Here is a 72,089-nt window from a genome sequence, read left to right as displayed (position 1 = left end):
GTATGGTCTATAATATCAACCAATATACATATATCCTCCTTGAATCTATCCACAATTATTCGTGAAATCCTAAATCTCTGTTTCATGTCATTCTAAAAGGTCCTCGTAATTAAGTTTCCACCATCGAATGTCTTGTCTACAGGGTGCTTTCTACATACCTCTATGATCTTTTCCATAGTGCATCTATCACTACTCATTATATCTATTATTGATAAATAGGGAAATCTCTTCAATACATGGAAGAATATATGATTTATCTAAACACACCATTCTTTGTTCTCTTAATATTTTCTAGGTTTTCCAAGAGTTGCATCCTTGTATTTCACTCATATTTACTTGCTCTTTCTCTACACATATCTTGTTTAAGCTATATATATATATATATATATATATATATATATAAATCCAACTGAGTGTTCATCTATCCTAGAACTTGCACAAACTGAATAAACAATAATTCTGCTAAGAAATCTCACATCATCCTACTTGATGGAGCTGGTTACCATAGCCTTCCCATTGTATACTGCCTTAGTATAACTTTCTACTTTCTTCTTTACCAATTTCTCACCTATGGGTATAGTGCCTTCTTTGCTAAGACTAGTTACCTCATGTATAAGGTTGGGTGATATGTCTACTACATTATCTTGCATCCACAAATTTCCATCATGTATCCTACTAATTATGATTTGAGTTCATTTATTTGTATCTAGGTCATGGTAGAAATGATATTTAAACAAGTCTAATTCTTTGAAGTGTTCAAATTTGGGCTTCATTGTCATGTTGAGGTTAAAGACTAGGTCCATATCCTTATTCATATATTCACTTCCAATTGATTCAAACTTGCAATTTAAATAACTTTCTATGTCTTCTAGATAAACTACATTGTTTAGAGTGATAGACAACATAGAGTTAGGGTTTCCTTCATTAGGTTTTAGGGAAATTATTTTAAACTTAGGTCTATCTTCATTCTCAACACCGTGTACTACTGACATATCCATGATATTTAGTGAACAAATTTTATGAAAAATGTAAAAAACACCTCTTTCTAAAAATAGGGTTTGCTTTAAAATTGCTCTTACAAGTTGCTTTAGAATGCTCTTCACTTCAAATATGTTTGTAATGAAGTAAAATTAATTTTTTACTCCTTTTATCCCTCAACTTTAACTTTTATTAATTTCATACTTTAGCAAATATGAAAAAGTTGTTACTTGCATTCTGCAATTAGTTAACTACTCAAGATCATCTTTTTGATCTTCGAATGTCACTCAAGGTTTACTATAGCCTCCTTCCATTATGACAAATATCCTCAAAAATTTGCATCACAAAATTCCTTCCAAAAACTTACTTTTAATCTTTTGCCACAAAATCAATTTTTACTGTAGTGCCAGTAACTCTAAATTTTGTCATAACTTCTTTAGATGAGCTTTAAATCAAAAGCAAGCTTAGATACCATCTAAAAATAACTATATACACCTTTTCACAACTTTTCTACCTCTAATTTGGTCTCTAAATGAGGTTCTCAAATACTGATGTTGTGAACAAGCTTAATTCAACTTAATTGAATCAAACTCAACAACTGACTTCGATCTTCCTATCTCATCATGATCTAACTTTTCTTTTGAGATGTCTGTTCCTTTCAAAAATGGTTCACTAATTTCTTCTTGAAGTTCACTTACAATTTTTCTTTGTTCTTTATTATCTTTTCTAGTTCCAAAGTTCCTTTCATGATTCCTTCTATTATTTCTTCTATTCTCTAAGTTTCTTCCATTGTTTATTCTATCTCCGAAGTTTCTATCCATTCTATAGTACTTTATTGTGTGTCCAAAGTTGTTTCATAACTAACATATAGGTGCTCTACTTCTAGGATTTTGTTGATTATCAGGTGCATGACAATTTTTAGCAATGTGTCCTAAGTTGTTACACTTATAAATTATTTTTTGTCTTCTATCTTCCTAAGATCTTCCTTCTCTTGATGTCATTTCATTAGATCTTCTTCTATCTATAGGTTTAGTATATCTAGACATTCTACTATTTCTCTTATCATTATCATACTTAGGTTTCCTAAAATCAATTGCATAATGAGCCATACCATGACAATTATGACAATAAAAGTCCTTAACATGATTGAATGACTTATTAGTACAATCTCTTTTTATATGACCTATTTAATTACATAAAAAAACTTACCTATAAATTCATACCTAGTTTCCTTAGGAGTTTCCACATTCTTAGGTTCATTCAAGATTTCAACTTACTTATTTTGCTCAGATTCTTTAGGTTTCTTAGAAGATTGACTGGATTCAATCTTGTCATATTTGTCTTTTTCTTTCAGATCTGATCTAATTTCAGGTTTCCTCATACACATTAATTAGATAGCCAAGACCAATTTTGTCATAAGAAGGTATTTGTATAGACATTGAATCATCAAGCTTTTCTCTACTAGAATAAAGCTTCTCAAGATGTTGTTTACACTGTGTCAATTCACCTTTCATGATGGTATTGTACTTAAGGAGTTCTTCATGATCTTCTTTTAATATTTCAAATTTTATGTTTTCTTTGCTAGACTTGCTCTCAGATCTACATTTTTAGTCTTCAAATTAGATTTAATTTTTTTAAGATCATTTCTTTAAGTTAACTATCTTTTGTTAACTCATAGCACCATCTTTTGCTAACTAGGGAAACCCTAGCCAAGGGAAAACCTCAGTGGGGGTACCTACTAGATAATATACTGATATATATGTTTCTTGTTAGAGGATGGACCCTGTTAGGAGTCAATGAGAAAATTTAGTATAAGCAGTCCCTGTTAGGAGACATTGAATCCATGTTAGGAGATTCCAAACCTATTAAGAGTTGTGTCAACCTTGTTACGAGTTGTAGTACAATGTATACAAGAAGAGCCCACAACCCAAACATGCTATTTCAACTACAAGAAGAGCTCACTGCTAAAACATGTAATTTACTATTATTTATCTTCCTTGTCTGATCTATAATCTTCAGCTCAATCATAGATCACTAGATAGCTCATACAAAACTTCACATATACTGCTTTCACAAAAAGTTTGCTCACTTTGCATGACTTCACAAGAACATACAAGTACTTCTCTTCCTCATGATATCAAGATAGCACACTTCTTATCACAAGAATTCTATTACATAAATGCCATGCCTTTACATAAATTACTACTGGGTTGGCTATGACCATAATTTAATTTTTCAAGTTGGAGTAAACATCTAAGATGTTAGCCCTAATTGGACAAGTAATTATTTTGTGAAGAAAATAGGGTAAGTGCACCAAGTTGTGGTGCCAAAAGGGGGATATAAGTGGACACCTTTTTTCTAAAATTGGAAATTTCTAAACTTCAACAAGAATTTGAAGATAGTTGCGCTCAAAATTTTAAGATATGAAAAAAACAAAAGTAGTAGTCCTTTGAATCTAGTTTCTAAACTACTAATTTTAGGAGGCCATAAAAAGTGGTACTATTTATTCCAAAAAAACATAACACAGTACAAAGTGTGGCCCTCCTAAAATTTCAACTATTTTTTTGAATTTTTTTAATCACTCTAGTCAAAAGTTATCTAAAAATATGTAGTTTATCCTAGATTTTTTGGGTAATTTTATAATGTGTATTTTTTTTTAATGAATTTTTCAACTAGACACATCCCAAAAATGTGAAATATCTATGTGCTCCCCCTAGAAATGATTGAAACTAAAATCAAAATTTATTTTTTTCAAGTGCATAGAATGGAGTCTAGTTTCTAAAAAACTAAGTTGCAAAATTTGATGAATGAGCTAAAATCTACAACCCAATTAGTACATGTTGGTTTTTGACAAAAAATGAATATACATTCAAAAGAAATTATAGTTGAAAGGCTTGAAATAGTTAAAATAAAAAATAAATTATATGATTATATAGCTAACACAGAGACCTAGAATGTCATGTAACCTAATTTTATTGATGCTCAACCATGAGAAAACTTGAAGGAGAGCACACAAGAAAAATAAATCATTTTTTGTATGTTTGCAAAAAATCACATCGTAGACTAGTTTATAGACTCCAAACTTTTGGATTGGATCCCCAAGGAAAAACTAAGCCTTAGGCTTGGTAGAATGCAAAGCTTTAAATAGTGTGTGTGCACTATAGTGCACACACACTATTTAAAGCTTTTTAAAATTTGAGTCTTAATATCACGTGTGTGCTTTAGTGTGTATGTGCTTTAGTGCACATGCACTAGTAAGACCTAATAGTGCATAGAGAGGGAAGGAGAGAGGTAGAGTGAGAGGGGGGGGGGATGGGTGTGTCTATGTGAGATAAAGTAAGGGATGAGAGAGGGGAGAGAGAGGAAGTGTGTGAGAGAGAGAAGGGGTGGCAAAGAGAGAGTATGAGATGGAAGAGAGATTGAGAGTAAGGGATGGGGGAGAGAGAGAGAGTAGGCAATGGGAGAAGGAGTGGAGAGAGAGAGAGGAGGATGGGTGTGTGTGTGTGTGTGTGTGAGAGAGAGAGAGAGAGAGAGAGAGAGAGAGAGAGAGAGAGAGAGAGAGAAGGGGATGGGAGAGGAGTGAGGGGGGATGGGAGTGTGTGTGAAAGAGAGAGAGAGAGTAGGGGATGGGAGAGGGGAGAGAGAGAGTAGCTTAAGAGAGAGAGAGTAGGAAGTTGGAGAGGGAGTGGGAGAGGGAGGGGATGAGAGTGTGTGTAAGACAAAGAGTAGGGCATGAGAGAGAGTGTGAGAGAGTAGGGGTGGCAGAGAGAGTAGGGGATGGGAGAGAGAGTGAGAGTAGGGGATGGGAGAGATAGAGAGTAGAGAGGGAGAGAGAGTGAGAGAGAGAAAGTAGGTGGTAGGAGAGGGAGTGGGAGAGGGAGAGAGAGGGGGGGATGGGAGAGTGTGTGAGAGATCTAGAGAGTAGGGGATGGGAGAGGAGAGAGAGAGGGAGGATGGGAGTGTGTGTGAGAGATCTAGAAAGAGGGGGAATGCAAGTGTGTGTGTGTGTGTGAAAGAGAGAGAGTAGGGGATGGGAGAGGGGAGAGAGAGAGTAGGGGATGTGAGAGAGAGTGAGAGAGAGCAGGTGGTGGGAGAGGGAGTGGGAGAGGGAGAAAGAGAGAGGGGGGATGGGAGTGTTTATAAAAGAGAGTAGGGGATGGGAGAGAGAGAGTAGGGGGTGGCAAAGAGAGAGTACAAGATGAGAGAGAGATTGAGAGTAGGGGATGGGAGAGAGTGTGAGCATAAGAGAGAGTAGGGGTAGAAGAGAGAGAGTAGGGGATGGGAGAGAGAGAGTGAGAGTAGGGGATGGTCGAGAGAGTAGGTGGTGGGAGAGGGAGTGGGAGAGCGAGAGAGAGAGGAGGATGATATTGTGTGAGTGAGGGAGAGTAGGGGATGTGAGAGGAGAGAGATGGGTGATGGGAGTGTGTGTGGAAGAGAGAGTAGGGGATAGGAGAGGTGGAGACAGAGAGTAGGAGATAGGAGAGAGAGAGTAAGCAGTGAGAGAGAGTGGGAGAGAGAGAGAGAGGGGGGATGTGAATGTGTGTAAGAGAGAGAGAGAGTAGAGTGCGAGAGTGTGAAAGAGAGTAGGGGGTGGTAGAGAGAGGGTAGAGAGGGAGAGAGAGAGTGAGAGAGAGAGTAGGCAGTGGGAGAGGGGGAGTGAGTGTGAGAGAGTAGGGGATGGGAGAGGAGAGGAGAGAGAGAGAAAGAGAGGGGGGATAGGTGTGTGTGTGTGTGTGTGTGTGTGTGTGTGTGTGTGAAAGAGAGAGAGAGTAGGGGATGGGAGAGGGGAGAGAGTAGAAAATGGGAGAGAGAGAGTGTGTGAGAGAGAGTAGGTGGTGGGAGAGGGAGTGGGAGAGGGAGAGAGTGGGGATGGGAGTGTGTGTAAGAGAGAGAGTAGAGAATGGGAGAGAGTGGGAGAGCATGAAAGAGAGAGTAGGGGGTGGTAGAGAGAGAATGAGATGGGAGAGAGAGTGAGAGTAGGGGATGGAAGAGAGAGAGTAGGTGGTGGGAGAGGGAGTGGGAGGGGAAGAGTGAGAGAGAGAGGAGGATGAGAGTGTGTGAGTGAGAGAGAGTAGGGGATGGGAGAGGGGGGAGAGAGAAAGAGTAGCTTGAGAGAGAGAGTAGGCGGTGGGAGAGGGAGAGAGAGGGGATGCGAGTGTGTAAGAGAGAGAGTAGGGGATGGGAGATGAGAGAAAGAGTGAGAGAGAGTAGGGGATGGAGAGGAGAGAGAGTGAGAGAGTAGGGGATGGAAGAGAGAGAGTGAGAGAGAGTGAGAGAGAGTAGGCGATGGGAGAGAAAATAGGAGAGGGAGAGAAAGAGAGAGATTAGGGGATGGGAGAGGAGAGAGAGCAAGATAGAATAGGGGATGGGAGAGGAGAGAGAGCAAGAGAGACTAGGGGATGGGAGAGGGGAGAGAGAGAGTAGGGGATGGGAGAGAGAGAGAGAGAGAGAGAGAGAGAGAGTAGGCAGTGGGAGAGGGAGAGAGGGGGATGGGAGTGCGTGAGAGAGAGTAGGGGATGGAAGATAGAGAGTAGGTAGTGGGAGAGGGAGAGAGAGAGTAGGGGATGGGAGAGGAGAGAGAGTAGGGAGAGAGAGAGTAGGGGATGGGAGAGGGGAGAGAGAGTAAAGGATGGGAGAGAGAGAGTAGGCGTCGGGAGAGGGAGAGAGGGGGGATGGGAATGTGTGTGAGAGAGAGTAGGGCATGGAAGAGGAGAGAGTGTGAGAGAGTAGGGGATGGGAGAGGAGAGAGAAATTGAGAGAGAGTAGGGGATGGGAGAGGAGAGAGAGTGAGAGAGAGTAGGGGATGGGAGAGGAGAGAGAATGTGAGAGAGAGAGTGTGAGAGAGAGTAGGTAGTGGGAGAGGGAGTAGGAGAGGGACAGCGAGATAGAGAGAGAGAGTAGGGGATGGGAGAGAAGAGAGAGTAGGGAATGGGAGAGGAGAGAGAGTAGGGGGAGAGAGAGTAGGGGATGGGGGATGTTGGGATAGGGAGAGATTATTTTTCACATAGTGCATACATACTTTATAGTGCATCTGCACTAAATGGAAACACCAAAAAATAGTCATAAAGTAAGTTTAGGTCCCTGCTGATCCATATTCTACTTTTTATTTGTTGTATTCTATTGTTATGATAGAAAACATGGATTTCAAGCTATTGGAAGTTAACAAACATTATTTGAAGGCTTTTTGAACATTTTTTCATTCTATTTGAAGCTAACAAACACCAAATTCAATCAATGGATATGCTATTTGAAAGCTTTTTGAATATTGTTTCTATAGAAAAGGTTAGTGCAATACTTTTTAAATATTCTTTGTTGTTATATAGAGACAAATTTGATTATAATTTGACATGTTGTTTAATATATAGTGAATTCATTGAAATTTGTATGTTTGAATGAATTATTATTTGGACATGATTAGAAATTTGGCAAGTTGTTTAATATATATTGTGTATTCATTGAAATAATTATAGTTTTTATATGTATTTGAATGATTCATAATTTACAAATTGTAAGTAATTCAAATGTTTGAATTATTTGACATATAGAAATCATCATCATGCCAAGGAAGAAACTGAAAACTCAAAAAAATCAAGAGAGGGAGAGAGATTTATCAATTAAAAGAGATAAAATAAAACTATTACCTGAACAAAGAAAATTGCAAAGCAATAATGAAGAATTGAGTTTCGAAGAGGAACAAGAACTACGGATACAAAGAAATAAAGAGGAAGAATTAGATAGACAAAGAGAATAAATGAGACTATTACACTCAAGAAGACAACTAAATTGTGAAGCTACACCATCTTCCAATGTAAGAGTAATATCATTCTCTCATGTTGAAGAGACACTAATTTGTAGATATGATGATATACACACTCCGTCATGTCATGTTGAAGGCACAATATCAACATATCATGTAGGTGATATTCCATCTTTTGCATGTTATTGCCAAGGCATATCATTTTTGGTTCAAGATACAAAAAACACTCAACCTTATGTTGATGTTCAATATGTCAAGAGAATGGAAGAGATTATAACACCTTCTAGAATTCATTTTAGAAGACCAAAATATTTGATTGATATTGATACTAACATTTTGAAATCAATGCCTGACAAGATTAGCAAGCGTACTTGTCAAAGAAAAGTTAATTGTATGTGGAGATTATTCTTTGAAGAATTAAATATTATATGTCAATGCCAATTATTTGTTGAAATGATGAGAAATTTGAAATTTAGGCCTATCATGAAGATTCTTGGGCTAAGAATGATGGATGATTCAAATGAAAAAAGCATTGTAAAGAATTTAATGAGCGCTTATGACAAAGTGGGTTCTAAATCACACACTAAATATAGTAATATCACAAATTGAATATTTACATTGACAATAGTAAGTACCCAAATGAAGAAAGCTTGACTCATGAGAAAGATAAGAAAAATATTGAAAATTGGTGGAGGTACTCTAGGGAGAGCCATGCTAAGGCATGAGAGATTGGAAGATACAACAGAAATGAGTTATGGACATTTAGCGGTAGACTACCGCAAAATGATAAAGAAATTAGTGAAGCTTTGAAATCATTAATTAAATTTTTTTATAAAAATAACACACGTTTTCCCTAATCAAAGAGATGTTGTAAAAAGGAGGATTGGTAGCCAAAATCGTGACCCACATGGGAAATATTTTTTGGACTCAAATCAAACATAATTTTTTACAAAATTTATTGGTATGTATCCTCAAATTCAAATAAGTCAAAGATAACCATTTTTTTTTCTTCTGAAATGCCCTTTTCTCTCAGATTAATCTCTTTATTAAGCAGGTTTTCTATATCTTCCTCTGTATATCTAATAGATGTAGCTAGTATCCAATTTACTATTCATTTTCTTTCAATATTCATGGAAAACTAAGGTATTTGGTTACCTAATAGGTCCTAGGAATCTTAACTAGGTTCCTAGAGTAGTCCTAGATGGACCCATTTGACCTAAATATGTAAAGAGCAAAAATTGCTCAAAAGTTGCAATGTTGCTCAAAAAATTACTTGAGCAACTTTTGCAATTTTTGCAAAAAAGTTGCATATAGAATTTTGGGAAGTTGTAACTATCCATGCTCGGGTATATGAGCATGGGAAATATTTTTTTGAAGGTTAGAAGGTTTCCAATCAAATTTCCATTTTAAAGCAACTTTTACAACTTTTGCAATTTTGCACAAAAAGTGCAACTAATGCAAAGTTAAGTAGATTTCACTTCTGGTAATTGGAAAAGGTTCCAAACTATTAAAAATCAACTAAAAACACCTAATCCTAAGCTATCTTGACCAAAAACTCAAAAAGACCCACTTTGGCTTAATTAGCAACTTTTGCTCATATCTTGCACAAAGTGGCCTAGGCATACATATCTTGCTCATATCTCCCTCACAGTTTGTCATGGGATCAAACTATCTATTCCATTAGCTCTAGATAGTCATTTAAACCCTAGCCCCAAAATTGTCCTATCCCATTGAGTGCTTGAATGTTCTTGGGCATGCCAAACTGAAACATCCCTAAGAGTTACTAAATGTCATAGGGTAGTGGTCTTTGATAGAGAATATCTTGGAGCTCGTGCAAAGTATGGATGTGATTCTAGGTGCTATAGGTCCATGTTGTAGAGACCTACAATAACCTCTCTCATTTTTTGGAGATCTTACTTTATTTTGAATTGTGACACCATCTCAGGTGATGCTAAAACTCGTAGTGTTGTCTAGTACAAAGTTGCCAACTATCAAATCTCCCTCACCATTCATCGTGAGATCAAACTATCCATTACATTAGCTTTGGGTGGTTGGGTAAACACTATCCCCAAACTCATCATATCCCATTGAGTGCTCAAAAATTCTTGGGCATCCCGAACCAAAATGTCCCTAAGAGTCATTAAATGCCATATGGAAACGATCTTTGATGAGGCATATCTTGAAGCTCATGTGAGGCATTGATACAATTCTAGGTGCTAAAGGACCATGTTGCAGAGACCTACAATAACCTCTCTCACTTTTTGGAGATTTTACTCCATTTTTATTTTGTGATTCCATCTTATGTGATGTTGAAACTTGTAGTGTTGGCTAGTACAAAGTTGCCAATTGCCAAATCTCCCTCATTGTTCATCATGGGATTGAACTGTCTATTCTATTAGCTTTGGGTAAGCCCTAGCCCCAAGCTCATCCTATCCCATTGAGTGCTTGAACATTCTCAAGAACAATGAACCAAAATGTCCCTAAGAATCACTAAATGCCATAGGCCAGTGATCTTTGATGGGGCATATCTCAAAGCTCATGTGAGGCATGGATGTGATTCTAGGTGCTATAGGACCATGTTGAAATGACCTACAATAACCTCTCTCACATTTTGGAGATCTTGATCTATTTTTATTTTGTGACAGCATCTTGGGTGATGCTGAAACTTGTAGTGTTGGCTAGTGCAAAGTTGACAATTGCCAAATGTCCCTCACCATTCATCATGGCATCAAACTATCTATTCTATTATCTCTAGGTGGCTGGGTAAACTATAGCCCCAAGTCTATCCCATCTCATTGAATGCTTGAATGTTCTCGAACATGCTGAATCAAAATGTCCCTAAGAGTCACTAAATTCCATAAGGTAGTGATCTTTGATAGGGCATATCTTAGAGCTTGTGTGAGGTATTAATGAAATTCTAGGTGCTACAAGACTATGTTGCAGAGAACTACAATAACCTCTCTCTCTTTTTAGAGATCTTACTTTATTTTGATTTTGTGATGCCATTTCGAGTGATGCTGAAACTTGTAGTGTTAGCTAGTACAAAGTTTCCAACTACCAAATCTCCCTCACCATTCATCATGGGATCAAACTATCTATTCCACTAGCTCCAAGTAGTTGGGTAAGTGCTAGACCCAAGATCATCCCATCCCACTAAGCACTGAAACATTATCAAGCATGCCAAACCAAATTGTCCTTACGAGTCACTAAATGCCATAGGGCAGTGATCTTTGATGGGGCATATCTCATATCTCGTGTGAGGTATGGATGCAATTTTGGGTGCTATAAGACTATGTTGTAGGGACCTACAATAAACTCTCTCTCTCTTTATGGAGATCTTACTCCATTTTGATTTTATGATGCCATCTTAGGTGATGCTAAAACTCATAATATTGGCCAGTAAAAAGTTATCAACTGCCAAATCTCCCTCATCATTAGTTGTGGGATCGAACTATCTATTCTGTTAGCTTTAGGTGGCCAGGTAGCCCCATGCTTGTCCTATACCATTGAGCACTCGAACATTCTTGGGCACACCAAACTAAAATGTCCCTAAGAGTCACTAAATGTTATAGGGAAATGATCTTTTATGGGGCATATCTACAAGCTCGTACAAGGTATGGATATGATTCTAGGTGCTATAAGACTATGTTGTAGAGAGCTACAATAACCTCTCTCACTTTTTGGAGATCTTGCTCCATTGTGATTTTGCAATGCCATCTCAGGTGATGTAAAAAATCATAATGTTGGCTAGTAAAAAGTTGTCAATTGCCAAATCTCCCTCACCATTCATTGTGGGATTGAACTATCTATTCTGTTAGCTTTGGGTGGTTGGGTAAACCCTAGCCTCAAGCTTGTCTTATCCTATTGAGTGCTCAATCATTCTTAGCCACATCGAACTGAAATATCTCTAAGAGTCACTGAATGCTATAGGGCAATGATATTTGACAAGGCATATCTTAAAGCTAGTGTGAGGTATGGACACAATTCTAGGTGTTATAAAATTATGTTATAGAGACCTATAATAACTTATCTCACTCATTTGGAGATCTTACTCCATTTTGATTTTGCGATGCTATTTGAGGTGATGTTGCAACTTGTAGTGTTGGCTAGTACAAAGTTGTCAACTACCAAATCTTCCTCATCATTCATCTTGGAATCAAACTATATATTATATTAGCTTCAAATGGCTAGGTAAACCCTAGCCCCAACCTTGTTCCATCCCATTGAGCAGTTTAACATTCTTGGGCATGCCAAACTGAAACATCCCTAAGCATCACGGGGCATATTTCAGAGCTCATGTAAGGTATGGATGCAATTCTAGGTGCTATAGGACTATGTTGTAGAGACCTACAATAATCTCTCTTAATTTTTGGAGATCTTACTCTATTTTGATTTTGTGATGCCATCTCGGGTGATGTTGAAACTCATAGTGTTGGCCAATACAAAGTTGCCAACTGCCACATCTCCCTCACTAATTGTTGTGCAATCAAACTATCTATTCCATTGCATCCAAGTGGCCAAGTAAACCCTAGACCCAAACCCATCCCATCCTATTGAGTGTTGGAATATTCTCAGACATGTTGAACCAAAACATCCTTAAGAGTCACTAAATGCCATAGGGAAGTGATCTTTGATGGGGCATATATTGGAGCTCGTGTGAGGTATGGATGTAATTCTAAGTGCTATAGAACCATGTTGCAGAGACTTACAATAACCTCTCTCACTTTTTGGAGATCTTACTCTATTTTGATTTTGTGATGCCATCTCGGGTGATGTTGAAACTCATAGTGTTGGCAAGTACAAAGTTGCCAACTGCCACATCTTCCTCACTATTCATCATGGGATCAAATTGTCTATTCTATTAGCTCTAGGTGGCCAAAAAAACCCTAGTCCCAAGCCCATCCCTTCTCATTGAGCAATCAAATGTTCTCAAGAACACCAAACTGAAACATCCCTAAGAGCCATAGGGTAGTGATATTTGACAAGGCATATCTTGGAGCTCATGTAAGGTATGGACATCATTCTAGGTGCTATAGGACTGTGTTGTAGAGACCTACAATAACTTCTCTCACTTTTTGGAGATCTTAATCATTTTAATTTTGCAATGCCATCTCGAGTGATGTTGAAACTCAAAGTGTTGGCTAGTATAAAGTTTTCAACTACCAAATGTCCCTCACCATTCATCATGGGATTAAATTGTCTATTATATTAGCTCTAGGTGGCTAGGTAAACCCTAGCCCCAAGCCCATCCCATCCTATTGGGTGCTTGAATGTTCTTGGGCACACTGAACCAAAATTTTTGTAAGAGTCACTAAATGGCATAGGACAACAATATTTGATGGGGCATATCTCTGAGCTCGTGTGACATATAGATGTGATTCTAGGTGCTATAGGACTATATTCAAAACACTACAATAACCTCTCTTTCTCTTTGGAGATCTTAATCTATTTTGATTTTGCAACGCCATCTCAAGTGATGCTAAAACTCATAGTATTGGCTAGTACAAAGTTGCCAATTGCCAAATCTCCCTTACCATTTGTCATGAGATCAAACTATCTATTCCATTAGCTCTAGGTGGCTGGGTAAACCCTAGCCCCAAGCTCCTTCCATCTTGTTGAGTGCTCAAACATTATCGGGCACATCAAACCAAAATGTCCTTAAGAGTCACTAAATGTTATAGGACAATGATCTTTGATGGGGCATATCTTAGAGCTTGTATGAGGTATGGATGCAATTCTAAGTGCTATAGGACCATGTCACAAAGATTTACAATAAGCTCTCTCACTTTTTGGAGATCTTACTCTGTTTAAATTTTGTGATGCCATCTCGGGCGATGCTAAAACTCATAGTGTTGGCCAGTATAAAGTTGTCATCTACCAAACTTCCCTCACTGTTCTTTGTGGGATCAAAATATTTTTTTCATTAGCTCTAGTTGGATATGTAAAACCTATCCCCAAGATCATCCCATCTTGCTGAGTGCTTGAACATTCTTAGGCACACTGAACCAAAATGTCCCTAAAAGTCATTAAATGCCATAGGGCAGCGATCTTTGATAGGGCATATTTCAGAGCACATGTGAGCTATGCATGTAATTCTAGGTGATATAGGACCACTTTGTCGAGACCTACAATAACCTCTCTCTCTTTTTGGACATCTTACTCTTTTTTGATTTTGTGATGCCATCTTAGGTAATGCTAAAACTTGTAATGTTGGCCTGTACAAAGTTGCCAACTGTCGAATCTCTCTCACCTTTCATCATGGGATCAAAGTGTCTATTCTGTTAGCACCAGGTGGCTAGGAAAACATTAGCCTCAAGATCCTCCCATCCCATTGAGAACTCAAATTTTCTCAAGCATGCCAAACTAAATCATCCTTAAGAGTCACTAAATGACATAGGGCAACGATCGTTGATTGTGGCAACTAGATATGTTATCTCATCCAATTATGGAGACTCATGATAGAAGGTAAAGGGGTGATCATACACATCATTTTGAACATTTTTTTTTTATGATGATAAGGTAATCCTTCTTTGTAAGGTCAAGGAACTTTAGGTCACCTATAAATCCAGATTGCCTTAGTCCTAACGATTTTCCTTTTTTTGTTGTTTTTGTTAATAGGTTGACTCATTAAGTGTTTTGAGAGTCATTACACCTTATATAACTACATGTTATCATTGAATGGAGTTAGTGGAAGATGCTAATGATCTTCTTCGTTACCTTAATATTCATTTCATGGGTTTGAAACATAACCACTTCCCTTTATGAAGAGTTGTCTGAAAATTAGCAAATTACATGTTGTTGCAAAGAAAATATAGTCATAGGATGTTGGAAGATTGTTTTCACTAATAGGATGTTGAATATGTCTTAGAAGGATGTAATAGATAATAGACTAAAGTTTGTGAGATAGTTATTTGGTGTTCCTTGAAGTGGCTAAGATGTTAGTTTGAAGCAAGAAGTTGATTATGATCAATTTCTCAAATTTTCTCATTCTTCCCTTATTGCTTCCCAAGTCTTGAATAGGGAAAATGATCAAGTAGTTTTGTGACATTGGGTAGAAGTGTTTTCAATATTGTAACCAATTTGGAAAGAGTATTTGAAGACACTTATGAAGGTGGGAAAGGCAGTTTGCCTTAAAAATATTCTCGTTGGGAATCCACTAGCTTTTGGTGCAAGCACTTTGCATCATTTTGGATGCAATTTATATTAAAATGAAAAACATGAAATGTACTTAAAATTTAAACAATAAAAAAAAGATATATATTATGATAACCAATAATGTCATACATGAGCAAACATATAATATAAAAGGTTGCACATGGATGAGGGTACTTGGGGTACTTAGGGTACGGGTACAAGTATGTGTAAAACTATTTTTTTATAATAGGGGATGGAGGTACTTGGGTATGTCAAAATTTATTTTTAATTATACATTTATATTTCTAGAAAATCTGAATTTATGAGTCATGACAATGATTTTTCAAATCAAGAATAGTGATAAAGTTTGCAAATGTAATGTATTGTTTTTAGTTTCAGATTTGTTATATGTTTGTAATAATAATTTATGATAAATGTTTAGATGCATAACATAGAAGGCATACATTAAATATGAAAAAGAAGATCATAATTCATATGACAATGACATATTGCAAATGATAAATTTCTATCTTTAATAGTGGTAAAGTTTATTGTTGATCAATATTGTATCAAAGTTTCAAATTGATTAGGTATTGAATTAAGCTTGATAAACAAATAACATAGAAGGAAGACTTTAAACATGAACAAGATCATAAATCATATGATGATGACATAATGGAAATGATAAACTTATGCTTGAACAGTGATAAAGTTTATTGTTAATCAATATTCTATCAAAGTTTCAAACTAATTAGTTATTGAATTAAGCTTGATAAACAATGAGATGATACACAAACAAAAAACTGAAAAAATAAAATCAGAAATCTCAATCAACGTCCTTAGTTATGATGCTCTCCACTGAGTACTCGGTACTTGGGATACATGTACCTAGTACTTGGGTACATGGGTATGAGTACCAGGGGTGTGGGTACAAGTACCCATGCAACCTTGATAATATATTATAATAACCAATAATGTCATACATGAATGAACATATAATATATTATGATAACCAATAATGTCATACATGAACGAACATGTAATATATTATGATAACTAATAATGTCATACATGAACACACATGTAATATATTATGATAACCAATAATGTCATACATGAGCGAACATATAATGTATTATGATAACCAATAATGTCATAGGTCTAATAATGTCATGCATCAAATATATGTCATACATTACATATAAAATGTCATATATACATTAAATGTATATCAAATATGTTCACTAACATAAAATCCAACATATATCTCCACTGATGCCTATACATGTGTGTCTATCAACTATATCCTCTCCTTCCCATGAGAGAAAGGAAACAAATCTCTAGAGGTCTTTGGTTGTTGCATGAAGGGAGATGATGGGGATGATGGGGTCTTCTTCACACGCTCACTCGTCCTCTTGTTTAGGCTCTTCTCTAACTCAAGTTGATACAAATAAAGTAGATATGAACCAATAATTATTATACAGTGAAATCAAATATATGTACACACAAAATTAATTATTTTCTTACCATCATCAAATAGTCACTCTGTATGTCAACCTCAAAATCTTGTGGATGATCAGGTGTAACAAGGACCTACAACAATTCAATCAATATAATAAATTATAAATAAAATTATAAATTTGGATACTAACTATTATAAATAACAACTAAAACCAAGAAAAATCTTTCATACTTCAATCAATGGCTCTAAACTAGCCATCGTTGTAGAAACTCCATGATCAATGGATTGTTGAAGATGAGGAGTCTCAGATATTAAGAGTTGCATGTCATACAATACAAGTTACATGTAACATGAAACATGAAACAAATGTACCTCTATGAAGCTTGTATCATGCCTAGGCTCGAAGTCCCTAGTGAATGTCGATGGTCCAATAGAGAACTGATGCACATGCATAATTTTTTTTGTCAATCCTTCATATGATTACTTAATAAATATATGTACTAATTTAAATGATTAAATTGATACATACCTCTGGACTCATCGATGAGACAAAAAATTTGGCTAGGGGATCTCTACTAGGGTTGCCAACACTCTTACCCTAAATTTTGAACAATGTCAATATATGCTAATTAATTAGTCATTCACTATATATATGAAATGTGATCAAATTAGTTTATTATAATTGTAATTTACCTGTGTGCGTCAATGCCAAATGTCTCATTCAAGAACTAATTAGTGACTAGCCCATCATCCATACTAGCTCCAACATGACTGCCAAATGTGTATAAGGATCTACATGATGTGCATATGTGACTGCGATGCACATAAGGCTCCTCCTCAACTAATAGACTCATGCAATGAATGAGGGTCTACATCAAAGCATTAATAGTCCATAGAGTGATGGCCTCTATGTGTTCCTTCAAAACTGAAGTAATAATCACATACTCACCCTATGGCTTGACAATAGGTGCTCTAACTACATTAGGGTCACGACATGCACCCAACCTCTCAAATGATGACCCCCCACCTCTACCCTGAGATTCTAATATATAAAAATAATTGGGGATATCCTCAAGGATAAATTCACAATACAACTTCTTTAAGAAATACATTGGAACCCCATGATTATTCTAGGGAGGGGCATTAAAGACCATACACCATCTATCCCAAAAATTATTTCTAATACCATCATGTATGAACCAATGGATGGGGAACCTTTTAGTTGTCTCTCTAACAATATTTTGTTCACTAGGCTTTTTAAACAATGCACAAATGCTACCTTTTACTTTTTTTTTTTTAACATATTGATATGATAATTTGTTTGCATAATATCTTCTTTGTTCATCCCTCTTAACATGCTAATTATCCAGCTAACCACTAATAGAAACTACATGGGTCATAATGGACTTGAGGGAGGACGCCAATTGTGCTCTCATTGTATTGGTTTGTCTACAAGCTTTCAACCTACCAATAAGTGCTTCTAATTTATTTTTCCCTCTTTATTTCATTTATTATGTTGTCTTGTGTGCCAAGAGGAGGTCTTCCAATCGGTGCAGGTTGTAAAATTTCTTGCTCTTGTTGTGGAGGGTTTTGATTTTCATCTTGTGGAGGGTTTTCGTTTGGATCTTGTCGAGGATTTTGGTTTTGATCTTGTTGGGGATTTGGTAGTTCATTATCCACATTTCCTGATAAGAAACCAATTGCAATCTAAATAAATAAAAATTTTAAAGAAAAATTGAAAAAAACCTACAAAACAATGCAAAAACATATAAAACAATGCAAAAACAAGAGTAGAAAACATATGACGTGATCTTGATCTCAAACTTCAATGATGAGGAGACATTTTGAGGAGGCAGGTGGTGAAAGTATTCAATGCCTTTAACTTGCATATGCATTGTGAGGAAGAAATCTTTGCAAAATGAAATGGGATGTGGGTTTGCATCCCATGTACTGCTTTTAAAAACTAAAAAAAATGGGATGTCATGTTTTTGGCACCACAACTTGGTGCACACACCCCACAATTCTTTCCTTTAATTCCACTATCCTGCAACATCAAAACATGATTATATTTGTTTAATATTTTCTCTACAAATTTCCAAGGTTACACACATCATCATCAACATGTATACTATCTTCATGTAACTTTGCTTGTCATAATATGACTTCTAAAACATGTTATAAACAAAATAGTACACTGCTATAAATAGATTCTATACTTAGACAATTTTTTGATTACCAAACACTACCTTTTTTTTGAGGTTTCCTATCAACATGCACATTGATGAAAACAATTATACATCACAATTAGCCATTTGTCAACAATTCTAATACTTGAGAATCATTGTCAACACTCAACATCATCATGCACTTAGTAGACATAGAAGCTCAATAAATACTAATTAGTTCCAAGTAGCTTGAACTCAGTCAACACTTGTATGATTCGATGAACACAATGAAACTTGGTATATAAACCAAATCACTTGGTTGACACTCCTTGGCTTGGTTAACATTAAATTCTCATCACTTATAGTGCAAGCGTGGTAGAAACTAGAGAGCATGGTTGACACTATGTAACTCGATTAATATTGTGAAGCTTGGTTAGCACTATCACTAAATAGATTGATAGATATTGTTCGTCATCAACTATATAATTTTTTTGGAACTTGATAGCAACTGTATAACTCGGTAACAACTATATTACTTAGTAGTACATGAAGCACTTAGTTAACACTACAAACTAAAAGACAAGCTTTGTAGTAGCTTAAACAATTGACCAAGTGTGTGTCATTAATAAACAAACTTTGACCATAATATCAACAATCTCACCCTTTGGCATTATTGAAAAAAACTTATCAATATAAGACTAAATGCTTAGAATTTCAAGTCCAAAAGATTCTTTTATCTCCTTTCTATGTCTACAACTCAGTAACATACTCTATTTTTGAGATTTTTCAAAATTGCTTTTGTAAAAGATGTTTCCTAATTATTTGGACAAGTATTTATATAATACTATGCCACTCCTCCATACATATATCTCATCATAAATTATACTTCTCCTTAATACTCTTCATATATACATTCATCTTATATTGTACTTCTCCCCCTTTTTGACATAAATGCCAAAGGTGTATGCTACATGTTAATGCCAAAATGTGACAAGAAGTCATAATGTACCTTCAAAATCAATTTTTATGATTTTCTTGTCCCAATTTTCCTATAACACCTTGCTTGCAAGTAATGCAATCTGCACTTTTGCTAATAACTCCATCATGTGATCAACTATGGAGAGGTTATTGTCATGGATGAGTGTCTTGGTATGTGCAATGTGTTTCTACAATGCATCCATGTTTGGAGGAATCATGCCTTGGATGTCTACAAGTGTGACCCTGATCCTGGCTTCTTCCCTTAATAATTTTGCTTGCAATTTTTTTAGATATCTAATCTTTGAATAGTGAGTAGAACTATAGCTTGGGTCAAGTGACAACTAGTGTGCACTTGCCTTCAAGTCTTCATCTGTCTTAGATATTTTTTCCTTGTTTTCTTGGGTAAAGCTAGATGTATCACACAACTTATTAAATAATGAAGTTATATTATATGTAGATGTTTCCAATGAACTAATAATAGTAGACAATTCTACTTGGTATATTGCAATTTTATGTGCCACTTGTTCCAATACTTTGTTTTCAAATTTCTTTCTACTCTTTATAGAAACTTATCTTGTCCATTTAGATCTTCATTTAATTTTAGGAAAACTTCAACTAATTGATTCAAAATAGGTTGTGTACTATCAACCTCTATACTTAGTGCATTCACAAATATGTCCTTTATATCTTCTAGCACTTGGGTTTCCTTTCTTTTTTGTTTTCTAATCATTTGTTGCTTAGATCTATTCTACAGTAATTTCCTTAGGATGTTGATGGCACACATATGGACCTAGAATTTTAAAATTTTAGTTTCAAGTCTTGAACCTTTTAGTTTTAGGTTTTGAACCTCTTTGAACTACTTCGAACTTGGTTCAAAGTGGTTCGAAGTGGCTCGAAGTGGTTCAAAGTGGTTTAAAGTAATTCAAACTTGGTTCAAAGTGGTTTGAAGTGGTTCAATTTGTTCAAAGCAAGTTTTAATGTGGCTTCTTCCATGTTTAGAAAAGTTCATGTGGAGTTTTGAATCTCTTTGAACTAAGATTCAGAGTAGTTTGAAGTAGTTCAAGGTGGTCTAGAACAATTCAAAGTAGTTCAAGGTTGTTCAAATTAGTTCAATGTGGTTCAACTTGATTAGAATAGGTTCAATGTTTCTTTTTTCCAAAAGGCTCTACCTCGTAGGTTCATCTTGTTATCAATGTTGAAGTTCAACTTCTAGTTTCCAATCTAAGTTCAAGTTCAATGGTCTAAAGACTCAGCTTCTATAGAATTAATTTGCAGATTTAGAAGATTCGTAGCTCAAAGTTTAGAACTAATTTAGTTCAAAGCCACATTCATTGTTTCAGAAGTGCAGGTCTTGACTATGCCATACAAAATAATGATAAAGAGACTAGTAATTTGAAGATGGTTGGAATGAATTATAAATCCACCAAATTGATACAAGAAAAGATGAAAAATATCAAGCTCTTTCTAGAAACTTTATAATTTTGATTTTCTAATAGTCATATAGACCTTTAAACAGTTACCTAAAACTTTTGACTCAAACATTATTTTCAAAATTACTTCAATGAGAATGTGGAAAACTAGGATTGTGATAACATATCCAAAATTCAGCAAGATCCAGTTGTGCAATAATTAGTTGTGCCTCCCGCAATTAGACCTATTTTTACTATTAGAATTATTTCTAATCTGTCTAACATCTTGAATATTTTGTTTAGAACTAGATCATTCAAATGACAAGTGGCATATGCAAACTCTCTCACATAATACTGATATATGACAATTGTCATGGTCTAAAGATTTAGATTCTACAAGTATTCCTAATGTTATCTTTATAAAAACAATTTTAAAACAAACATTGGGTCTAGGGAAGTGATAATAAAGAATATCTTCCAAAATGCAAAGAAAAATTAGTTTTAATAACTAAAAAGTTATGAGGAAGGGAAGGAGAGGTAGATTTTGAAAAGAATCAGTTATGTTGGGAAACCAAAGAAGAGAAGGAATCTTACTTATTGAGGATTTTCTCATTACACGGGGTTCCATTCCTTTCTCTCTTTCAGTGACTGCAGACTATGTGCTACAATAGGGAGAGGAAACTTTTAGTTTTGTTCCATTATCTTGTGAGGCTGTGAGAAGGTAGAGCTAGTGTTTATTTTATTTCTAAACTATGTTAGAGATAGGATATATTTTGATTTTTTTTATGTAGTGCAAAGGGAGAGTTTCAGTTTTCCTTAGAAAGTGATTTTGAATGTAAATGTGTAAGGGGATCTTTACTGTCTTTTACATTTTGGAGAAGGGAGGCTAGGGGATAATTATATTAGAATATTGATTATGATGCATTTTCCTTCCACTAATCACAATCTTTGTGTTGTTTTCAATTTTCTCTAAAAATACATTTCATTGTCACTATTTTTCAAATTATGCTATCACTTCAAGATATCTCCTAAAGCTCTAATTCCTCATTTTTTCAAGAGGATGGAAAATACTTCTTTAATCTCATTTTCTTTGTAATGCAGCATTTTGGCAAATGAACTTTGTGTCATATGCTATTCTTTGTTGTTCTTTTCTTTTCAGTTTCTTAGTTTTTGCATCTACTTTGTGTATACAGGTAGATGTTAGTAATCATTTTGTGCTTTTTGGTTAAAAGCATCCATATTTAAATTTATTGTAAATCATATATGGGGAGCTATACCCAGATAAGTTTAGAGGGCACTTACACTTTTCAATAGTGAAGTGACCCAATTGTTAGTGCTGATTAGTCTTCTTACTTGGGCATTTAGAGATTATATTTTCATGTATTTTCTTGGAGGACAATCTGTTCACTAACAAATGTTCATCTTAAATTAGTAGTGAGGGTAGTGATATCCTAGTTTGGAATAACAATATCCTTATCTAAATCTATTTCCTCTTCTTCATCCTTTGCTTTTAGAGTAGGAGAAACAATTTTCATACCCTTGTCTGATACTTCGGTACTTGGTTGAGACTATTCATAACTATCATTATACTTGCTATATGTGGAATAGAAACTATAGTAGAGATAGAGGGGCTAGAAAAAAATGTAGATATATTATTGATAGTAGAAATACCTTGTTGCTACATAATAAAACTTGATGATGGAGGCATGTGCTACTCAATAAATGAAGTGCTTGCCACTTTTGTCAATATAGTACTTAGTTGACTAGGTGCAAATATTTGTTGAGTGCTTGGTGTTGCATTGGTTACCTCAACCAACTTGGTGGAACCTTTCTTAGAGCTTGATTGCACTAAGGATTTTCTTGTAGAATGAAGAAATGAAGCCATTACTGATGCTGCAATCTTTTCTATATTAGTTTCCTCAATATTTTGAATCTTTGGAATACTTCCCCCAGTTGCTTCCTATTTTTCCTCCTCATCATCCAAATTTATATCATCTAATTCATCATCTTTTCCTTCCACATTCTCTTCCTCCTCCTCATCATCATCTACCAAGTGAAAATGACATCCAATAGTAGCAAGGTTAAGCAAGAATCTGACATATTGGTTCGTGGAGTGGATTGGAAGGCACTAGATTTCAAGCTCACTCTTATAGTTTTCGAAACCCTAGATCCAAGTGGTTCACAATCCCAAATTCCTCCAAAGGTACTTCTTATCAATGATATTCACACTAATTTCAAATGTGTTATTCAAGAGATTAGTGCCCTAGAACAGGATGATGCCTTAGGTCAATTATGTGTAAATGAAGTCCTAAAAACCGAGCATCAACATCTGAAAACCAAAGGGTTGACACACATCCCTCACATGCCTCAAGAATTTCAAATCAAATGGATTAGGTTTATCCTCATCTAGGTGCATAATGGGAAGCTATTACTAGAACAACTAATTCTGATAACCAAGAAGATGATTCATTGAATCAATGGCCTCCCAATGCTAGGAAAATCCAAAATGACAAAAACCCTAAGTTGGGCAGAATTAGAAAAGAAAACCCTAGCTGAATGGGATGGTAGAGGAATGAAAATCAATAGTGTCACTGATGCAAAAATGAAGTTTGGTATTCATGTCATTGCACACAAGATATACAGTTCAAACAAACTGAATAATGTGTCATGTGAATCCATGGACTTGGCTTCAATGAAGTTAAGAACAATTTATCATACAACCTTGCTAATCTATTGCTAAGATAGTTCAACAAGAACATGGAAAGCATAAGAACTTCAAAGAACAACCCATGTAAGTTTGGTTCCTTGTCGACTTGTCAATTCTTTTATGTATAGAAATTCTTTCCTTCTAAAGGCATTGTAGTATGGAGAAAAGATGTGCTTGTGCTCTATCAAATCATGAGTATATTACTGAGATGGGTGAAAATTACAACAATATTACAGACAACTACTTCAATGTATTTAAAGAAAAAATGAACAACAACTTTAGAATCCCTAAGAAGCTAGTTGAGGACTATAAAGATTATATATGTTTCATGGTGGATAGTGACAAGGTGTATATTTAGGTAGCTAAGCCTAGAAATGTCTGCTAAAACCTCTTGGTTATCAAGTCAACATTGATGAAGCAAAGGATATCATTGAAGCTCTTATCAATGAACCAGTTGATCCTAAGGCTACATACTTTAGAAAGTATGATGAAGCAAAGGCCTGGATTGAACTTGAAATAAAGCTCCCTCAGGTGGTCAACAAAGGGAAAAGAAGAATTGCAAAACTAAAATTAAGTTCACCCCTTTTGTTAACCAAGGGAAAAGGTGAGGATGAGAAAGGTGAAGAAGAAGAGGACGAGAAAGAGTCTCAAGAAGAAAAGCCACTAAAGAAGAAAGGCAAGGTCATCATCAAAAAGCTAGAAAAACCATCCACTATAGTTTTTACAAGGAGATCTTCAAGGAAGAAAGCTGGCAAAGGAGGAGACATCATATTTAGCAGACCTCCACCCACCTTCTAAGATAGATTAAAGCAATCAAAAGAAGGGGTAGGCATAAAAAAATTCAAATAATTGAAATATGAGACTAGGATAGCACATAAGTAGAAGTAGATTGAAGACTTAGTGTTGAATAAAATGGGTAAGTGGAAATACTCACCAGATCAACTCACATTTCAAGTTCCTAGTGAATTATTGGAAAAGATAAACCAAGATGAGATTTTGCTATGCAAGCTATCAAGGATATATATGGGAAAACCTTGAGGTAGCTATTATCAAGCATATTAGATGCTGAGGTAAAAGAGTCATTAAAGAAAAATGAAGAAAAATTGACTCTAAAGTTTAATACTTATCGAGTTTTGATCAAGGACATTGAGCATGTTGTTAGAAATGCAACAAACACTTGGAAGAATATTTATTTGTTACATAAACCAAGTGATTTTCTAGTCAATATAAAAGATGATGATGAAAAAGAAGATAAGGAGAAAGATGAAGAAGAGAATTTTGAAGAAGTAACTCACTTTGACAATGAAGAAGATGAAGAGGATCAAGGACAAGAGGCTCTTGAGGAAGAAAAGAAAGATGAGGAGGCTAACCTAGTCAACATAGCTACAATAGTCATTGCCTTACTTCCTCACTCTCCAAGTTAGCCAGTGTCAACATCAAGTGTGGAGACAACATCAACAAGTTTGATTGTGACCATTAGTGATATATCAAATGTCGAATCACTCTTTATTCCTACTTAGCTTAGCACATCATTGATAGAAGTGACTTCCACGCCATCTACCAAGCTACAAATTCCTCCTTCATCTGCCAAGTTGAGTACTTCAATTTTGACTTCTTCAATTTTGAGCACACTAATTTTGGGTTCCTCATGTATTTCTATAAGTATTCCTTCTGTTATTATAGTATCAATTTTTACTACAAGCCCAAGTATCTCTACTATTATTTCTATTCTAGATAAAAAAGAAATAAGTATAGGGACAGTGGAGCCCAAGGTTCAACTAAGCACAAAATTTTTGGGAAAAGGAAAGGAGATAGAGGAAGACATTGATTTATATGAGGAAATAGTAATCCCCAATTGGGATATTTACAAGCTTACTATAGACCAAATGCAGATATTTGGTGAACTCCTCCAGAAGAAGGCTAAACAAGAAAGGCTAAGAGAGGAGAGAGATAAAGTGTATAAAATAATTGAAGATGCTAAATTTTTTTTGGTAGAGGCTATAGGAATTGAGATTGATTCTTCTCAACCTATTTTGTATTAGCTAGTAGAAGTAGTCTAGAAATTCAATGAAGACACTGATGGACAAGATAAGTTGGTGCAGAAGGCTAAAAAGAAGTTTGACAAAAAAGTGCTAGAGCACCTTGCTCAACAAATTTCTATTTAGCAATTAGAACTTTCTACTATTTTGGGTAATTTAGACGCATCATGTTCAAATGTGTCATCACTTTTTGGGAAACTATGTGATGTTTTTAAATTTACAAAGGAAATAAAGGACAAATTGTCCAAAATAGATGAAGATTTAAAGGCCAGTGCTTAGCATCTACAACTTGGCCCTAGTTCAAGCTCTACATACTTCAAGAAAATAAGATTTTTGTCAGATATGCAAATAGAATTGCTAAGGGAAGAAGCAAGGATCAAATCCACATTGATTGACATACAAAGCATGATCCTTCCCAACATGGATACACTGCAAAAACATATTGCATATTCAAAAACTCTAATCCATGACAATAACTTCTCTATTCCAGATTATATGATAGAATTTTTAGCAAAGGTACAAATTGCACTTCATACATGTAAGGTCCTAGATGAAAATTGGGATAAAACCTTGGCAATCATTCTTAAGGTACATTCTAAATTTTTGTTTCATTTTGGTGTTTCTATGTAAATAAAATAGAATAAATCTTTGGCATTACTATCAAAAAGTGGGAGAGAGACACATAGTATGAAGGAAAAAACAAAAGACAGTATGGGAAAAATATGCTATGAGGGAGAGCTTGCAATAAGTAAGACATATACAAAAAGACATGTTGTATATACCAGGAAGATGTATAGTATACTATATATACCTTACAAAATCAAATTTGAAAAATCCCAAAAATAGTATACTCTACCAAGCCAGTATTATGTGGTGATGGATATAAGGTATTCACTTTTGGCTGATAAGTATTTTTGTCACTAATGCCAAAGGAGGAGATTGTTGACATATCAGTCAAATTTTTTATTAGTGACACACACTTATTCAGTTTGTATATAGCTACCAAGCTCATTGTACAGTTCATAGTATTTTCCATGTATTTCAGTTGTCACTAAGTTCTATAGTTGCTACTGAGTCCTTTGGACAAATCCTAGTGGTTACCAAGTAGATTTAGTTAATGTGAAGACTAGTAGTGTAAACCATGAATTTTAGTTGATGCTAAGTTTATTAGTGGTTACCAAGAAGTGTAGTGTTCATTGAGTTCATAGTGTATGTGATGAGAGTCTAGTGTTAATCGAGCTTCCTAGTGTTAACCAAGAGACTCAGTTTATACCAAGCTTGAGGTGAGAATGTTTATCGAGTCATACAATGTAAATCAAGAGACTCAATTTATATGACAAGTTTCACAATGTCTACCAAGTCACTAGTGTAGACTAAGTTCAAGACTACTTAGAATTGATTAGTATGGATTGAGCTTCTACATCTATCAAGTGCAAGACAATGCCGAATATTGATAGTGGATGTCAAGTATTAAAACCTCATCGAATTAGTCTTCAGAACCCAAACGTCTTCATGTGGGCTGACTTTGTAATATTTGTGCAAACTTATATGATGGCCAAATTTGTAATTTATATAATTGGATTGATATATATGTAATTCATTGTTTCATATCCAAGTATGTGATGTGTGTGAAAATATGAAGATGTGAATGCGAATTAGATCAGAGAAAAGTAGGAGCAAATTGTAATGGCCATAATAGCATAAGGAGCAGCAAAGACATATCTATCATAGAAAGGTGATTAGTATACAAAGGAATCTCACTTAGTAAACTAAGTTGTAGATCAGAGATCTACTACTACTTCATCCTAATAGGTGGATCAGTCAAAATCCTTTCCCAAGGTAGACCTAATAGTCTTTTCTAAATCTCTTTACTAGGTGCATACTTAATTGTATGTTTGTAAATCCTTTCACAGGGTGGACCTAGCAATCCTTATTGCTCCTAATAGGGTAGATCATCAAATATGGTCAATGTAAGCTTTAACAGGCTAACTTTATACTATACTACTAAAGTTGTGGGTATCATCCCCACCCCAATTTTACTTTCTATTTAGAAGGTTTCTAGGTCACCAGATCTTTGTGTGTCAGTGTTATGAATGCTTTCAGTTTCTTATGCATGTAATTAGATCAAAATTTATATGATGGATTAAATGATAATTGAATGGTTGAATTAAAGGCTAAAATTGTTGAAGTTTTAGAAGTTATTGATTCACCCCTCCCCTCTTAGTAACTTAGCTTAGTCTTGAATATTTCCAACAACTATAACACTTTCCATTGAGTTTTTCTTTACCATTACTCCAAAATTTGGTTAATGTATGACCTAACTTACCATAATGATTGCAAGTAGGCCTTTGATTCTTTTGAGCTCCTTGTTTGGATGATTCACCTTCTCATGTGTATCCTATTCCAAGTTCATCTTTGTGTCTATACTAACTTTTCTCACTCTACTGATTCATGCTTTTTTCAGATTTCAACATTCTTTCATTGGTTTGTTTTTGAGTGTTTAGATCATTCGACTATTAGTATTAAACCACAGAAAAAAATAATAATTATATGCAAATATAACCAATAATAGAAAATAATAGATCACACAGAAAAGAACACAAAGCACCAATATTTAACATGGTTCACCCAATCCTTGGGCTACGTCCACCAAATAACAAGTCCAATATTTTTATGATCCAGTGATTACAACCTGATTAAAATTTGTAAACCCTTATAACTCAATACCACCACAAGAACCAATTTCACATCACACCTTATGAAACAATCCCTAACCCTAAGCTCTTTTATACAAGTATTTTAACCACTTCAGGGTTATAATGAATAATTACATGTTAGCCCAAAATCCTGATAAAATAGGGCCCAATTTTTTTTAATTTTTAGGGTGATGCCTCAAACCCTAAAGAATTTATGAAGTATGTACAATACTTTCTAATCAGTCACCACAATATAACAATCTCCCACTTGGGGATTGATCAGGCTCCACACTAAACAACAATCTCCCACTTGGAGACTGATCCTCTAGCAATACCACTACCACATGGGCTCCCACTAGATCAAACCACCCTGAACTCTAGTGTTCTTTTATTCATATTCAGTCTAGAAGACCAACCAAAGTTGAAGAGGAGTTTAGCTTCTCCCTTTTTATTACCTTTGTCAAAATATCTACTAGATTGTCATTGGTATGTATCTTCTCCAGCTTTAACTATCCATCCTCCAAAATAGACTGAATAAAATGGCACTACAACTATATGTGTTTGGTCTTTGAATGTAGAGTTGAATTTTTGCAAGATGAATGGCACTCTGACTATTTATGAATAAATAATTATCCTTTTGAGGATGTCCCAATTCTTGCAAGAAGAATTGAAGCCATATCATCTCCTTGGCTACCTCTGTAGTAGCTACATATTCTTCCTCTATAGTGGATAAAGCATTAACCTTTTGTAACCTAGAAATTCAGCTCTCGACCGCCCCACCAATAGTAAAGATGTAACCTATAGTACTTTTCCTGGTATCAATATCCCTACCAAATTTGAGTCAACATAGTCCTATAAATCAATAGTAGAGCCCTAAAAGTGTAAACACTTATTGGATGTTCCTCTCAAATATCTGAGAATCCATTTGACTACATTCCAATGCTCAATTCTTGGATGACTCATATACTTGCTAATAACTCCCACTGCATGTGCAATATCTAGCCTAGTATATACCATAGCATACATCAAGCTTCCTACAGCTGAAGCGTAGGGTACCTTGGACATCTTCTCCTCCTCTTCTTGTGTCTTGGGACTCATCTCCTTAGTCAATTTCAAATGACTAGGTAAAGGTGTGTTGACAGCTTTAGCATTCTCCATAGAGAAATGTTGCAACACTTTCTCAACATAATCAACTTGAGATAGTGTCAATGTTCTATTTTTCCTATCTTTGCAAATCTTCATACCAAGAATTTTTTTGTTGCCCCTGAATCCTTCATAGAAAATGCATGTGTAATTGGCTTTTTGGCCCCTTAATGTGATCCACGTTGGACCCAACTACAAGCATATCATCAACATATAAACATAAAATAACGTAGCTATCATCATCCAACCTCTTAAAGTAGACACAATGATCTGAATGACACCTACTATAACCATGCTCATGCATAAAACTATCAAATTTTAGATACCATAGCCGAGGTGCTTGCTTCAAGCCATATAAACTTTTCTTCAATTTGCACACTAAGTTCTCCTTGCCTTTGACTACAAATCCCTGTGGCTGAGTCATATATATCTCTTTATCCAAATCACCATGAAGAAAGGTTGTTTTAACATCCAACTACTCTAAATGCAAATCTTCAGTAGCCACTATACGTAAAATAGTACAGATAGAAGTTATTTTAACAACAGGAGAAAATATCTCATCAAAATCAATTCCCTTTTTCTGTGCAAATCCTTTTACAACTATTTTGGCTTTAAATCTTTTCTTACCTCAAACCTCTTCTTTTAACTGATAAAGTCACTTATTCTATAAAGCCTTTTTACCTATAGGCAACTTGCACAAATCCCATGTCTTATTCTTTAACAAAGAGTCCATTTCATCTTTCATTAAAGACTCCCATTGAATCTTAGTATCCACCTGCATAGCTTCATCATAACTTTCAAGTTCACCAGCATCAGTAAGTAAAATAGAATACAAAGAGGGAAAAAAATCTTTGTGGAGGTCTAATTTTTCCTGTTGATCGTCTAACATTCACTGGTGTGTGTGGTATTTTTTGTTGCAGTTGTTGCACATCATGACGAATGTTTGGAACATCAGCTTTTGGAGTATTATCTAGAACTGCATAATCATCTTCTTTCTTCTCATGTTGTTGCAACATATCTTTGTACAACACTTTCTCATTGAATATGACATCCCTACTTCTTACAATTTTTTGATTTTCAAAATCCCAAAGACTATAGCTAAATTTGTTAATGTCATATCCAACAAATACACATTTCTTTGACTTAGCTTCCAACTTAGTTCTATTTTTAGAGTCTATGTGAGAAAATGCTTCACAATCGAAAGTTTTGAGAGAAGAATAACTCACCTTCTTACCATTCCATGCCTCCTTTGGAATACCATAGCCCAAAGGAGTAGAGGGACCTCTATTAATAAAATATATAGTAGTATTAATAACCTCCACCCACATGTGTAAGGGCAACCCAGCATGCAACTTAATGCTCCTTGCACATTCCATTATAGTCATGTTCATGTGTTCAACCACCCCATTTTCCTATGGAGTCCTTGGAACAATTTTTTGTCTATGAATACCATTAGTGGAGAAATAATCTTCAAATTCATGACTGCAATACTCACCACCATTATTAGATCTGAGACATTTTAATTTTTTACCAATCTTATTTTCAACTAAGAATTTCCAGTTTTTAAAAGTTTGAAATACATTAGATTTCTCTCTAAGGAAATAAACCCATACTTTTCTAGCTACATCATCAATAAATGTAACATAGTAATGAGAGCCACCAAGGGAAGATACCTGAGCCAGTCCCCATACATCAATATGCACAAGTTCTAATTTCTCCCTTTTGTTTTCCTTCCTAGTCTTTGAAAAACTCACTCTTTTTTGTTTTTCATACACACAACTTTCACAGAAATCCACATTAACACATCTCAAATGTGGTAAAACTTTCTTTGAATGAAGTACTTTATTACATTTCTCACTCATGTGCCCAATTATGTTGTGTCACAACACTATATCAGAATATACATCAGCTATTTGTTCTTCCTGCTCAACTACAACAATTGTTCTTAAAAATTCATTTGTCTTTGAAACAATTAAAGTAGAAGGAACAATATGATTTGTACAAAGATATAAGGTGCCTATTTTCACAACTTTTCCTACTACAAGGGAACCTTTTGAAATCTTCAAATTTTTATCATTAAAAGTAACTACACAACCCTCATCACGTAGTTGCCCTACTAAAATTAAATTCCTACTCAACGTTGGAACACATCTTACCTCATATAGTAGTCAATGATTCCCATTCTACAACTTAATCTTAATTTTTCCCTTTCCAACAATCTGATAGGGTTCATTATCCCCCAAATAAACAAGCCCAAAATCTCCTTGGACATAATCAATGAAATAACCTCTATGAGGTGTAGCATGAAATGAAGCACCAGAATCTAAAACCCATGAATCATCAACACTTTCTAAAGATAGAAGCAAAGCATCCTCTTCGGATTTGTTACTTACCACATTTTCCTCCTTGTCTCCATTTGATTTATCTCCTCCATTTTTCTTTCGATTCCAACAATCTTTTTTTTTGTGCCTTGGTTTCCCACAGTACCAGCAATCGTTTGGTCCTCTTGATTGAGACCTCCTCCCCTTTGACTTTCCTCTTGATTTTTCACCATTTCCATAATTACTTCCTCTCTCAGTCATTTTGTCCCTACTTTGTGCATTCAAAATACTTCCTAATGTAGATCCACTTGAGCTTTTTGTACGAGTTTCCTCACTCAAAATAACACTGATGGCATCATCATATTTTAGGGTACTAGATCTAGGAACATAATTACTCACAGCCATTACCAATCCATTCAAGCTTTCAGGCAAAGAACAAAAAATCAAGAGAGACCTAATTTCTTCTTCAAAATTGATACCCACAGAAGATAACTGATTAGTAATAATATTAAACTCATTTAAATGATCTATAATAGATCCACCTTCTGCCATTTTCATATGAAATAAATGCTTCATGAGAAATACCTTGTTTGAAGTGGAGGGCTTTTCATACAACGTCACTAGGGTTTTCATCAATTCTTCTATTGTCTTTGCTTTTGTAATATTAAATGCCACCGATTGTGCCAGGAATAATTGAATTCTTCCAAGTGCCTTTCTGTCCAAAAGATTTCATTCATCATTTGACATAGAGCCCTGATTCTTGGCTTTGCCTTCCAACAACTTCCACAAATCCTTTTGATACAAATAGTCTTCCATTTGCATCTCCCACAATTGGAAGTTCTACCCATTAAACCTAACAACCCTTACCTTACCCTCATCTTCCATTGCTCCCACTCAATTGTGAGACTCCCACTCAACCGTGAAACTTTCTTGTAGAGGATAACTGAAAAAAAATTAGGCTTTGATACCACTTGTTAGGATTAAACCACAGATAGAAATCATAATTACATGCTAATATAACTAATAACAGAAAATAATAGATCACATAGAAAAGAACACAAGGCACCAAGATTTAACATGGTTCACCCAATCCTTGGGCTACATCCACCAAATAGAAAGTCCAATATTTTTATGATCCAGTGATTACAATCTAATTACAATTTGTAATCCCTTACAACTCAATACTGCTACAAGAACTGATTTCTCATCACACCTTATGAAACAATCCCTAACCCTAAGCCCTTTTATACAAATATTTTAACCACTTTAGGGTTATAATGAATAATTACATGTTGGCCCAAAATCTTGATAAAATAGGGCCCAATTTTTTTTTTTGGGGTGATGCCCTAAATCCCAAAGAATTGATGAAGTATGTATAATACTTTCTGATCAGTCACCACAATCTAACATCTGTATTCTTTCATTCTCTAATCTTAGATTCATGAGTTCTTCATTTGTATTAGTGAGTTGATTAATGAAGTCTTCTTGCTAAAAGGATAGGTGTTGAATTTCATTATTATTTTCTTCTATTACTTCATTGGCTCTGTCTTTTTCTTCCACAACTTCACATAATCTTACTGATTGGATTTCTTATTCTCTTTTTAGTTTTTTAACTTCTTCTTGAATATTGGAATTCTTTTCTAATAGGTCTTTGATTTATTTCATCAGCTTCATCTAAATTTCTTTCTAGACAGATATATTCAATTCTTTCTTTAGTGTAGAGATTGTCATTCATGTGTACTACAATATCTTTCATTCCTTTTAATGATTGAGAGAGTTTTTGCTTTGATTTCTTCAGTTTCCCAATAGCCAATTCAAGATCCAACTTTTCATTTTTAATAGCCTTATCTAGCCTAAATACCTCCATTGCCTTTGATCTTTGCTCAAGCTGTTAAACTTCTTTTGTGACAACACAATGCTCTGATACCAATTGTTGAAAATATTACATAGGCAAGGTTACTAAGAGAGGAGGGGTGAATGAGGAACCAATACAAATTTAACTTATTTCATCGACTAATCCTTCATTTAATATTGGAATCTAATTACATGGATGAAAAAATGAAAGTAGTAAAGCATTCATAACACTTTGACACAAGATATGGTGACCTAGAAATATTCCAAATAGAAAGTAAAATTGGGGTGGGGATGATATCCACAAGCTTTAGTATTGTAGTACAAAGTTGGCCTATTAAGGTTTACAATTGATCACTTCTAATGATCTCCCCTATTAGGAGAAATAATGACTACTAGGTCCACCTTGTGAAAGGATTTACAAAACATACAAAGAATTACGCACTTGATAAAGAGATTTTTCAAAGACTATTAAGTCTACCCAATAAAGGATTTAATTGATACACTTGTTAGGATGAACCAGTGGCTGATCTTTGATCTATAGCTCTGATTTTCTATTTGAGATTACTTTGAAACATAAAGATCACCTTGCTGTGATAGATAAATCTTTGTTGTCCCTTATACTACTTATAGCCTTCTCAATTCACACTTCTGCACTTCATATTCACTTCATACATAATTATTTGGATATAATACAATTATTACATATATACCAATCCAAGTCACAATTCATCAAAGTCAGCTACAACATAGGTTTCCATCAAGATCATAAAGTTGGTCCAACTATTGATGCTCAGGTTCAAAAGACAAACTCGATGATGTTTTGATAGTCAACAACCAAGTCAACACTCAACATCATCATGCACTTGGTAGACATGGAAGCTTAGTTTATACTAATAACTTCCAAGTAGCTTAAAATCGGTTAGCACTTGTGTGACTTGGTGAACACTGCAAAAATTCATATATAAACTAAATCACTTGGTTGACACTCCTTGGATAGGTCAATACTAGATTCTCATCACTAATAGTGCAAGCTCAGTAGATACTAGAGAGCATGGTTGACACTATATAACTCAATTAATACTATGAAGCTTGGTTAGCACTGTTATTGAACAACTCAGTAGATACTACTCATAATGAATTGTATACATATTTTGGAACTCATTACAACCTATAGAACTCAGTAACGACTATATTACTCAGTAGTAACTAGAGCACTTGGTTAATATTACAAACTGAAAGATAAGCTTGGTAGCAACTTAATCAATTGATTAAGTGTGAGTCACTAATAAATAAACTTTGATCTTAATGTCAACATTGTAGCTTGATCTCAAGATTCATGGACTCACCAAAAGATTCACATTGACAAGTTGGAAAAATGATATTCAGATATGTTATAGGGATAAAATATTATGAAATTTTATATTCCAAAACCAATGATTTTTCTTTGATTGGTTATTTTATTAATGAGTTTTTAGGTAATCTTGATGACAAAAGGAACATTACTAGGTATATCTTTCATTGTGGTACATGTGCAATTTCATGGGCATCGAAGAAGAAACCAAAAGTAATGATTTCATCTACTAAAGAGGAATATGTAGTAGTTACATCAGCTGCATGCCAATCGATTTGGATGAGGAGGATATTGAAGGATCTACTAGAAGCATAGGAGGAGCTAAAACAATTTTTCTATGATAATAAATTGGTGATTACACTTTCCAAGAACCATGTTTTTCACAAAAGAAGCAAGCACATTGATGTGAGATTTCATTTCATTAATTGGATAGAAAAGGAGAGATTCATCTTGATTATTGCATATTGTTGACATTTTCATAAAAGCATTGTCTAAAGAAAGATTTGAATATCTACATAAAAAATTGGGAGTAACTAGAACTAAAGAAATTAAGGAGGAATTTTTGAAAGAATTAATTTCTTCTTCTTTACTAGTTAACTTGGTTAAATTATTTGAAAACTCTAAATAAAACCTTATATTACATCATGCAAAAAATTTCTTTATCATGCATAGGAAGTTTAGAATTCATAAGTCACAAAATAAGGCATTACACAAGATCTTCAACAATAATTTAGAATTGTGTTTCTTAGAATATAGACTCATCAAATAAGGAATCCATATCTTTCCATGCATGTAGTTTGAGCTACACATAAGACAACTATCATCTTCCTTCTTTTGATCAAGTTAGAGTTAACATTACATACATTTTATATTAATTTTTTTATCATGTACGATAACCTTGGAAAACTACCACCATGCATAATGTGAAGGATCTATTGTGGGGATTTTACACCATCATCCCATTCAAAATAGGGACCCCCTTTTGTCTCTCATTCTTGTCTTCTAAGGTCCCCTCTTTTGAATGAGAATTGGTAAAATTGACCAAGTCTAGAAATTGTTTTCTTGTTTCAGCATTGAATGTCTTGACATGCTAATTTTCTCTTCTCTATTTATAGTAATAATGCAGGAGCATCCAGAGGTATAAGGGCAATCCTGTGTCACCCAAAAAAATGTACTTAGACTTAGTTTCTATTTCATGTCTTTACATTTTTGGATACCCATTTGGCTCAAATAAAGGTTCCAACTCTCATAGTTCAACTATCAGTGCATTTGAAAATCTTGAAAAAATAGGAGCATGTATTTGGGCCATCATTTCAGTAAACTAGAAGGTGTGAATTGGCCAGATGAATGTAATCATGATTTAGAGCATTCCAAAAAAAGAATCAGGTCAATAGGCCCCACGGTTTGAAAGTTATTGCAGTTTTTTGAGTTTTGGAGACCTCCTAAGAATGCTTCAAAGTCAGGTTTGGAGCATTAAATGACCTTGAAAAGGGTCAAAAAATGGGGGACAAGCAAATCTTGTCCATAGGGCTATAGAGCGCTTTGAGATCTTTCCAAAAATGTAAACGGTTCGTCAATCGGAGCTACGGTTCAAAAGTTATGCCTCCCGGAAGTTTGGTTACCGTTTTTGGATTCTTCTAGATTTGCACTGACTTCTAACGCAGCTTTCGGAACCTTCTATTTCGTCGATGGATGCCTACTAGCACTTTCTAGAATCTACTCCTAGTCCTTAACCCTCCGGGATCTATTTAAGGAGATTTCTGGCATTATAAAAGGCAGTTCGGAGTGGAGTATGAGAGGAGGTGCTAAAAGGAGAAATATTCTCCAGATTTATGCTATTGTAAGCCCTTAGGGCATGTTCTGAAGTTTATTTTCTCTGTACTATTTGTACTAGCTTATTTTCTCAGTTAATATAATTTCCCTTTTCTGTTGTGTCCATTCTATTCTTGGGTTGTGTCCCCATCAAGTGGTATCAGAGCGGGTTTTCCTGAGTGTGTAGACAAAGCGCCGACTATGAGGTAGTTTGCACCAGGACTGTGTGGTTGTGTGTTTGAGTTAGAAGATGCCCCCACAAAGAGAGTGTGGCAGAAGGGCAAGAGCTATTGATCCTGAGGAGGTTAGAGCCCTCCAGAGGCAGGTACAAGCATTGCAAGAGGAGCTTCGTAGAGGAGCAAATGTTGCCGCAGGTGACAATAGTGAGGATGAAAATGAAGAGGAAGTAATGGGACCAGAAGAGGAAGTTGATGGGGAAGTTTTGAATCCTGTAGAGGAAAGGCTTTTTAGGGCCATTACTAAGTTTGGGAAAAGACCTACAATTGAAGTGGGTATATTTTCAAGAAATCTGAAACCAGATGAGTTGATCGATTGGATCAACGAACTGGAAGAATACTTTGAGTATGAGGATATAAGGGACCTAGATAGGGTTAAGTTTGCAAAGGCCAAACTGAAAGTCCATGCCAAAATTTGGTGGCAAGAGGTTCAACTGGTAAGACTTAGAAGAGGAAAGGAGAAGATCACAAGATGGGATCGCATGGTCGACAAATTGAAGAAGCAATTCATTCCTGTGGACTACAAGCTTGATCTGTTTAAGAAGATGCATGGGTTAAAGCAAGCAGGAAAATTAGTCCAAGAATATACAGAGGAGTTTTATCGACTCTTGACTAGAGTGGGGCATGCAGAAGCAAATAAGGAGAAGCTTGCTCGTTATATCAGTGGGTTGCGACCTAGCATCCAGGAGGAATTAAGTCTGGTAAGAATGACCAGTGTTGAAGAGGCATACCAGTTTGCCCTACGAGTTGAAGAGAAGCTGAATAAAAGGTTTGAAGGAAGACAAAGAGGGCGCGGTCAAGGAGGAAGGGGAAGCGGTAGATCATCTGGAGGCTGCAATGAAACCCAAAAGAAAAATGAAGATGTGGGTACTAGCAGAAACCAGACGAATGAGGGTTTCAACCGCTCCCATGATCAATACTTTGGAAATCAAAGAGGAAGAGGTAGAGGATGTGGACAAGGAAGAGGAGGCTTTCGTGGTACCTGTTTCCATTGCAATGAAGAAGGTCAGCGTGCCTTTGAATGCCCTCAAAAGCAAGGAAGGATAGATAGGACAACTGAGGGCCAAGCTAGGGTTGCTCATGTGGATGAGGATGCACAATCATCACATTCAGAGGATGCAGAAAGAGGAGAGACCTTGGTAAATGAAAGAGTCCTACTAAGTGGTGAGAATGAACCAGGACAACAGAGGAGTTTTTTCCATACCAGATGCAAGTGTGAGGATAAATGTTGTGATGTGATCATTGATGGTGGTAGCACTGATAACTTGGTATCAGAAAAGATGGTCTCTAAGCTGAAGCTCAAGAGGGAGAAACATCCACAGCCCTATCAGATTGCTTGGGTCAAAGATGATCATAAGGTCCTGGTAAGTGAACAATGTTTAGTAAAATTCAAAATTGGGAGTTACCATGATGAAGTTCTCTGTGATGTTATTTCGATGGATGTTTGCCATCTATTGTTGGATAGACCATGGCAGTTTGATAGACATGCAGTGCATGATGGACATGCAAACACATACTCTCTCACAAAGGATGGAGTTCGCCATAAATTGAAGCCCATGAAAAAGGAAGATGAAAAGGTATGTAGCAGTGCTAGGATTTTTCTTGTTGATGGAAGGAAGTTTTTAGATGGCATGAAACATCAACATATGTGCTATGCTTTGATTCTTAGGAAAGATAAAGAAGGTAGTAGTGAAATACCATTTGAAGTTTCAGATTTACTAGGGGAGTTTGGAGATATTATCTCTGATAATGTTCCAGATGGATTGCCACTAGTAAGGCAAATCAATCATCAGATAGATCTGATTCCAGGAGCTAGTTTGCCAAACAAGGCTGCTCACAGGATGACTCCTACTGAAACAGAGGAGCTAAATAGACAGGTTCAGGAGTTATTGAGGAAGGGCTTGATTCGAGAGAGCTTGAGTCCATGTGCAGTACCTGCAGTACTCGCGCCAAAGAAGGATGGAGAGTGGAGGATGTGTATAGATTCTTGAGCTATAAATAGGATCACCATCAAGTATCAGTTTCCTTTGCCAAGGATGGATGATATTATGGACTGCTTGAGTGGAGCTCAGTACTTCAAAAAGATAGATCTGAAGAGTGGTTATCATCAAATATAGATTCGAGAAGGAGATGAGTGGAAAATAGCCTTCAAGACCAAGGAGGGTCTTTATGAGTGGTTAGTCATGCCCTTTGGATTGACAAATGCCCCAAGCACCTTCATGCGGCTCATGAATGAGGTACTTAAGAAGTTCTTGGGAAAATTTGTTATTATTTATTTGGATGATATTTTAATTTTCAGCAAGACTTTGGAAGAACATTTACTGCATATTCGTAGTGTCCTTGAAAGGCTAAGGGAAGAGAAACTGTTAATTAATCTAAAGAAGTGTGTCTTTGCAAAAAGGGAGTTAGTCTATTTGGGATTTTTTATATCACCTGAAGGTCTCAAAATGGATCCAAAGAAGGTAAAAGCCATCTTGGAATGGCCTACTCCAAGGTCTGCTACTGAGGTAAGATCATTTTATGGTCTGGTTAGTTTTTACAGGAAGTTTATTAAGAATTTTAGTGGCATATGTGCACCCCTAATTGATACAATAAGAGGGGATAGAAAAGAGTTCAAATGGACTGCAGCTGCTGCGAGAAGTTTTGAATTGCTGAAGAAGAAGGTGACTGAACAGCCTGTGTTGGCACTTCCAGATTTTAGAAAAGTATTCTAGGTGGATTGTGATGCTAGTGAGGGCGCTATTGGGGTTGTATTAAGCCAAGAAGGTAAGCCTATTGCATATTTTAGTGAAAAATTGAATGATGCAAAGAAGAAGTATTCTGTTTATGATCAAGAGTTCTATGCAATAGTTCAGGCCTTAAAGAAATGGAGGCATTATTTATTGCCAAAGGAAATTTTTTTGTATACTGATCATCAGGCATTATAGTACCTAAATAGCCAAGGTAAATTGAATCAGAGGCATATGAAGTGGGTAGAATTCTTGCAGACTTATACATTTGTGTTGAAGCATAGAAGTGGAAAATCTAACAGGGTTGCAGATGCACTAAGTAGGAGACAGTTGTTGCTTACAACAATGCAGGTTGAAGTAGTTGGGTTTGATGAACTCAAGAATTTGTACCCCGAGGATCCTGATTTTGCTGAAGCATGGAAAGCTTGTAAAGAACCTGTTGCTGTAGATAGAACCAAGTGGTTAGACTATTTAATTCAGGATGGCATGTTGTTCAAAGGTAGTCAATTATGCATTCCAAGGAGTTCCATGAGGTAAAATCTGATTAAGGAGAAACACAATGGAGGGATGGCAGAACATTTTGGTTGGGATAAGACCATTGCCATTCTTAGAGAACATTATTTTTGGCCTCAAATTACATAGGATGTGAAGAAGTTTGTACAGAGTTGCCAGGTTTGTCAAGTTGCCAAGGGGTTTAATCAAAATACTGGCCTATATCAGCCATTGCCTATTCCATCAAGGCCATGGCAGGACATAAGTATGGATTTTGTTCTTGGATTTCCAAGGACACAAAGGGGTAATGAATCAGTATTCATGGTGGTTGATAGGTTCTCCAAAATGGCACATTTCATTCCATGCCACAAAACTCATGATGCTGTCCATATTGCAGACTTGTTTTTCAAAGAGGTGGTAAGACTACATGGTCTTCAAAGGAGTATAGTTTCTGACAGAGATACTAAATTTGTGGGGTATTTCTGGAGGACATTGTGAAAGAAGTTGAGAACAGACTTGAAATTCAGTTCCACGCATCACCCATAGATTGATGGCCAAACAGAAGTGGTAAATAGAAGTCTAGGCAATTTGCTGAGATGTTTAGTTGGAGATAAGCCCAAGGGATGGGATTTGATTCTACCACAGGCAGAGTTTGCTTATAATAACTCTGTAAATAGGAGTACTGGAAAATCACCATTTCAAATTGTATATGGGAATAGCCCAAGGACTGCACCAGAATTGAGAAAGATAGAACAAGGGGAGAGGACAAGTGCTGAAGCTGAGGAATTTGCTAAACACATCAAGCATCTACATGAGGAGGTTCAAGCACACATTATCAAGATCAATCAAGAGTATAAAGCTAGGGCTGATCAAAGGAGAAGACATAAGGAATTCCAAGTAGGGGATCTAGTCATGGTGCACTTACGAAAAGAAAGATTTCCAGTTGGTACTTACAACAAGCTGAAAATGAAGAAATTTGGCCCCTGCAAAGTTTTGAAGAAACGTGACTCAGGAAATGCATATGAGGTGGAGCTGCCAGATGGTATTCACATTTCTCCCATTTTCAACATTGCAGATTTAACAGAGTATCATGATGATGGTGCAGATGAGGAGCTGGTTTTAGAGCCATGTCTAATTCCTACTTCTAAGAAGGAGGAGATAGAAGACATCATCGTGTGGGTAGGAGTACCAGAAATAGGCAGTATGAAGAGTATTTGGTCAAATGGAAAGGACGGCCGATCGAGGACTCAACTTGGATTTCAGCAGCTGAGGTTTCCCATTTGGGATTTCCTCTACCATCCATAAAGTGATAGGGTCACTTTTCAATCTACCCTGGATGTCTGATGTAGGAGCATCCAGAGGTATAAGGGCAATCTTGTGTCACCCAAAAAAATGTACTTAGACTTAGTTTCTGTTTCATGTCTTTACATTTTTGGATACCCATTTGGCTCAAATAAAGGTTCCAACTCTCATAGTTCAACTATCAGTGCGTTTGAAAATCTTGAAAAAATAGGAGCATGTATTTGGGCCATCATTTCGGTAAACTAGAAGGTGTGAATTGGCGAGATGAATGTAACCATGATTTAGAGCATTCCAGAAAAAGAATTAGGTCAATAGGCCCCACGGTTTGAAAGTTATTGCAGTTTTTTGGGTTTTGGAGACCTCCTAAGAATGCTTCAAAGTCAGGTTTGGGGCATTAAATGACCTTGAAAAGGGTCAAAAAATGGGGGACAAGCAAAGCTTTTCCATAGGGCTATAGAGCGCTTCGAGAGCTTTTTGAAAATTTAAATGGTTCGTCAATCGGAGCTACGGTTCAAAAGTTATGCCTCTCGGAAGTTCGGTTACCGTTTCTGGATTCTTCTAGATTTGCACCGACTTCTAACGCAGCTTCCGGAACCTTCTATTTCATCAGTGGATGCCTACTAGCACTTTCTAGAATGTACTCCTAGTCCTTAACCCTCCGGGGTCTATTTAAGGAGATTTCTGGCATTATAAAAGGCAGCTCGGAGTGGAGTTTTAGAGGAGGTGCTAAAAGGAGAAATATTCTCCAGATTTATGCTATTGTAAGCCCTTAGGGCATGTTCTGAAGTTTATTTTCTCTGTACTATTTGTACTAGCTTATTTTCTCAGTTAATATAATTTCCCTTTTTTGTTGTGTCCATTCTGTTCTTGGGTTGTGTCCCCATCAAGTAAGTATATTTATAATAAATTTCACTACCACCTAGATTGACCTTATTTTGACTTTGGGACAATTCACTATTTTTAGAGAGTCTATTTTTGACAGGTTTATTTTGGCAACAAATGAGCTCTGGTTGATAAAGAGCCAAAAGGGTACTTGCTTCTGTATCAAAAAATAATAAGAAAGAAAGATAGTCAACAAAAAAATTGGTCAAGTCTAGAATCACCCTTGACATATCAAAAAGTGCAAAGGCATGAAAACATCAACAAAAATAGTTGTCGCAGAATTCTTTCATCATGGACAAAGTCCACGATTAGTCAAAAAATCTCATTTTGAAGGAAAATGGTTGTTGTAGAATTCTTCCATCATGGACAAAATCCATGACCACTCAAAAAATTGTAGCATGGAGAAAAATGGTTGTTGTGGAATCCTTTTGTCATGGACAAAATTCATGATCTGTCAAAAATCCTGCCTTGGAGAAAAAGGGTTGTTGCGAAATTCTTCCATCATGCACAAAATCCATGACTACTCAAAAAATCTCACCTTGGAGAAAAATGTTTGCTGTGGAATTCTTCCATCATGGGCAAAATCCATGTCCACTCAAAATTTCCATTAGTAAGAAAACTAGAAATCTTGGAAAAAAATGGCCACGTGTTAGAAATTTGTCCTTCATCAAATAAACTATGACTAAGTGTTGGAAAATTCCTCCCTCATGGAAGAAAATTGGGCTAGGTATTGGAAATTCATCCTCCATGGAAGAAAAAATGGTTGTTTCGTAAATTCCTCATGCATGGAAGAAAATGAAGTGTTGGAAACTTCTCCTTCATGGAAGAGAAAAGTTCAGTTGTTGGAAATTCCTCCTTCATGGAAGAAAAAAATAGCCCAAATTTTGAAAATTCCACCTTCATGGGAGATATCTCATTCATAAAAAAAAATGGTAGCATTGGAAATTCATCCTTTGTCGAAGAAAAAATGGCTATCAAAAATTCCTCCTTCATGAAAAAAAAATGGCTAAGTGTTCGAAACATCTCCTTTGTTAAAGAAAAAATGGTGAATTGTTGAAAATTTCTCCTTCATGGAAAAAAGAAAATGGCTAAGTTATGCAAAATTTCTCATTCATGGAGTGAACTGAAAGTAGTAGATAAAATTTGGCTTAATAGCTTGCTAGAGAGATAGAGAATACGTAATTGGTCTATATGTTTTATTTTTTATTTTTTTTGTATGATTCTTATAGTTCTTATTTCTATTTTACAAGAGGAGGATGCTCCAATTCTAAATATTCAAGAAAGATGCTCATGTCCCAAATTCTACTTCCAACATCAAAGTCATCCAAATATTGAGTGACCTGGTGTGAGACATTCAAAGTTTAATAATCAAAGTTCAAATTAAAAAATACAAGAACATGGCAATGGAAGTTCAATATGAAGAAATGATTAAGGGACATAATTATCAGCAAGGGATTCTAATCCATTTCAGGAAGATAGATTTCCAAGCAAGTACATGGAAGACAAGAATGTTCAAGGAGATATTTTCACAAAAATTAGTCAAAGTTGGATTGTAGTTATAAAAATCACGATTTTGTGGCACCATGTTATCTTTAATGATGAGTTGAGGCCACCAAGTGAGGCTTCAATGTGTTCAGGGAATGGAATCAAGAATAATCTATTCAAGGAAGACTAAGCATTTATCGAGGAATGGGCATTCATAGTGGATATTTATTGCACACCACTTTCTTCCTAAACAAGCATGCATAGTGGAAATTTATTACCCAATATGGTGGTGGATTTCTTATTGCATTAATGTAGATTCCTTTTCTTTTCCCTAAACATAATTAGTGATGATGTGGCACGATCTAGCCATCTATTATTGTGATCATCTAGACCATCTGTTGTAATCGAGGACCTATATAAAGGCCTCACTTCTCATTTGTAAAATGGGAGGATTTTTTGAGATTGTTGCTATGAATGAGATAAGAAAGTTTTCATTAAGCTTGGTGAATACTTGACGTGTCTTAGTGCTTGCTTATTCTCTTAAATTCCCTCAATTAGATTAGTTTTAGCTTAGTTATAGTGTTATGATTCTAATGGAGAATATAATGTTGTATTGATGAATTCCTTTGGTTCATACTTTTGACATTTAGTGATTCTAAATCATTGTGCAAAGTTTGCCTGAACCCCTTTCATGCATATATTTTTTTATCTTTTATATGCATTGTTCTTTATAATGGTATGTGGTGGTATGAAAATGTTTTGCATAACCCTTGAAGATTGTACCACTTCATGCATAGTTGTTGTATAACTTGGTGAAGTGGAGCTCAGTAAATTGGGAAATTTGTCCACTAGAGTACCATTATTGTCATGAGTACCCTTAGGATTAGAATAGAATTCCTAAACCTATCCTATTTAATTCTTGCATATTTAATGAAAACTCCAAAGAGTACTTCATTACAAAACCTTAAGATAGCTCCCACATCCAATATGGCTTGAAATGAATCTAAATAAACACATAAGGCCCCTTGTGATCATCAACAAATCACATCAACCACTGATCCTTTCCAAAGTTGAGACCTGGCATTAAAGGAACCTTGAAATCATTGTATGATCTTCTAGCAATCTTAGCATACACAAGAATTTATTCAAGAGAGGATAAGTTATTTTGGTATTTTGTTTTACTGTTTGCTGGATTATAAAACACACATGAATAGGATCTTATAAATAAGGACAATGTAGTCATGTTTTTGCAATAATAATGATTCTATTGTAGTAGCATTCCAGTAAATTATGGTTTAATATTTTCTTTAGTGCTTGATTAATTATTTTATGCAGTAACAATAGTTATTTGTTTCTCTCTGATTTCTTATCTTTCTAAAATGCCATTTTTATCCCATAGAATCAGATGGTCTCGTGATATCCCATTGTAAGATTATCATATTGTAAATATTCTTGGAATGATAGTAAAGGATCAAGAAATTCTTTGAGTGGAGTTGTTTGGTATGATTGACTATTGATAATCAATATATACAAAATGGGGAGCATTTTGTAACTCTCCTTCAATAAAAACATATCAACAATGCCAACCACAAAATCAATTAAAATATTATATATCAAAAATCTTAATCTTGCTTATCTAAATCACTGTTAACAGCTATCTAATCGGTTTTCCCACAAGCTCCTCTTTTAGTGAAGTTCCATGCTCTTGGCACATTACAGATTTATTTGGGACTTGTACCTTGAGTGTTTTTAAGATCAATCAATTGCAATAGTCTCTGCTTAAGTTTGAGGCCACTCTTGAAGCTCTGTGTATCCACAACCTACAATGCATGTCAAGAAATAAATAATAATCATTTTCTTGAAATCAATGAATTCTGGAAACTGTTTCTAGCTGTGTTATTATAGATTTCTACCTTACAATGGACGTTGTGGAAGATATTTCCAGCAGAGGCAAAAGAGGCCGAACTGAGTATTCCAAGGCCTTGTTCTTCAACAGCAAGGAGAAGCTCAGACAACATCATCTGTTCTTTCAAGGTGTTTGTTGTGACATCTACTCGTGAACCCACATGGGTCACTTTCACTAGAGGAAATCCCTCACACTCACATAATGATATCACATTGTCTTCACTGTTGTAGCAACACTGTTTCTCCTCGTTAATCCTCATCTTTATCTCATCTCGTTTCTTTGTAAGCTCATTCACTTTCTCCTGCAGATGGCATATATATTCTGTGGCTTCTGACAGCCGATCAGCAATTGAAGATTGGCCCTGTATCATAGTCCATTCAGAATTTTGAATACTCATTATAGTCGTTATATTCCAGTGATCTCCTAATATACAATGGTATTTGTAGCCTTATGTTATAGAAATAAATAAATCTGCACTTATTAACAATGATCAAAGATAACAAATCCCAAAAGTTGGTTTCTCCAATTCCTCTAAATATAATAGTTGTATTGTTAAATATTATGTTAAATTCTGAAAGCAATATCACAAGTACAATAATAATTCTATTGTAAGACTACAATAAGTAATCTTTTTCTTTACTTTTCATTTCAGTACACAAGAGATGGAAAAAGTGCAAACCCTATTATCTTTTCCTGGCAACAAGGAAGTGAGCTGTGAGTATCTGGATTTCATGTCCATTCTCCTCTGCCGTTCTATTACTTTGTGACGCCATAGCTTATCCTCAGCTTCACTCCTCCTGGAGGTTTGAGCACACAAATGGTCATTCTCTCCACAAGGGGAAAATGAGGAAGGCACCCAAGGAAAATCATTCATTTTCCTTCACCGCACAGCACCACGAAATGCTCGTAACATGACAACCTAACAAGGCAACGAATTAATAAAAGGGCCTAATTTTCTAGATGTTTCCCATTTCCTTTTGTTGGGAATGATTAAAAAGTTGTGTCGCCTGAAATGGGTTGCTGTCAACCATAAAGGAAAGCTGCCCTAGATATATGATTTGGGAGACAATCTTTACCCCGGTCAAAACGATGTGATCGTGCTACAAAAGAAGCTAAACAAAGTAAGGCATGTGTATCGGCGTCAAAGATTTCCTACTCTTTATTGAGATTCGACTCAATGAGCACAATTATTAGGGAGGAATCAGAAGTGCTAAAACGTGCTTTGTCGACACGTTGCAACGAGGAGGGACAACTGACAAGACCTAAATTTGTCGACTTTGCTGACTTTAATCTCGGGTTGCCACTTTCTTGCCTTCCTATTTTATTAGTCCCTACCTTATAGGAACTAATGTTCCCGTTGTCCCCACTCAATTAATTTTGAGAATCAAATTTCCTGAATTTCAAAAGTTAAAAAATGGTTTTATTTTTAAATTATTTTCTAACTATTAATTTTTTTTTCTGATTGGTTAGTTTCTATGTTTTTTTCTGATTGGTTAGTTTCTAGTTTTTGATTTAAAAACTTTAAATCCTAGATTTTATTCTAAATTTATTTTTAAAGTTTTGTTAAATAAATTTATATGGGAATGTTACAACTTGTTTGTTAGTTGATTTTGTGGAAATGTCATAGAATTTCACAAATCTTGTTTTTGTTTGGCATAATCGATTAAGAAATGTTGGTTTTGTTTGGCATAATTGATTAAGAAATGCTTTGAATTTTTTTTAGATGAGCTCTAAAATTTATATGATTATGTTATTTGTGAAATTTAGCAACACTGTTAAATTTGACCCATCTTCAACTATTCCATCCAATAACCAAACACTGTTTCCATCCACCAGAAAGTAAGGACTCCTGCTCATCTGAAGCACTTGTTCTAATTGTAATTGATCCACCTTTCTTTATGTTTTGCATGATTAGTTCTAAATTTCTTTCTTCCATCTTTCTTAGTATCTATTTTACATCATCACATTTATTGGATCAGCTTTGATTTTCTTCTTCTTTATATTACATTTTGATTTTACTGAAATAAATCATCTAGGATAATACTTTCAATCTCTTTTTATGGTAGATAGTTTTCAATTAAAAATGGGATATAGAGATAATGTGGAACCGAGTCTAAGTCTTTTAGAGTTGAAAACTCATTTTTCATTTATTTCCTTAGACATCAACTTTCACTACTATGAACTTATATTAACTTTCTCTCTTGTGCTAGGATTCCTTGTATCTTCTTTCTCACCTTGGTTCAATTTATGGTTTTCTTGCTTCTATTGGTTATTTCAATGTTTGTTTTGTCATGTTTTTTCTCTTTTCATCTCCACAATTGGCGAGTGCTAAAAGTTTATGTTTCAAATTTCAAATTTCCTTACTTGTCTCTACCATGATGAAGACAAAAAATTTAATGTTGTCTACAACCTTTTTACTTTGTACTTTGATTTCCCATTCAATTTCCAAGTTTATATTTTCCTTATAACTCTCCTTCATCAAATCCTAATGGGAGATGATAGGACAAAGGATACTAGGGAGAAATTAGTGCAATAGATAAGGGATAGATTTTCCCTTAGTAGGTTTTCAATTTCTTGTGTCTTATGGTGTATTCATTAACTAAGGTTGTAATCAACATATAAATACACTGTCCCCATTGGATTTATCTAGAAACTCCATATCTTGTGAATTTTTTTCAAAACAAAAATTCAACAACCTTATTATAACTTTTACATTTCAAAGGTCTTTTAAACCATTTTTGAATACTAGAATATATAAAATTTTGATTTGAGGATGGTTCATTGGGTCCTACAAAGTTTGAGCCCCATATATCAAATAGTGCCATAACCACTTAGAGAAACAAAAACATCTCGTCTAATCTAGTTGGTCTATCCACCCTCTAATACTTGCGACACTTCTTAGTATAATTTATTGTATTCTTATGAAATGTTGGCCAATAGTAACTTGTATTGAGAACCTTAATGGTCATTCTCTTTGCCACTAAATATCCACAACTTTGTCCATCATAGTTCTTGAAGCATGCATAATATCATATCTCTCATCCTCACATACATATCTACTAATAACCTAGAGAAGTCCAGTATAAAATATGTAATCAACTATCTACGAGAAGTTAAAACTATTCTCCATAGGTAACCTTTTTTTGTTTGGTGAAAATTGGGAAAAAGTCCTTCAAATAGATAATTGATGTTCTAGGTATGCATACTAATGGTTTTGAGAAGTTATGGAAACTAAATTCTCATATGGCAAGGTCTCATTGATAGATGTAGGATAATCTTTCACCTAAATAAAGGATACAAACTCATCCACCACATTGGCTTCCCTAGCCTTATTAACAATAGTAATTGTGAATTCTTGCATTGACAAGAACCACCTTTCTAACATTTTTGAAATATTGCATTTATTCATGAGATAATTAATGGTGGCATAATCTATAATTATAATGATTGGATACCATATTATGTAGTTCCTAAACTTTTTGATAGTATATAAATAATGATAACATCTCTTTTTCAATAACAACATAGTTGAATTGAACACTTAAATGGAAGATTATTTCTTACATAGTAGATATCGCACTCAATTAATCATTCCTTATGTCCTAATATTATATCTAAGGTTTAGTCTGAAGCATTAGTATATATATAGAATTTTAATTACCAATTTGAACTCTTCAACATTTCAGATTGAGTAAAAGCTTTTGTAAGGCCATCCAAAGATTTATCACAAATTGATGTTCATCAAATCCAAATTCCCTATTCAAAACACTACATAATTGTGTTTCACTTTGACTAAATTTGCTAATAATGAATCTCTTTAGTAGCCTCCATGTCCTAATAAAATTATAAATTCCTTACTCTTATCCTTAACTTTGGATGGATCTATCTTATTTCTAGTTGCAAAGATGTAGTATCCTAGGACTGCACATTTTTTTTACTATCATGAATAAATTTTGACTATTTAAAGATCAATTATGAACTTCACATATTTGGAAAAAAATTACAAAGTTTATGTGTGCTTCATAGAAGGTGATCAATGAGAAATAAATTCATCCATGTATAATTCCATACAAGAAGTGAAAATATTCGAGTAGATGCTAATAATTACCATTGAAATGTTCTTGGAATGTTACTGTTACCAAAAGGAAAAATAGAGTAGAAAAATTTTCCCCATAGACATGTAAATTTAGTCTTATCTTAGTCTTCAAGATCAATTCTAATATTTTTATGGAAAATAAATACATCAAATAATGAGAAGTATTATTTTCAGACAAAATTATACTGGACTTGACCTATGAAGGGAAAGGGGAAATAATTCTTTTTTGTTGCAACATTGAGTACTAAAAAGACTACACAAACCCTATACTTCACTCTTCTCCAAGGAACTATGAGAAGAGTTGACATCCATTGAATATTGGATATGGGATAGATGAAACCCACATGCAACAACATCCACAATCATCCTTTGAATTTCTCTTTGAGAGTAAGATTAATCCTCCTATGGCATTACATTACAAGTTTGAATCCTTCAATGATATAGATCATATGGATATAGAATTTAGGATCTATACATGTACTATTGTTATATGCCCTTGTAAAATATTGTTCATGAGTCTAAAGTAAGGTGAGCATGGGATCTTGCTATCGTTTAGTTAGAATTTTGTTAATGTTTACACATTTCCGAGGAGAAATGTCAAATTATGTTGTAAATTCTACCATAGAAAGTTTTCCAAGAGAAATGGACTATACTTCATGAGGTAGTGTTTAGTATTTAAAAGAGAGCACTCCAAAAAGGTGTGTAGATATACGACTTCAACTTCACACTAGTATTCAATGTAAGAGACAGAGGGTCTTCTAAACATAGCTCTTAGTATTACCCGAGTTAGATTAACAAAACCCAACTAGGATGAAGAAATTGCAATTTTAAACCCAGATTATATCAAGGAAATATGCAAGAAATTTATTTTTCATGAAATTGTAATTAATTTTAGATGTCCAACATGTATAGAAATTGAACTAATTGATTTATAAAAAGAGTAATATAGATCTAGGTGATAAATATATGCAATCAACCCATTAAATATATAGAATTCAGTTTATGCTAAAAGATAAAATAAATGATTAAGAGCTTACCTCAAAATGAGGATGGGAATATATATTTTTACTACAAAAATTAGGATCTTAATATGTGACTGAATTTTCAACTGTGAATCTATGCACAGAAAGAAAAAACTAGAAAACCTTATTAGTCTTATACCTCCACAAATAGGTTTTAGAATGGGGTTACCATTGCACCAAAAGACTAATCTATCATTGCTTGATAAAAACACTCAAATTGTAGTACATAGGAGGTGGTTAATCCTTTGTCACAAATCTAGAAGGTAGCATTGAACCAATTTCTAATAATCTCCCCCTCAGCGTTATCCGAGGGTCTGATGATTCAAACCTGTGACCAAGATTTGATACCACTTGCTAGAGTGGGATTTTTGTTGGACCAAAAGACTAATTTTTCAATCCTCAATACAAGTACTCAACTTATAGTACATAGGAGGTGGTTAAGCCCTTGTCAAGAATCCCAAGGGGGTGCTGAACTAATTTCTAACAAGGTAAAATTGGTGGTAAAGTATCTGGATACTTTGAGGGAAGATAGACATGTTCCTAGGAAATTGTAGCAAAATTGACCTAATTTTTTTAAAAAATGGTTTCTATGAGTAGTTTTCAAATCTATAGAAGTATGTGTAGGATCTTGATCAACCAAACTATGCCCTTAAGTGGCAATGAGAAATTAAAAAATCATGGTTATGTCAACTTGACGTGTAATTTTATTCTTTTTATGGACTTTCAATAAAAAAGTTATTATAAAAGAATTTGTAGGAAATTGAATTTAGTTTATGAACCACTAGTCCTTATCTAAAGAAAGAAAAAAATGGCTAGTCAAATTTCAATTCTAATGCAATAGCACAAAAAATTTAGGATAAAAACTAAGGAGTACGTGTATGTCTAACCACCTTAATCAAAATCAAATGATAATATTTTGTCACAAGATTCTAGATATAAGAAGTAGACTCATGCCAAGATGTCACACATATTTTTTGGTTTTTTTATTAATAATAAATAATTAATTATGAATTTTCTACTATAATATTTTTGGAATAAAAAACTACTATGTCTAACCACCTTAACTAATTCAAAACTTTATAAAATTTTATTTTAATTTTATTTTCCTTATAGTAGAAGAGGTATATAATATGACACATCTTTTTTATTTCAATTTTTTTTTTATGATTTGAAATTTATATTTGTTTTTCAATCAGTGTGTGAATCAACACTTTATGTGTAACTCCACTAGAAAATGAATAATAATTACTTGCTAAACTCGTAATTTGATAGACTTTACATTTATGGATTTAGATAAGAATATTCTTAAGAAACCCATTTCATTTCATCAAATTTAGCTTTAAAAAAAGTCATCAGACACATTTTTGAATTAAAAAACACACAAGAATAGGTCAAAAACATGTTATTAGGACATTTTTAAAGTTTATCATGTAAGGTTGGTATCCAAAGCAATACTAGGCCTTATAAAGGTATTAATATTTTGGTTTTGTATTAGGATGGGTCACAAAAAAGTTAGAATCAATTTTGAAATTCTTTGAGGCATTTTAGAAATATATATTTTTTAGATTGGCACTTTTTGGCACACCATTAGCCTGCACATTGATAGAAGTAGTCTAGTGAAATTTAAATAGTGGATAATAACTCCTAGATATTCCCTACTCACACAAGTTAGCCTTGATCAACTAGGAACAAATTTTTCCTTAGGCTACCCTATCTATTTAGGCTTGTTCATTAACTTGAACTTCATTTTGGGCCTCCTTACTAGTTCACTTGTTCTTGCAAGGGTTGGAGGCTGTTCCTAGGGTGTCTTGAACTTTTTTACATCCATTTCCCACACTTCTTTCATTATCTTACTATAAAATCGCTTGAAATCCTTGAAAATGCCCTATTAGGTCTAGTATCCCTCAATTAGCCCTCATCATTGACTAATTTAGGTTTTGTGCAAAACTTCCCTCAAGAAGACTACAATTAAACTTCCAATGTTGACACTTTTTTCCAAGGCCTTCAAGATTCTTGAGGTTGTAGCTCCCCAACTTCTATCTCATGCCCTAACCCTATTTTTAAGGGTTTTCTAAGGTTAAGCTGCAATTTAAACTAGTCAAGAGAAAATTTGCTCTCCCTCACTTCCTAGAAACTTTCAAGGTTTCTCCTTGCAACAATGGGACCTTCACTTGATCCTCTATGCTTCCCTACCACTATTTCTCTTCAAATCAATTCACCCTTGCAAATAAACTTCTCTTCTTGGCTCAATTTCTAGCCAAGCACACCACTGTCTCGCCTAAGGCTTCCAAGGTATTGGCTTGGCCCTACTCTCCTACTCCCATACTTACTAACACATAACATAAAATGTTTCTAATAGAATTCCTCAAGGTTTCATGAGGTTTCAACCATGGGGGATGTTGATAGACACCATTTTTCCAAGTTTTCCCAATACAAGCCAACAAGCAAACTATTTAGCAAAACATTTATTGTATAGTCAAATAGATTTCTTAGTTCTCTTAACCACAAAAGAGGAAATTAATTAAAATGTGGAAACTAGATTCAGCAACAAAAACATTAGTTCAATATCATTTCAATCAAAAACCTCAATTTCTCATTCAACTATGATGGATTTCTTCAAACTGCTATATGAAATTGTACATTCCAAAAACTCCAACCATACAAAAATGTTTCAAAGGGATTTACATACCCATTCCACAAATAAATCAATCAACCTTTGTCACTGGTAATCTCTTAGTGACTTCTAACCAAAAATTGACATTTTTTTCATTTTTACAACTTTAACTTGGTAGGAATATACTTGATGGTTCCAAAACACCTATGGAAGGTATTTAGGTCATATTTAGACCATTTCCATATCTATCTACCCTTCTTCACTTATTTATCCCTCTAAATCAACTTTTTTCACTTTTCTCCTAATTGACAACAAATGCAATATTGCATCTAATTTGATCATCTCATACATACATTAGTGTGTGTTGTTTCACATGCATGACGCGTGACTCTTTGTTTTTATCTAGTAAGTCTTATGTATTATCCAAACCCCTAGACCCTTATTTGCTTCTTAGTGACCTAACCTAGGTGCTCTTGCACCAAGCTCCCCCAACGAGCTTCAAAGTCCTTCTAGGACTTTATGAGGGAATAAGAGAAAGATCAATGCCCTTCTTCTTGAAATATCCTTTTGTATTCCAAGTGGCTTCACTATTTGGTTTTCCTTGACACTTGACAAGATGCTTCATGTAGGTCTTGCTTCCTAGTCACCTTGTGTACTTTGGAACTCAAAATCATTTCACCTTGCAACTTACTTGTAGGTGGATTGGGTAGAGTTGCTACAATTTCATATAGTTCTACATCTATAGCTAGAGTGGAAGATGGAGTGGGACCCTTCTATGGTATTAGATCTATAATATTAAAAGTAGTGGAGATGCCCATATCTACTAGTAGATCAACTTGGTAGTCATTGGCCCCATACTTGACCAAAATTTTACATGGCCCCACCTTTCTCAACTATAGTTTGTGTGATTCTCCCTTGGACAATCTATGCTTGTTAAGATGGGACATGACATAGTCCCCAACTTCAAATTGCACATCCCTCCTTTCAGTATCTTCCCTCTGCTTCATTTTTTTTGTATTATGCTCCAAGTTTTGTTTAACCATGCCATGAACCTCTTTCATGGAAAGAGAAAATTCTTTAGCCACTCCACTAACCTTTGCACCTGTCTTCATATCCCTTAAATCAAGAATTCTTCTAAGATGTACTCCATAGACCACTTCAAAAAGACTCTTTTGAGTAGATCTATTGATAGTATCATTGTATGCATACTTTTCTTGTGCAATAATGTGGTCCCAACTCTAGCCATACTTTTTGGTCAAACAACTCAAGAGGTTCCCCAAGCTCCTATTGACCACTTCTATCTACCCATGCATTTGATAATGACAAGAAGACTCAAATGAAAGATTAGTGCCCAATTTATGCCACAGAGTCTTCCAAAAATGATTCATAAACTTACTATCCCTATTACACAATGCTAAGAGGTAATCCATGCATTCTTACTACCTCTCTTAAAAAAATATTAGCAATAGAACTTGCATCATGTGTGGTCTTACATGGCACAAAATCAGCGATCTTATTGAATCTATCCACAATGATATAGACACTATCATAGCCCTACTTTGTCTTAGGTAGCTCCACCAAAAAATCTATGCTCAAACATCCCCAAGGTAGTTCTGAGAGGTCAACTTTGACAATGAATATCTTTTGGCCCTGAATTTGTCATGAAATGAGATCTAACAAGGTGAAAGTATGCAGAACAAAGAATTAGCGTGTTTAATTTTGAAGCCTGACCAGGTGTTTGGATCAGTTTTTAAGGCCAGTCAAAGGACCTCCTGGCATAAAGTCAACAGTTTGTCAATAAATGATAAAATGAGTGTTTAATGTTCTATTAATGCTCGAAGTCAATTCTAGTGAATATTAGAAGATGAATGGGCCAATTCTAAGATTCTGGTGTTCATAAATGATTTTTTTTTTAGCTGGACCCACTTTCAGGTCTGACTAATTTTATCAGATTGATAGAACTCCGAGGAAGTGAAAATATCTTGAAGAGAACACTATAACTAGTTAAGAAGATAAAAAGTTCCTTTGTTGAACTAATTGGCTCACATGAGGGTTTCAAGGCATTTTAATCATCTTTTCTAAATTCAGGAAAGGTTGATGATAACCATGACAAAGATAAAAAATTGTTTTCTGATGACAATATCAAAGAAAAGAGATCTTACTAGATGGTTAGAACTGGCAATATCATTGATCATTGAGTTGGTAGTGGCAGTGCTATTGAGTGACCAAGTGAAAGAAAAGACAATGATTGGTCTTAAGAAAAAATTAGAGATTTCTATAACACTGATGGTTGTCAAGACAAAAGTCTAATAAGGGAGAAAATGGTTCTCCCCATATCCACCATAAAACAACCTAGTGTAGCTAGTCCTAGAAGTAATGGAATTCTTACAAAACTTCCCATTGCATAGTTTTCAAATTTGAAAGCTTTAGAGAAGACATCATCATCATCTACCACAACTATATTGGGAGACAATACCAGAGTTATGGTTCAACAACCTTTATTTTAGTTTGGAAGCTTTAGTCCAATAGGCATAAATGGATTCTAGGTTCCTACAAGGACAAGCTCTGCACCCCAAAATTTTGATGAACAGAAGCATGACTAGGCATGCTCTAGTCCACCTCTTGATGTGTCTTTTTCTAAAACAAGTACATTATCTAGGAAAACACAACTGGAGGGGCCAACTATTTCAAAGAAAGTTTCAAGTATCATAGAGTTGACTATCGAAGGAAAAAAAATCTTTCAAGGACCAAAGGCATCCCCTCCTCCCTTTGTATAGTCACAAGATGTTCCTAGAGGTCAGATTCCTTCAACTTTACCCTTACGATCAAAATGCACACCAACTTCTCAGATTCAATCTCATGGTGCAACCTTAGGATCATGTGTGGCTAGTTCTCATCCGATCTCATGGCATAGCACCAGTGCCACGAGCCTCAAGTTCCCATGTGTAATCATAGTGCGCATCTTCAGTACCACATGCACTGAGTTATAAATATCAATCTCAAGGTGCAATCTTAGTACCTCGCGGACAAAGTTCCCAACTGCAACCTCAAGGTTAGTAGCATTTCCAAAGGAAGTAGGCGTTAGATGGGGAAGCTCATAAACTCATGCCAGTCAAAGATAAACCTTACATAGTCAAAGGAGAGACTATAGCATTTGAAGCCATAGCCTAACAGGGAGGACGCATTAAAAGGCAAAGAAGCTAGTTCAAAAATAGGACCAACGCACGCCATTTCAGAGTAGAATATGCAATCCACACAAGAAGTTGGAGACATCAGAGAGGGATAGACAACACTCCAAATAGAGAAGGCTCCACACGTAGTCAACAAAAGAGAGGCCACAGGGCATGAAGGAAACTTGTGCAGCATTGAAGACACCAGCATCCAAAAGAAGGTACTCATGTAGGGGAAGCAAAGGTAGGCAATGTGCAACATCCACCAGAAGACTACATCCACAGCTTGTAGGTCCACGTTGACCACATAAAGGGCAGATGGATCTTGTACACATCTCTTGGAGAGGTTGATTATGGAGGAAGTCGACATATAGAGAAGAAGCCCATGCTTTCAAATTACAAAGGCAAAGTGTAGAGATGAGAGGGAGAAATAGTCCAGTAGCCTATATCCCACATTCACTTGATTAAGATTTTTTTAAAAATTTATATACCTTTCCACATAGCACACAATGTATCTTTAAGATGAGCACTTTTGAAGCGCAAGCCTGGCTTGTGGGACCCAACCCAGACGATGAAGACAGCTGGCGGGGAAGACAAACCACTAATTTTGATGGTCAACGCAATGAGGCCCACCATAAGGTCGAGAGATGAAATGAAGAGGCTTGCAATCTTACACAGAGGTAGTAGGAGCGTAAAGGTAAAATGAAATGGTTACGTTCCTACTCAAATTGGAGATCCCGTATAGTCGTAAAGAAATTTCCAAAGCTCTCTGACAGTATGTGGGAAAGAAGCTCCCCGTATGAGCGTGAATGAAATTTTAAGCTTCTCCAATGCTATGCCGAAGGTCGTATGAGTGTGAGGTTAAAACAAGGTGGTCACGATGCTACGAAAAAAGAGGATTTAAAGGGTGTCCATGAGAATGTAAGGCATATCACAAAGGCTTCCGATGATACACATGAGCGTATAGGTAGAAATGAAGGAGTAAAGGGTCTTAGGGTTACGTGATATTCACATATGAACGTAAAGAGGAGAGAGGAATTAAGGGATTAATTAATATAAATATTAATTAATTAAAAAATCTTAAATGTTGTTGTGGCAAGTAGAAAAGTGACAAGTGGCGAATGAAGAAAAATTATGGATTGTAAAAATGAATTCAAAATGAAAATTCAAAAATTTCCATGCACAATTTGCTCAAATGAGAATTTCAAATATCTTTTGAATTCTTATATAGTTTAGACTATATACTTTTTTAAATTTTTGCATTTTAAAATGTCAAACTACAATCTAGACTTGAGTTTTTCAAATGGCCATAACAAGGGCAATTTTTGTCTGAATTAGGCACTTCAATATACCATCAAAATCGGCAAAACCTAAATTTTTCATATTTGAAGTCAGATTATGCACAGGTATTCACTAGTTTTTGCTATAAGAATTTTTTTAATTCCAAGGGCCTTCTCAATGCAATGACCAGTTTTCATCATGAAGCATCAGGATCAGTTACGATGCAGTTTTGAAGACCTTTTGGAATTTGAATATGAAGAAAATCAAGATTAATCAATTTTCTTGCATTTTACAGGCCATTTTCAACTAATTTGTTACTTTTAGCTTGTGCATTTACTTTAACATCCAAAATCAGTTACTTTCTCTCATCATCAAATATCTGACTTTCTTTATGCATGGAAGAGCCAAAATGATGAGGATTTGATTTTCAGTTATAGAGAGAAGTTAGAGAGAAACTTTTGTTCTTCTTGGGAAGGAATTCTAAAGGGACACATGTTGATTGCCGATTCAATTCAAGAATTCCTTCAACCTATATCTCTCACATTCTTTCTCATTGTAAGGGTTCCAATTTTTGTCACTGAGAAACCAGTTGGTCCCAGTCTTTGGAGAAAAACTAGTCACTATCGGGATACTAGGTTTTGGATCTAGTTTTGATGTGTTCCCATACTGTGATACCACATACTTTTTTAGAAATTTCTCTTGTGTGAATAGCGGCAGGAAAGATAATATAGCAAGTTCTAATGTGTTAGGTGTTTTCCATGTTTTTATTTCATGCATATGAATGAATTGTTTCAAGGAAATTAATACAAAGAACAACAGATTCATTAGTTTTATTCTGATTCTCATCTCCCTTTATCAGTGATCTTCAATATTTTATGGTCTTTGAACAAAGAGCTTAAGTTGTAGTTGCAGTCCCTTAAGCCTATATGTTATTTCATTGTTTCTTATGACTCAAGAAGTTATGTAAATGCTTCAGGGAATTAACAGGGTTGCAAGTTTATTAATGGGGATATCATGTAAGAATGAGGTTTAGATTGAGCACAGATGTCTATTTACAAGGTAAATAGATAGATTGTATATCTGAATATATAAATAAGTATTAGATATCCATATGTATGCACTTGATTCATAAATTTTCCCAATGGATTAGGCACTGATCAGTTACAGGATCATTAAATTCTTACTGCTGCATATCTAAGGGTTTGTTGAATTCAAAATTATTAATCAAATGTGTTTTACCCTTTCATGTTGAAGGACCTGAATGTTTAACCCTCACTCAGCTTCTGAGATTCATAGATCCGCATTTAGCTACTGTAGATCTATGTCATTTCATGAGTCATTAGGAGAAATAAGGGTAAAATCTGCTTAATAGATTTAGGGATATGTTTTTGCACTGGTACATTGAATTTGAGGTCTACCCACCTAGGTCTTACAAAGCCTAAAGAAGAAGAAGGGTCATGCCTTATAGTTGGTCCGGTGTTTGAAGTAGCATGTTGAAAATGGGAGTTAGCTACCCCTAGATGTGTTATATTCTCATTGGGATAATTAAAAACCCTCTAGTGTTTTCAAACACCAACAAAATGGCAACTCTACTGGGGAGTTGTATTGAATCTATATAATGGACAAACCTTGAGAATTTAAAAAAAGATTTAATGCATCAGAAAAGTGTTGCTATAGCAACGGGGTTGTGAGGTGTTTTCCATATCCTTGCTGAAAATTCATGCACCCTAGTAAGTTTTATTCATGGAGAGTAGTATGTTGTAAAATTGGATGAAGATTGTGTTCTATGACTGTTATGAGTCTATCTTCAATTAGTTTAGTTTTGTGAGTTGCTGTTGTATTTTCAGAGTCAAGAGGTTGTGTTTCAACTTTGTTTAGAGATTTCAAATTTGAGATAAATTTGAAGAAGTTTCTTCTATCTTCTATTGTTTCAAATCAATTTGTGGTATCTTTAGGACTAATGTAATTCATGTCTCACTTAATGTAAGTGGCAACTTGAAGTTAATCTTTGTACTAGTGTAGTTCTATGCATGAATTGTGATTAGTTGTTGCATGAGAAGAGTAGATTTGAAGAGGTTGAAACATTTAGAAGCCTAGTAAGATTTGTGATGTGCTAGTTCAAAAGGTTCAGCAAAGAATTTGTGAGATTTTTGTCTCTACTGTTGTAATTAGTGGACAGAGAACTTTTAGTCATCCAGATCTTAAGGTCTTCTCATTTTCATGTATTTTCTTCTCATGAAAATTGATTGTTAGAAAGTGTGTTCTCCATCAGGTGATTCTTAGCACTACGAGGAGGAGAATAGTTGATAAGTTTCATACACTTCATTGGATTGGGTTTCAGCTATTATATTTAAGTTTTTGAAGTGTATTTGAAGAAAGTTAGTCAGTAGAAGGTTGTATAGATCTACTGCGAATTGTGAATATGCAAGATTTTTCGTATTGAAAGTCTGGTTTAGAATTTGTAAGTGGTAAAATAATTTCAAAATTTTTCTCACAAAGTGTGAGTGGCGACTCTAGTCAAAATCTCTGTGCCAGTGCATGTTTTGTTTTAATTTTAGAGGCTTTTAGTATTTGTGGGCAGATCTAGTTTGTTGGGAAAGAGAAATTATAAGTTTCTTGATTAATGGTTTACGTGGTTGCTTGTATCTGCTAAAGAAATTCATTTCAAAGGGCTGAATCACTTCTGTGATTTCATTTTCCTCTTCAAGGAGGTGGTGGCTCTACAAAGGACATGATCAGCAGTGTGAAGGATTTCATATTTACACCTTTGCAAGTCAGTAGATCTGAGGGTTTAGACAGTAACACAAAGGTATTTTCAGTTTTCATGTATGTGCATTTTGTGAAAATTGAATGGTAAAAATGGGTGTCTCCATCTAGTGTTTCAGCACTAAGAAAATAGAGGTAGGATTTTTTGAAACGAAGAGATGGATTCTGAGTCTAGGTCTGAAAATGATGTGCCGACTCCTGAAAGTGTTCGTGCAAATATTGCTAGATTAAAAAGAAGGATTCATGATAAGACTGTTTTAATGTTAAGAAGTACAATTGGTGATATTAAGGGTCTTAGTGGATTTCAAATTTATAAAAAGTTCAAATCAATAGTTATGAATCTTAACGAGTTTTTTAGACCCGAGGAGTCTTCATGGCCAATGGTACTCTTAGAAGTTTTTATGCCAAATTTGGTTGATTGGCCAGCAAGGATAAGATTAGATAAGATGTGTGAAATCCAAGATTTTATCATGGAGGTTGAAAATGTTTTGAAAGCTAATGATTCTAATGTTAAAAAATGTAATGAATCTGTTGAAGATGATATGGAAAATGAAGAGTCTCAATTTAATGAATTAGAGAATAGTGATTAACAGTCTGATAGTATGGATAATGTTGATGCATATTTTTGTGATGATGATTATCAAGAAGAAGAAATATGTGATAGTAGTAGTAATCCTTCTTGTAGTGATGAAAGTAAATGTTCTAAGATACCAGTTATTGAGGTGTTGTCTAAGGAAGAAGATGTATGTGATGATCATAATTCTGATTTTTCACACTCTGTTACTAACAAATCTACTATTACAAATGTGGCAAGCCATCAAGATAATGATCTCAGCCAAGGAGAAGAAACTGGTAGTGAAATCTTGTTAAGTGTTGATGAGATTTTTGACTTGTTGGCTTATGATTTTGAAAGGTATGCTAACCAATCTAAGGATGCTTGTGTTTTGACACATTATGCAAATTCATGCGGTGAAGTCATTTCTCCTAAATTTGATGCTGAAGAAGATATAGTTTCAAAATATGTTCTATCAAGTTTGGGAGGTGTATGTAATGGTAATATGTGCATCAATACACATGACGACTTCCATGTTGAGAACGGAAATGTAGAGACTAGGTTTTTTTTTGATTTATTGTCTTTTTGTTTTCATGAGGCCAAGATAAATTTAGATAGCTTATGTGTTGATAAAAGTAATACTAATGAAATGGTTTATCTTAGTGAGTTATTTGAGGGAAAATTTGATATGGATTAGCATATAGTGAACATGCAATTTCATGATAATTCTTATGATTTGAGGTCTAATCTTTTGTTGGAATGTGAAGAAGAATCTGTGTATATTTAGTCTGATGTGTGGTGTACTAATGTTGCAAATAAAGATAAATCAGAGTTTATATACTCTTCATATATGAATGCACAAAGTGAGTTACAATTTGATCCATGTAACTCGTTGAATGAAGTTGAATATGAGCACTTTGTGTTTCCAATTGAAAGAATCCATGATTCAGTCAGTAGTGATCAGTTTTAGTTTAATGTCAGTTGTTATGATCATGTTGATTCTTTTTTTCATAGTGAGCAAGATGAAGAAAGTATGTCTGATTTTTATATGCACTATGAAGATGATGATAGTTTTGTTTTGCCTAATGAGCTGATTGCAAATGTTGATGTTCTAGGTGAAACAAATGAGAATGAGAATGTCAGTTTATCTTAGGAGGATGTAAATGAAAATCAAGTGTATGATAGAGGTAAGGAGTTCTGAAACTTTTTGGTGGCCCGGGGCCATCATTTGTATATAGTAGTTGTAGTTGTTTCCTGTTTTCAATAAAGCTGTTCGAGAGAAGTTTTGAAGTTTTTGGGAATGGTCTGCTTCTACTAGAGATTTGAATCTTTTCCATGCCCACAAGGGACATGCATCCCCAGACTAAGCCACTGTTGGTATTCAAATTTGAAGGCCCGATTTTGAGCACTATTGAGAAATCAAGCCCCTTAAACGCTTTTTGATGAGCATGTACCCGATTGTAAGTTTGAGCCCCAAGAGGTGTTTAGTGCTTCTAGCACCTTCCTTTTAGTGCGTCTACTTGTTCCATAGTGATAAATTGCCATTCTAAGCTATTTGGCAAAGTCCTATTTTGAGTAAATGTCAAATCTACATTTTTCACCTGTGTCAAACAGCGATAGGAGGCCATGTTTGCATCTGAATATCTCACACCTAGAAATGTTTTATGACTCACTACTTTGAGAGTGTCTAGTGTCCATGCCTGAGAACCTCTGTTTCAGATTTTGAGTCATTTTGAGTTGATTTGAATAGGTTTTGAATTCCTCAAAGTTGGTTAGTTACTATTTTCATCCTTTTGTAATTATTTTTGAATTCTGGGAAGCCCTGTTTGACATATGATAAATTTGACCCAGTTGAACAAAATGTTGAAATTCCTTTTGTGTTACATTTTAGACATTAGAGACTTGTTATGTTTCAAGTTTCAGCTCATGACAAATATGTTTGATCAATTTTCAAATGCGATTCCAAATGCAATTTCTCAAGTTTTACTGGTGTCAGCATTTGCAGATCTATTGGAACCCCTGTTTGTGATGTCATAATTTGAAATCCATGATAGGTCAAGTCAAATAGATTGTACCCTTGTATTGTCCTCTAAAAATACTCCAAGTGTGTCAAGTTTCAAGTCTTGACGAATCCATATGCACACTTTTCTAGGTTCATTCCATTTGCAAAAATCACTTTCTGTCATTGTTCCCAGTTCCCAGTTTGCAAATCCACGTAGCCTACTTTGATCGCCCGCCATTTGTGCCTAGTTATTCGTCATGAGCTCAAATTGAAAATTTATGATGTCATGATAGGGAATCGAGGTCCTAGTTTTCGTCTTCCCAAGTGTCAGTTTACCCAATTTTTGAAGCCGATTTTGAACCCAATTTAGTGTTTTTTGACAAGTGTTGCTTGCAGGCAGTTCTGAGAGGTCAACTTTGATAGTGAATATCTTTTGACCTCAAATTCATCATGAAATGAGATCTGATAGGGTGAAAGCATGCAGAACAAAGAATCAACATGTCTAATTTTGAAGCCCAACTAGGTGTTTGGATCAGTTTTTAAGGCCAGTCAAAGGACCTCCTCGTGCAAAGTTGACAGTTTGTAGATCAATGATCAAATGAGTTTTTAATGATAAATTAATGCTTGAAGTCAATTCCAGTGAATATTAGAAGATTAATGGGCCAATTCTAAGATTCAGGTGTTCAGAAATGAAATTTTTTTTAGCAGGACCCACTTTGGGGTCTGACTGATTTTATCAGATTGGAAGAACTCCGAGGAAGTGAAAATATCTTGAAGAGAAAACTAGCACCAGTGAAGAAGATAAAAAGTTCCTTTGTTGAACTACTTGGGTCACATGAGGGTTTCAAGGCATTTTAATCATCTTTTCTAAATTCAGGAAAGGTTGATGATAATCATGACAAAGATAAAAAATTGTGTTCTGATGACAATATCGAAAAAAGAGATCTTACTAGATGGTTAGAACTGGCAATATCATTGATCATTGAGTTGGTAGTGGTAGTGCTATTGAGTGACCAAGTGAAAGAAAAGACAATGATTGGTCTCAAGAAAAAATTAGAGATTTCTATAACACTGACCGTTGTCAGGAGAAAAGTCTAATAAGGGAGAAAATGGTTCTCCCCATACCCATCGTAAAATAGCCTAGTGTAGCTGGTTCTAGAAGTAATGGAATTCTTACAAAACTTCCCATTGGACAGTTTTCAAATTTGAAAGCTTTAGAGCAGACATCATCATCATCTACTGCAGCTGTATTGGGAGACAATACCAGAGCTATGGCTCAGCAACCTTTATTTCAGTTTGGAAGATTTAGTCAAATAGGCATAAATGGATTCTAGGTTCCTGCAAGGACAAGCTTTGCACCACCAAATTTTGATGAACAGAAGCATCACAAGGCATGCTTTGGTCCACCTCTTGATGTGTCTTTTTCTAAAACAAGTACATTATCTAGGACAACACAACTGGAGGGGTCAACTATTTCAAAGCAAATTGTAAGTATCATAGTGTCAACTATTGAAGGAAACAAAATCTTTCAAGGACCAAAGGCATCCCCTCCTCCCTTTGTATAGTTACAAGATGTTCTTGGAGGTCAAATTCCTTTAGCTTTACCCTTACGATCAAAATGCCTACCAAATTCTTAGATTCAATCTCATGGTGCAACCTCAGGATCATGTGTGGCTAGTTCTCATCCACAATCTCATGGCATGGCACTACTGCCATGAGCCTCAAGTTCCCATGTGGATTCACAGTGTTCACCTTTAGTACCACATACACTAAGTTATTAACATCAATCTCAAGGTGCAATCTTAGTACCTCGCGGACAAAGTTCCCAACTGCAACCTCAAGGTTATCAACATTTCCAAAGGGAGTAGGCATTAGATGGGGAAGCTCATAACTCATGCCAGTCAAAGATAAACCTTATGCAGTCAAAGGAGAGACTACAACATTTGAAGCCCTAGCCTAATAGGGAGGACACATTAAAAGGAAAAGAAGCTAGTTCAAAAATAGGACCAATGCACGCCATTTCATAGTAAAAAATGCAATCCATGCAAGAAGTTGGAGACATTAGAGAGGGACAAACAATGCTCCAAATAGAGAAGGCTCCACACGTAAAAAACAAAAGAGAAGCAACAGGGGATGAAGGAAACCTGTGCAGCATTGAAGACACTAGCATCCAAAAGAAGGCGCTCATGTAGGGGAAGTGAAGGTAGGCAATGTGCAATGTCCACTAGAAGACTACATCCATGGCTTACAGGTCTATGTTGACCACATAAAGGGCAGATGGATCCTATACACATCTCTTGGAGAGGTCGATTATGGAGGGAGTTGGCATATAGAGAAGAAGCCCATGCTTTCAAATTACAAAGGCAGAGTGCAGAGATGAGAGGGAGAAATAGTCAAGTAACCTATATCCCACATTCGCCCAATTAAGAGTTTTTAAAAACTTTATATACCTTTCCACATAGGACATAATGTATCTTTAAGATGAGCACTTTTGAAGTGCAAGCCTGGCTTGTGGGATCCAACTCAGACGATGAAGATAGCTGGGAGGGAAGACAAACCACTAATTTTGACGGTCAACACAATGATGTCCACCGTAAGGTCGGGGGATGAAATGAAGAGGCTCATGATATTACGCTGAGGTCATAGGAGCATAAAGGTAAAATGAAAGGGTTATGTTCCTACCCAAATTGGAGATCTTGTATAGTCGTAAAGCAATTTCCAAAGCTCTCTAATGGTACATGGGAAAGAAGCTCCCTGTATGAGCGTGAATGAAATTTTAAGCTTCTCTGGTGCTATGCTGAATGTCATATGAGCATGAGGTTAAAAAAAGGTGGTCACAATGGTACGAAAAAAGAGGATTTAACCATGAGAATGTAAGGCATATCATAAAGGCTTTCGATGATACACATGAGTGTATAGGCAGAAATGAAGGAGTAAAGTCCCGGAGTTACATGATATTCACGTATGAATGTAAAGAGGAGAGAGGAATTAAGGGATTAATTAATATAAATATTAATTAATTAAAAATCTCAAATGTTGTTGTGGCTAGTAGAAAGGTGACATGTGGCAAATGAAGAAAAATTATGGATTGTAGAAATGAATTCAAAATGAAAACTCAGAAATTTCCATGCACGATTTTCTCAAATGGGAATTTCAAATATATTTTGAATTCTTATATAGCTCAAACTATATACTTTTTTAAATTTTTGCATTTTAAAATGTCAAACTATAGTCCAGACCTGAGTTTTTCAAATGGCCATAACATGGGTAATTTTTGTCCGAATTAGGCACTTTAATATACCGTCAGAACTGGGAGAACCTAAATTTTTCATATTTGAAGTCAGATTATGTACAAGTATTCACTGGTTTGTGCTGTAAGAAATTTTGTAATTCCTAGGGCCTTCTCAGTGCAATGACCAGATTTCATCATGAAGCATTAGGATCAGTTACAGGGCAGTTTTGAAGACCTTTTGGAATTTGAATATGAAGAAAATCAAGCTTAATCAATTTTCTTGCATTTTACAGGCCATTTTCAATTGATTTGTTACTTTTAGCTTGTGCATTTAGTTTAACATCCAAAATTAGTTACTTTCTCTCATCATCAAATATCTGAGTTTCTTTATGCATGGAAGAGCCAGAATGATGAGGATTTGATTTTTAGTTATAGAGAGAAGTTAGAGAGAAACTTTTGTTCTTCTTGGAAAGGAATTTTGAAGGGACACATGTCAATTGCAGATTCAATCTTGGAATTCCTTCAACCTATATCTCTCTCATTCTTTCTCATTGTAAGGGTTCCAATTTTTGTTACTGAGAAACCAGTTGGTTCCAGTCTTTGGAGAAAAACCAGTCACTATTGAGATACCAGGTTTTGGATCTAGTTTTGATGTGTTCCCATACTGTGATACCACATACTTTTTCAGCAATTTCTCTTGGGTGAATAGTAGTAGGAAAGATAATACGGCAATTTTTGATGTGTTAGGTGTTTTTCATGTTTTGATTTCATGCATATGAATGTATTTTTTCAAGGAAATTAATACAAAGAAAAATAGATTCATTAGTTTCATTATGATTCTCGTCTCCCTTTATCAGTGATCTTCAATGTTTTATGATCTTTGAACAAAGAGCTTAGGTTGTAGTTGCAGTCCCTTAAGGCTGTATGTTATTTCATTGTTGCTTATGACTCAAGAAGTTATTTAAATGCTTCAAAGAATTAACAGGGTTGCAAGTTTACTGATGGGGATATCATGTAAGAATGAGGTTTAGATTGAGCATAGATGTCTATTTACAAGGTAAATAGATAGATTGTATAACTGAATATATAAATAAGTATCAGATATCCATATGTATGCACTTGATTCATAGATTTTCCCAATGGATAAGGCACTGATTAGTTACAGGATCATTAAAGTCTTACTGCTGCATATCTAAGGGTTTGTTGAATTCAACATTATTAATCAAATGTGTTTTACCCTTTCATGTTGAAGGACCTAAATGTTTAACCCTCACTCAGCTTTTGAGATTCATAGATCTGCATTTAGCTACTGTAGAGCTATGTCATTTCATGATTCATTAGGAGAAATAAGGGTAAAATATGCTTAATAGATTCAGGGATATGTTTTTGCACTGGTATGGTATCAATTGAATCAGAGGTCTACCTGCCTAGGTCTTGCAGAGCTTGAAGAAGAAGAAGGGTCATGCCTTATAGTTGGCCCGGTGTCTAAAATAGCATGTTGAAAATGGGAGTTAGCTGCCCATAGATGTGTTATATTCTCATTGGGATAATTGAAAACCCTATAAAAATTTACTTTAAAATCAAATTATGACTCCACTTAATAGTTCTTTTCCTTATGATCCATAACCATGACCCACACAGTGGACTGAGAATGCATATTCTATATACCATTAGAACAAGGGTCACAGAACAAACAACTGCATTAATTTGCATCATAAGGTTCAAGATCTCATTGATGACAGTGAAATAGTTGTGGGTGGACAAAACAAGAATTTAGATCACAAAGCTTTTAAGGAATCATTTGTACATTATGATAAGGGAGAAAGTTCAAAATAGAAAAACAATAACAAGGTCAACTATACATATACCACTAACAATAACATAATCAACATGGTTGAACCTTTAGACTTTGAACATTGTGATGTTATCATGATTAAAGAAATATATGACAATACAAAATCTAAGACTCCATATTGTGCTAATATTGTTACACATTCTCATGCCAAGATAGTACTATAAGGCCCTGCACCTTCTACTCCCAAGGTAGATCAACATGAAGACAAACCTATTGCTAGTCAATTTTGGAAAAAAAAATAAAATCACAACATCCTCCATAGCTTCAAACTATAGTATCCTTGAAAAATTGTAATGAATGAATGCTCAAATAACAACATTTGAACTACTTAAAATCTTGCCTTCTTATAGGTAGATTCTTGACAAATGCCTTACTAAGGCTAGGGTATCTCAAGATCTTGATATTAATAGGTTTCAATAAATGATAGGTCACTTGACCTCACCTCATTATTTTTCATTTTCTAAATAGGATGATAATTCATTGAGTGAGCCTCATAAATTGCATATTGAATTCATGATACATCAAAAATGTGTTTGTCATGTGATAGACAATGGACATGGTCTTAATATTTGTTCTGCTACTTCTCTCAAACAATTAGGTTATGTTGAAGAGTCTACCGATCCTCATTGCAAAATAACCATCAAAGAATATGATGAAGTACAATGCAAATCCTTAGGTCTTGTTGTGTTGCTTCTCCAAGTTGGTCCTATAGAAAGAGATGTTACCTATCAAGTCTACTAGTAGTTTTATTCCTAATAATAGAGAGTCTATAGACAATCATGTCAACAATCTCAAAGAAATGAAGAAGACTCTCAAGTTAACAAAAATAGGAATGCGCAAATATCACATTGAACTAGTTTTGTCTTTGACATCTCTTCCTAAATCTCCTCATCATCAAAGAGACCTTTTGTAGTATCACCTAAGAATGTAGTCAATGGCGCCTTTGTAAATCCCATTATACCTCTAAAAGAAAAAGATGAAAATAGAACCATCATTGCATGGTTATACAAAGAAGAAGTCCCAGCTGATCACATAGACCAATCTCACGAGATAATTCCTATAAAGTATGGATTGGGTCTTAAATTGATAAAATGCCTTGGATAGAAAGGAAATGATCATATTGGATGTAATAACAAGGGGTTGATTTATTTGATCAAGACAATATCTAGAAGCACTCATGACACAATAGACTTAGGCTTCAAGAAAGTTCCCTTTCTTCTAGGGATCAAAAAATTTGTCCCAAAATCTAATATTTCATTTAAATAGGAGTGACAAACTAGGTCTGATAATGAAGTAGACAACTCTGATAATGAGGATACATTTTCTTATCTTACTCTTCTAGATCTTTCTTTATTCTTTGTATAGCCATAACAAGGAAAGTCTAGACATACTATCATTGTTGAACGACTTTGTAAAAATCAAGATGATAATGAAAGTTGAGAATGGATACCCATAATTGTTGGGGAATTTTACAATATTAACTCCATATAGCATAGACTCTTAAGAATATTAATTTTATTCTCTTTCAAAGAAAACTTCTTATAAGAATGTACATCAAGTTCACATATATTAAAATCATCTCAAAATAGGAGAGAAATATAGGTTTTGATCTGATGCGTCTCATCCTCCTAATTATGATAGGTCTTTGATTAAAATTGTTAGAACTCAAAGGAATTTGAACATACCTTTGGATAGAATCACTTTAGGTCTTAGATTACTTGTCCATGCATTTGATGACTATACTATGAATGCCATCAAACCTATCACATCTCTTTCACTCACTTATCTTGAGTTAATAGACTATAATTCTAATACTACATCTAGTGAAGTCCCTATATTCTAGAATGACTATGATCTCACCTACTAACATTTTTTGAATAGGTAACATCTTCCACCAGTGAACAAAATGTTAATATGACTAAATTTGACATCAAATATCTTAGTCATACAATTAAGAGAAATAAGAATAGATTATCCAATGGTGAAAATTACATTGTAATAATATCAAAACTAAAAATAGTAAAAACAAAAGACATATCCAAAGGTGAAAACCTCTCGGAGGCACCTAAGGATGAGATATTTGATGCACTTTAGAGTCACCTTCAAGAGAGATCATCAGTGTTGGTAAAACCAACACACCCAATCAATCTGGGAATTGGGGAACTATTGGATACAATTGATTATTTGTGTATTGTCTTTGATGTTACATAATTGGCATATCATTACCAGTTAGTATATGTTGGGCTCACTTAGGTAGTGAAGATAGTTCTTAGTGTCTACCAATAATTCCCATGCTTGCCTAATTCAAAAGGTATTGTCTATGGGGTTCATTCTATCATCAAAGGAAATGTTGCAGAAAGTGAGTGTTAACTGAGCTGACTTGGGTAATGAAGGAAAGTTGGATGGAACCAGTGCTAACTAAGCTCATTGGGTTACCAAAGGATTTTTGCAAGTTTTCAATGTTAACAAAGCTTCTATTGGTTAATAAAGGAAATTATTTCTAAGTTAGTTTCTATCGAGCTAGGTAAACTAACAAAAGATTTTCTTATTTTGCGTATTAAATTTAATTGATTTATCTATTGGTTCCAACTGACTAAGGTGATGAATATTGATTACTCTAATTTCTATTTGAGCTAACTTGATTGAGTGAAAGATATAATTATAAGATCAAGTTGTGATTTCAAAGTGTGTAAGTCATGAAAATGTTATTGAAGATTTAATGATGAGAATATGAAGAAAATTTGAAGGATAATAGGAATATCCTTGTGGATCAACAAAGATATATTTGATCAAGAAGGATCAAGTACAAGTAAAAACATAGATTTTTAATCAAAAAATCAATTGCATCCAAATCAAGTCATCTCATTGTTACACTCTAACCATTGCAGTAGTGATCTAAATCTCCTAACAGAGTTGGCTTAGAAAATATTTGCAAATCCTCTAACAAGGTGGAAAATTCCATTGAATTATTCTCAAGACCTCTAACAAGGCCACTCCTAATCGGGTGATTAAATCCTATAATAGGGTTGGTTCCTAATAGGGCTCACTTTAGAAGAGTGAAAAATACTAACTAGTTGTAATTGGTGGTTTTTCTCAAATTGGGTTTCCATGTTAAATCCTGGTGTCAAATGTGTTCATGTTATTTTCTTTTATGTGTTTGCAACTAAGTTAAAGTAATGGTAATCATAGATAACATCTAAAGGTTTATTTTTTAATCATTTTTCAAGCTAATCGAGTTATTATCAAGTTACACCATTTTGTATGTGTTTACCAAGCTACAATAGTATTTAGTTATCTATTTGCATTTTGTACTAAGGGATCTAAGATTTATTTTTGTGGTAATTGATTCATCCCTCCCCTCTCAATTAATCCTCTTATATTTCCAACAATTAGTATTAGAGCTTTTGGTGCTTGGAGAGAAGGTTTGAAGGACCTAAGCTAAAGATTAGGATGTGTTACAAAAGAGAGATTTCCAAGGTTAATAGAGAATTTTTTTTAGCAATGTCAAGGACTTATGAGGCTACATCTGGCTACCATTAGTGGCTCAGGTTGTAAGTATCTTGTTGATGAACACAAGATTCCTACTGGAACTTTATTAGTTGAAGATATTGATGAGAAGAAGAATCATGATATCATGATGATAGATATTGCATCTACTCT

General features: G+C 35.0%; 1 protein-coding gene across 1 annotated transcript; it reads right to left on the bottom strand.

Moving 5' to 3' along the window:
• Positions 1-45,512: 45,512 nt before the first annotated feature.
• LOC149531527 (transcription factor bHLH36-like) lies at positions 45,513-46,838 on the bottom strand. The gene is made up of 3 exons (XM_089809733.1): positions 46,518-46,838; positions 45,846-46,199; positions 45,513-45,752 (listed from the first exon to the last, which is right to left on the bottom strand). Exons 1-3 carry the CDS (start codon positions 46,710-46,712, stop codon positions 45,654-45,656), a joined length of 648 nt encoding a protein of 215 aa, XP_089665859.1. The 5' UTR covers positions 46,713-46,838; the 3' UTR covers positions 45,513-45,653.
• Positions 46,839-72,089: the final 25,251 nt, after the last annotated feature.

This window comes from Cupressus sempervirens, chromosome 11 (genome assembly GCF_028749045.1).
Source record: "Cupressus sempervirens isolate cs-2001-9-10 chromosome 11, ASM2874904v1, whole genome shotgun sequence".
In the NCBI taxonomy this organism is placed as follows: domain Eukaryota; kingdom Viridiplantae; phylum Streptophyta; class Pinopsida; order Cupressales; family Cupressaceae; genus Cupressus; species Cupressus sempervirens.
This window is presented reverse-complemented; position numbering and strand designations above follow the sequence as displayed.

What these genes read in the sequence shown, in the direction of transcription:
- LOC149531527 (XM_089809733.1), bottom strand. Translation starts at nt 46,712, where the DNA reads ATGAATGATTTTCCTTGGGTGCCTTCCTCATTTTCCCCTTGTGGAGAG. An exon ending in TGCCAGGAAAAGATAATAGG is followed by an intron (nt 46,200 to 46,517) that starts GTTTGCACTTTT and finishes ACTATGATACAG; the next exon opens with GGCCAATCTTCAATTGCTGA. An exon ending in TCCACAACGTCCATTGTAAG is followed by an intron (nt 45,753 to 45,845) that starts GTAGAAATCTAT and finishes CATGCATTGTAG; the next exon opens with GTTGTGGATACACAGAGCTT.